Here is a 67,152-nt window from a genome sequence, read left to right as displayed (position 1 = left end):
TAATGATGATTTTTTTGAGAATTTAGTACCGCTGGAGTAAATGTCGTTTTTCTCAAAGAACATAAGTTCAGTTATAATTGTGATCATAATGTGTGACAAAGCTAACTGGTGGAATAAAATCAATTCGACGGAAGACACAACTGAATTTTTCGTAATTTTTCTTACTACCATAGATATAAAAATTTGCCAGGACTGTTGAATTGAAAAAAAATGTTAGGTGATAAGAATTGGAAGCATAGAAGTGATAATAGAGATACATGTGTAAATTTACATTCCATAGAAATCCATGGACAAACAAATTCAAGAACAAAAAAAAAATAAACAACGGACAACGATACAGACAAACAAGTCATATAACACGAAAACTAATATAAGTACTCACAGAAACTTTCATTTACTGTTTGGGGAATAACTTCTTATGTAGTTGATAATGCATATTGATCTTTGGATCTTATCATATTAATATATCATAAACCAATCATACCAATACCATGCTTAGAAGTATGACGTATCAATATTCCGTTAAGTGTGTAGCAACATGTCATTTTTTTTATCAATACATTGAAAGTAAGAATGAAGTTCATTCACAAAGTGGCAGTACAATCAAATAGGTGACCGATAGGTGAGAAATATGTTGCAATTATATTTCAATATGAACTGCGGGTACGCTTAATGTCCTACCGTAATAGATAACTAGGAACATTGTTTATCTATAACAGATAACTGTTCAGACTTTTGTATGGAAAGAGTCTCAGCACATAGGTGTCAGTGGATAAACATATTCTTGACATATCTATAGCGGAACAATAATTCTGCTCTAGGACGATGTCTAGCATGTTTAGCAAGAACATTTTGTGATTATATTCTCTACAAGAATTTTGAAAAAAAGCTGTAAAAATACGAAGACGTCAGTAATGGGACAATTCAACATCCCAGAATATGGACTGTACGTGAAACAGAGGACAAAGACGATCTATTTACACAATAACTGAAACAAATAAGAAATTTGTATATAAAAAACTGATGGAAGAAAGGACGTATCACAAAAAACTCCCACAATAAACATGAATGACATCAAGCTCACGCAAAGAGTGAATTGCAACTGAATATTTTTTGTTCTAGCAACAATAAAGTAGCTTCCCACCACGAGTCACAAAGGGGTCTTGTAGGATAATACCAAGATATGGTTACAAAAAAAAAACAACCATTTTCTATCCAATGATGATTAAATGGTATAGAAATCGAATACTCTCAACATAATTGATAAAAGAAAAGAAAAAAAAAGAAATACCTCAAAGACCTAAATTGTTTTGAAAATAATTTTCCTTTGACGTACAAAAGAAAATCAGGAATCAATAGATGTAGGAAACAATACTGCCAAAATTTGAAGAGCCTTCCGAAATGGATGGGGAAAAGTTTTCTAGTTTCTAGTTTGAGAATGAAAATTGAGTATATTGTACCCCAGTTTTCATTATTTTAATGCTCAGAGACCACTAAAAATGTTTTCACAATGTACCATGTATAATAAAAAAAGGACATTTTTTCATATCAACAATGCAATATTTTCTTTTTTAAACAAGTAAGATTGTATCACTTTAGTTAAAAGAGATAAAGTATTAAAAAAATAGTGTACTTTCATTAATACTTAATAAAATTTTTGTATTTTTATTTTCCTTGAACAAGGAAATGTGTTCCAAATGATCCATATACAACAAATATGGATTTTTGTCACAAAACATTACTTTCTTTTCATATTCAGTGCAATTAGATTGTATAGCATGATACAAAAATACATTATTATCTAAAAACTGAGTATACATTATCCCAATTTTATGAAATTTCAATATTTTCATACTCATTTTCTTTCTTTTTTTTTGACAAGTAAGATTGTATCACTTTAATTAAAAGAGCTAAAGTATTTCAAAATTGAGTACTTTTCACCAATACTTAATGAAATTTTGATATTTTTATTCTCCTTGAACAAGGAAATGTGATCTTAATGATCCATATACAATAAATGTGGACATTTTCCACATTAAAATTACTTTCTTTTCATATTTAGATCAATTTGATGGTATCGCATTAGTCAATTATACTTTTTTATCTAAACATTTAGTATATATTATCCCAATTTTATGAAATATCAATATTTGCATACTCAAAGACCAGTGAAAATGCTTTTTGCAATGTATAATAAAAAAGAATATTTTTCATACTAACAATGCAATATTTTCTTTTTCAGACAAGTAAGATTGTATCGCATTAAATAAAAAAGCTAAATTATTTCAAAAGAGAGTACTTTTCACCAATACATTATGGAATTTTGATATTTTTATTCCCCTGGAACAAGTTTGGACACAGACTGGCATTGCCCTAGGGGCAAGTATGGACGCAGACTGGTATTGCTCGAAGAGCAAATTTGAACATACATACGATTTGTCTTGAACGTGTTTGCATTGTCTAGAAACCTTCTCTATTTATTAGGATTAAGATGTGTTGCTAAACAACTAAATGGGGAACAAATTCCATTATGGATTGCCATAAAACAAGTCATCTACATATTACAATGCTTCTTCCTTGAATGCATACTTGCATGGATGTGTTTAACTTGCTATGTCATGTCAAGGATTGTTTTTTAGGTTAACAGAAACCTATAGTGTGGTATCTGTCAGTTACATAGATGGCCTTTATTTCCAAATGGTAGGGGCATAAACTCAAAATCAAACAAGAGCATTTCTTTACTAGTTATATCAAAATTTCATAACAATTGATCACCAATAACTATAAAGTCATCGCACGAAAACCAAGTGAATATGGACGACGACACGGACGCCGCCGACGATGACGCTGCTGTCAGCACCATACCAATATACATGTTTTGCGGTGGCATTGTTATATTAAATATATACATATATATAGGCTAATTCGGGGTTTGGGAATGCTCCATGTTCAATTCCCGTAAGAAGCCTGTCAATTACTCTTCCTTAGGACCAACATGGTAGTGTGTGATTTGCTAAGAATTTACGTCTATGAGGTCTTTGTTTTTACATTAGTCCTTGTTAAACACTTCGCTAGCAAAAGAGAATAAAACTGCATAATGGAATAATATTCTCACTTACATACATGTACTCAACAGATAACGTTCGAAATTCTTATGAAACAAAATTACAATACCGGTATATGAAGGACTTTAAGACTGAATCCATCGATAATGGCTCAGAGTTAACACTTTAAACTCAATATTCCAACTAAATCTTGTATCAAACAATTTTAATCAACTTCTAAATAGTTATATGCATTTGTAGCCTGCAAAATGCTTCCTTGGACAAAAAACTATATACTATAGTATTTGTTTTACAGCTGTATAAAATATATCTAGAGGCAGTGCCAGTATCGTTTGGTTTCCGAACCAATGTAACATGTATGTACATTCAGCATTTCAAAACACTGTCATTGACCTTTCTTTAGAATTTTTATTTCTTTAAATCCTGTAAATCTTCACAATTTAATAAAACGTTATTTATACTTGTGTAGTATTAATGTCTTGATACTAAACAATACCTCCATCCTTTTAACAGAAAAGCGATTCATCGATATTTGTCAATCTGCAAATATAAGAAAAGAAAAAGAGTAGACATTTGTTTTTAATACTTTACAAAAGTAATCATTTTTATTTTACTTACATGTAGTATATCAATGCCTGCATTGGTCGATTGAGTGCATGGTGTTACTCTACATCTATAATCACATACAGTAAATATAACTGTGCAATTCAAAATCAATGTCTATTGAATATTCTAAGAAAATCATCTGACATCACTATGGCTATAAAACATTTTTTTTTAAAGAACATTGCATGTGCAATGCATTTTATCTTGCATGCACATACATTTTATTTGTATGTGTACAATATCATAATAAAAAGAGCTCAGACCACCGCCATCAAAATAAAAAAATATCTCATGCAGTGAATCCCAAAAGAGATTTGGCCGAGGACTAAGTCTAACATTATCACAAAGTAATTGTTTAGTCTTTGCATATATGGTTTTCATTGTATTCTGGTGTCACTATAATGACTTATTTCATTTTAAAAGGTTTAAATCAATTGACTGGCATGCACCAGTAAGTTGACTTACCTATCTGTCTTACATGCACTTGAAACTGTTGATTTTATCCCGAAAAGTATTTTGTTGGCTCAAAGATTCAGCAAATGTTGTAGGCTGTACAATATAAGCGTACAGATCACAAATCGGAACACTAGGTCACGGATCGACATCAAATCTTTAATGAATTGAATGAATGAACGTATTCACACGACTACTATAATTTCCGCGAATACACCATGACCCACATTTACGGGTATGACTATACTCGGGGACTGTGTAAACGCTTCGATGCTTTACACCGTCCGTAGGAGACCCCAAATGATAGCCAAGGGCGTTAAGAAACCCCTAAGTCCGGCATAAATTACAACTACCACAAATGAGTGAAAACAGTATTGAGTATAAATGTTAGCACGAAAACAAAAAAAAAATAGACCAAGTATGGCCAGCGTCTCTCACATCATGCAAATGATTGGCTAAAACTGTGTTACGAAAGATTTTTGGTGATTTTAGTGGGTTATATACACAAAGGCCGTCGAATTTGCAACTCAATTATCTGCTAGAAGCAACGATGTCCTAATTTTATAATGCATGAAATGATGTGTGTAACGGATATACGGAAAGTGCTATCATTTTCAACTTTATTGTCACAGTGTTCCAAGGAAACAAGAAAATGTGTTCCAAATGATCCATATACAACAAATAAACATATACAACGCATCAGTCAAAAATACTCTATTTTCTTAAAATTGAGTATATTTTACCTCAGAATAGAGTGCTTTATCACAGTGATCCAACTTCAACAAATATTGACATTTTACACATAAAAAAAAATTTCTATTTATTTCATGTTAATTTTCGCAATGTACGACGTATAACGAACATTAACGTGATTTTATATCAAATCATTTATAGACATTAAAAAATTGCGTGGAATGTGTTTATTTAGGCATAATTCACGTTAATGTAAAATTGCATGTAAGATCAACCAAATACGACGAACACGTACACTGCATAATAAATTATTATTAGTTTAGTTTTGCAAGTTAGATTTCGAAATATAGCAATTACCGAGAAGAATACTTCCGGCGGACACGATCATTCGTTTCGTGTTTCGTGTGCGTGGGATTGCGAACGTTACACGTTTCAGGAGGTGTACATATTACAAATGTGGTCAAATCAAATATATTTAAATTCTAAAATGTCAAATGTGTACTCTTTTTATCAATTATCTGTAATCCTTTTTGAAAAAAAATATTTTATGGTAATCCATGTGAAGGGAATCCTTGTGGGTACATGGGAACGTGTATTCCTGAAGGCAATACTTATAGATGTGAATGCCCAGTAAATTATATCAGTGATGGAAAGGATTGTGTGATGTATGGGTTAAAAAAAGAAATATTGGTAATAAGTCGTACCATAATCATTTTTTCCCAAAATTATATGTTTTAGAAAGTGATCTCCAAAACAACAATGTATAAAAAGATTTCAACTGTTTTAATGCAAACGAACAAGAAGGATATAAGGATAATGAACTGCTTCACAACATATTATACAGAGAAAATGAATAAATTAAGAACAATTGACTCCATAATAAACTAAAAGCATGGACTAGATTAATAAATCATCGCTGTAATGTTGATATCAAGCCACTGCATTTTGTTTTTAGCAAGATAATTCAATGACATAAGTCTGGTGTCAATTGATATAAAATATGTGAACATGATTGTTATGATAAAATTTTATTTGTATGCTGTTGATTCATAGTTTTGCAGAAAAAAATTATAAATGCTTTAGTACATGACCCATGTTATGGAAACCCCTGTGGAGACTATGGAACATGTGACTATGATGGAACAAATCATTGGTGTAAATGTATGCAAGGTTACCAAGGGGAACCTTGTGTTAAGTAGATATTTTCCAATTATTTATATCATCGTTTGAACAACAATAATAATTATTATTCCGAGTATTTGTTCTCCTTATGATCACAAAAACAAACACAGAAAACCTCATTCATTTATCAGAAAATCAAAATGACACAAATGTCATCGAATGACATATTTTTGATAAATGTTTTGTTTATTGCATGTCCTTTTTTTAATTTCGATTACTGGAAGAAAAAAATAAGCGTTTGTATTTTTTGTATGCCTTTGCCTCAAATTCCCTATTTCTCTATTAACGTATTGATATCTATTTCATTCAGAATTGTAAACTTTCCTTTCATCTGAGGCAACATTCCTTCAGTGCCTGCGTAAAGAGTTTTCATCTTTGCAAGATTCTTGCATTTTCTTAGAGGGTTGGCTGCATCGTCTGGTGAATTTTGAATGTCAGACACTGTTTGGAGCTTGCAAAAACGACTGTTTACAACCACACTGGTTCAAAGAACTCTCCCTATATCATTTAAATGCCTAAAATACTGAAGATAATTTGAAGTTAAATTGTTTACCACTATCTTATACAAATCGTTTAACAAACTACACATAACATTGATTTTGTAAAATTTATCTTTTGTCAGTCTAAAAGTTCAAATGAATGCTAAATAAATCCTCATAAAACTAAGGTCACATTTTTTCTTAATGTTACATTCAGATATTGTATAGGCGATTAAAAAAATTCGTAGCTTCACAACCAAAGGGCATTACATGTTTTTTGATAAATGGCCAATTCTGTGTTTTGAGATTAACATTCTAATTTATCATTAAAATCATGAGTGACATTCAAAAACATGACTGACACTACATGTTATGTTTATCATACCATATTTGTCTAATGTCACTTTGATGTAGCTCAGATGTACTCAGTATCAATTTTTTACGTCTGTAAACTATCAATCTAAAAATCAATCCTCCTTGCTCCGTCAAAGCATAATGTCAACACATGTCTCCACAATCAGCCCGTCCATTTCCCTTTGTCTTTGCCTATGTCATCTTCAGTTCCTTGACTTCATTTGCTACTGTCTTTCGTCAAGTTTGTTCAGGTCGTCCTCCTGGCCTTTTGCCCTATGGTGTCCATCGCAGTGCTGTGTTGATAATACTTGAGCTTTCCATTCTGAAAACATATCCCAGCCATCGGAAACGCCTTTGATGATTTGTTGTATTATACAGGTGGACGCTGTCATTTTCAATATGTTGCTTTGTGAAATTTTATGGGGCCAGGACATTCTGCAGACCGGTCAGACGCAGCTGTGATGCTCTCATGTCAGTCTTTGTAACTCTATGACATTCGCTACCATATAGTAGAACAGATGTGACGTTGTTGTTGTACAGTTTTATTTTAGTCTTTTCGGCTGTACTGTCTGGATCTCCAGATGTTTTGTAAAATGCTGTTCTTGCCTTTGCCAGTCTGTTCAATATCTTTCTGTGTGGAGTATTATGTGCTTATGACAGTAAATTTTGCATGGGCATAAATTACTCATTATCTGTATCTTTTCATGCTGATTTTACCTCACATTTTTAATTTTGCGTTTGTGAACTTACCTTTTAGGGTCAACGTTGTAGGTCGACTCCTTGTTGATGTTATAATTAAAAATTGAGGTTCCCTAGAATCTAGTATTTCTTCCCTTTACTTTGTTTCAAATGTATTTAGTTTATTATGGTAGGTGTATTATTGTTAACATGTAGGAAAACATTTCAGCACATATTTTGAATGAACACACTTTCGGTAAAATAGATTACACTAATAGATTAGATATTTTTAAAAGTATAATATGGTTTAAACTTAAAGAGTAGAATCATTATATTATCTGCAGCTTGGGTTATTTTAGTGGGGTTGAATTGACGTATGAATTCCAATTATTATAGATATGCAATATTTGCCGATAAATTCATGATAAAGAATAAAATGACAATTCACGGTAGACTCCGGTTACAAAAAAATATTAACAAGAATAATTCAGCACAACAACAGATTCTTTGGAGTTTTTATGATATTTCCCTTAATATACTATTTCGATGGAGTAATCAAGGGAACCCAGAAGGCAGCGAAAATAAAAAAAAAATGTAATCCAGGAACAAAGACCAGACATGGAAAAAAGACATACACAACAAACAAAATAAAGTAACTAAAATAATACATACAAAGTAACAAAAGGAAATAAGCAACTCGGACTCCACAAAAAATTGGGAGCATGGGCCAGGAGCACCTGTAGGGTAAGCGTCCTCTGCTTTTCTAGAAACATCTGCCGAGTTGCTCATAAAAAGTCCGGGGTGGACGAAAGAGAAAAAGAAAACTATGACACGTTAAACAAATCAGTTTTCATGGCAGAGATGGATACACCGTAACGATGCACGAGTTCATGTTGACGACCATAAAACTTCTGTAGTGATGACTTCAATATTGTAGCAACATTACCCTGTTCAAAAAGCCTACTTGTTAGAAGTCTAACAAGATACAAAAGTCTGCATAGTTTCGGCAAGCTCTGGCATCATGTATCAGTTGTAATATGAACGCTCCATACGCAGGTGCTGAAGAGATATTGCCACAGATGAAAGGAAAGTTGACAATATTTAAAGTCATTGCTTTTGTCTTAAAGTTTGGTCAATAGTTTTCCCTTACCATCAATTTCTAAGTGCAGGTCAAGATATGTGGCTGACTTCATAGTGTCTGTAATATCCTTTATCTCAAGTTCTTTGGGGGAGATGCGATGTGTCAAATCCCCGAAATTAGGATTGTTTAAAGATAATACGTCATCTATATAGCAAAAACTGAAATTAAAGAATCCAGCTAAAAGATTTTCTTTCTTTCGAATCATATCAGCTATAAAGTCATGAGAGTAAAAGACTAGATCAGCAAGTAAAGGAGCACAATTTGCACCCATTGGAATGCCGACCGTTTGTTGAAAAACGCGTCCACCTCATTCGACAATTATGTTGTCGATGGAAAATTTCAGCATTTTGTAAATATCTTCTTCTATGTATTTGGAAGATGATTTGGAATTATTTCTTACAAAGTATGGGGAATCTCTACCAAAAAACTATGTATTTGTATCTAAGTGTACTGTCTTTTCGGAAAAAAACAACGATGTATACTGTTTTTAAGTCGGGATTTGTACTGAATATGGGGAATAGAAGTATACAGTGTTGCAAAATCATGCGTTTAAATGCTATTATATTCTGATAATAGTCTTGAACTGATGGTCTCCAGAAGATCTTTCGAATTTTTCAGGATCCACACTGAATTATTACTACTACTGCGGTAACAAGTGTTGTGGTAGGACTGCATACCATTTTGACAGCTGTGAATATAGAAGTTAAAGGTTTTGAAAGAGGTTTGGTGGTACATTTTGCAGATCCAACTACGTAACGTTGTTTGTTTGGATTCTTGTGGAGTTTAGGAATCCAGTATATAGACGGTACATCACAACCATCGTCTTTGGTAGAGAGACCAAAAGAGGATATCACAGATTTATGGCGTTCCATTATCTCTTCTTTGGATTGGAAAGTGTGGTAGCAGTATAGGTCTTATCACTGTTATTATTTTCTACATATACATATGATAATAAACATTCGATGTAAAACGTTTTACAGACAAAACGATTTTTTTAGGCTGTGTTTGATGGTACGACAACATATTTGTCATGTATATTAGACAATGTTTTTGCTACATCTTTGAAAACTGATGTAGCATTGGCACTCATTGACCTACCGAAAACGTTCATTTGTTTGAACAATAAAGACCTTACGTCCTTTAACCACACAAACAGAGAGAATCAATGTCTTCTTGTTCTCGTTTTATGCATTTTCTTGCGTCGTCCTCCACGGCACCCATAAGAACTTTAAAGTTATAATTACGATTTATGGAGTGGTTCAAGGTACGTAGAGATTCGTTCTATTTGGTTATAACTCCCGTAACGACCATATTTGAACGGAAAAAATTTGTAAGAACACTCAGGTGGTTTAGCCTTGAAGTGCACAAACTCGAGGTTCTTCAATAGACTTTGATAATTGAAAATTTTGGTTGCAATGGGTAAACATATTTTAAAAAATGCAGCTCCCTTATTTCTTCAAATGTTTCTAGAAATATTAAATAAGCTATACACATATCAAAGTTATAGATAGATAAAAATAGTTTGCAAAATTTAATTGGTTTGCTCAAATTGGGAAAAACGAAATAGTGGTATTGAGTATACAAAGCACAGTTTTACCTCTTAACAATAAAAAAGCAATGGTTTAAATACTTCAACACATGGTATTTAGGTGTAAAATTATTAGACTTACATGCATATGCTTATGCAGATATAAGCTGAGCAGCCTATATACTCTATTGCTGGATGGGATACATTAGGAGACAGACAAACAAACCACAAGCGAATATTATTTTGTCAGAGCGGCAATGATAGGGCTTCATTGCATTTCTTTACTTTAGTTCCCTCCTCGCTTGGTCATGAACATACATATAGAACTACACATGCAAGTAATTTACTTTAAAAACTTGTTTCCTTCCCTTATGTTTTTAAAACAATAAATATATAAATAAGATTGTCCTATTCCTAAATATTGTGTTACTTTTACGAATATTAGAATTAGAACTCAGAGTAGTGGATTGAAGTGAATATTGATCTTTGAGCAATTTAGCTGATAGTCCGTTTTGTAACTTTGATCTAATGATAGTCTTAAATATTTCTGTTTGATATGTGTCATGTTTTCTGTTCAGAGACGCCACATGTTAGATCATGTAATCATGTCACCATTGAAATTTGCTATATATATATATATATATATATATATATATATATATATATATATATATATATATATATATATGATTGATATTTTTTTGTATTTTATTAATAAGATATTCTTTGGTGACACTGCTCTCTTTGAAAATTCTTTGAGTTCGTAGGGATCCAAGAATAAATCATTAATACAAAACGGTTTAATTGATACGTAAGCTTTGCATTCTTATGATATCGACATTGTTGACTTTTAATGATTTGTATATGTGATTAATTATTAAGTCTTGCGATAATAACTTTTGAATGTTTATGTATCAATATCTTATGATTTGTAAGGTAAATACATTTTAGATGAAAGAACTTGTACGCTGACACTTTGATTTAGTTCAGAAAGAAGTTAGAAAACAAGAATTTTTATTTCCTTCTGGACAAACCTAGGCCATCAGACAACAGATGTACATTTATGCATATGAAACTAGAAATTGTAAATGGAACGATTCTCCGGAGAGATCATTATGAAACAAAAAAAGTGTTGTCAAGTCTTATAATAAACAAGAATAGATTAAATATTTTAAATCTTCGGTAATTAATACAAAAATTACAATTATAAGCAAATTTTGGCATAAACAATTATTTTGTCATTTTGGAGAGAAAGCTAGTAACTTGTTTACTAAGTTCTAAATCAAGATAAAACCTTGAGTTGAATGTTAACGCAAAAAATAATACAAAATATAATATAATGTAGTACCATTATTCGAATCCCGGCTTGCCGAATTAGAATTTAAGCCATAGACCCTATTATTATGCTAATTAAAACAGATTGAGGATATTTTGAATTTCCTCTTAAGATTTAATGTCCGATGGGATCCTTGCGATACATATTTAGTGTCCGATCACTATACATGTATCTATTCTCGAAATTTGACTTCATCGTGAGATCGCCCTGCTATAAGACGTTTAAAAATGACATGACAAGTCATTTGCATGATTTTTGAATGGCATTGTAGATGTTCATCTTTGAAAACGACTTATTACTCCGTACTTAATAAAATATAGTCTGATTTCATACTTTAACATAACCAATTAAATGAACAATGTTTCATTCAATTCTGCAAAAGATACGACACGTAATCAATCCATATATAAATTATTTAAAAGTTTAGAAATGTGTATTTATATAAATTGCAGACAATATAAAAAAAACAGAAATGTGGTACAGGAGCCAATGAGATATTCATCCACCAAATGCAAATGCAAATGCAAAACTTCTACAGCTCACCACACGGTCTTCATCGATGAGCAAAATCCACGCAATAAAGAAATCTGTAATATACGAAAATGTACTTGGTTGACAAAAAATTAAAAGAATGGCAAAAAACGTAAAACTTGACTATAGGTCCCTGGCTTTGGACAGGCACATAAAGTGTGTGGTGGGATTAAACATGATTTAGAACACTTTACCCTTTTCCAACAGTGGTGAGCAAATACAACAATAAAACGACGAACTATAAAGATCTACTGAATTAAGACTTTACTCTTGAGATCGATACATCATACAAACACCTTAACAAATATGACAAAGGACAACAAGCTGTACCCTCTTTGAACGAAACCTTGCTGTTCCTGTGAGATAGTTCAAAATCCAAAATCAAATGATAAGAACACTTCGTTTTCTAAGACAAATGTATCAATAAAAACATATGCAACAGAATGTAGTGGAAACATATCATAAAATGTCTAAGAAGAACAATGTCAAGATAAACAGTATTGGCAGGAAGTAGGACGAAAGGTAATAAAGGTAATTATTATTTAATTCACTCCGGAAAGAAACAACCTTCATATTGATAATCCAATCATTCGACATTTGAAGTCAAGACATTTGACACTAGTCTGACTTGTCACCCGTTTTCAATATGTATCGTCAAAGGTACTGTAATATTGGCAAATTTAGGGGTTTTGGATTATGGGGTGGACATTTCCCATTTTATTGCAAAATATGGACAAAAAGTGACAAATAATAGCTTGTGACTCCCTTTTAAAGTATTTAGATTCTCTGCATTTATCTGGTTATCGTAGTAGTGCACAAAATATGATATCTTAATTTAAAAGACACACACAGGTGTTATTTTGTTTTATCTCCATTACTCCAAACGATGTTGCATGAGGTTCTGTAAGAGTTTTTTTCGACATATGTTCGTTAATAGCGAGTTCCATCAATTTATATCAGTATTAAAAACAACGTACATGGCTCATTTATTTCGATGAAGCTTTACAAGGTTGTACTCCTTTTAAATATACGTTAATATCAATATCAGCGTTTGATATAGCGATTTACATTCCACAATTGAAGACTTCACGTTAAAAATTGTGATTAATATGCTATTTAAGAAAATCTGCAATGGTATATACTTTTAATGTAGGTGCTAATAGTTTCACATTTTTGAAATAAAAGACGTGTCTACAGTTGGCAAACTCACGTACACATTCAAAGGCAGAATATTTTCAATGAAATTATGCATTAGAGATTAGCAGATAAATATAGTTACGTAATCGTCAATTTCTACGTATTTATAAGCAACGAAACTACTGTATAGTTATATATTTTACATTACTGAATCGGAATGAATGCTATATTGATATTTTCTGTAGCTCTGAGCCTCTTTCAGCACGTACTTTGTAAGTTTTTACATGTCTTCTAATTTATATAAGGCCTGTAAAACAGGTTTGAAATAACGAACATTTTTATATTGCTAGGATTTAACGAAATCATACTGGATTCAGTGAATTGTTTTTTTTGTCGTCAGTTTAAGTATAAGATTTTAAAAAAGTAAACGATAGTCTAAACTGCGTTGTGAGGTTAGCATACGTTATAAAATTGTCATGAGCCATTCTTTTAATCGTTTATTTTCTTCCTATTTATTTGTTCAGAACATCGCGTGGAATAGGTTACTCCTTGAGTTATTGTACAATTTGTAATAATAGTATTAAAAATTAGGGATCTTCGTGTTTTATAAACAACCGTTTAATATTAAAAATTAGACACAACTTCACCTACTATAACGATTTTTTACATAGAAAATCAAGTGCCCTCTACGTCCAAAAAATATTCAATCTGCACAGCATAATGCATCGTGTAGACATTACGGCTTTCTTATGTTAGTCAGTTTTGAAACGATTCTAGATTACTATGGATTTTGGTATAGGAGTCTGTTGTAATTAATTAAAAAAATAACTTTACAGTAATACATGGTATGGAACATCAATCAGATGTTTATAGCCCATGTAATGGGCGTCCTTGTGGAGAAGGGGGATCATGTGAAGTAAGCAATTATACATATACCTGTACATGCAACGCCGGATATATCAACGATGGAACTACATGTGGTACATTGCACAAAATGTTCATTTCATTCTAAAGACATCAACCTCTCACAATGATATTTCTCTCCGAGAATGATAACATAATTTGTATTACATTTCTTTACTTGCCCCATCTTACTCTGCTGATAATTACTATAGGCAAAATTTGACATGAAATTGTAAATTTAAGATACATATACGTATATTAAGATATTACAATTCAAACACACAGCTAAGATGCCAATCTCGATATTCGGAGTTTAATTTCCCAAAATAGTTCCTAAATTGAAAGTCTTGTTTATATTTACAATATTAGTTTTTATGTGTAACTTATTCTTCGGCTGTTGGCCACAAGTCATTGTCTGAATTAAAGTCCACAGAACACCCTTCACATCTCAACTAGGACAATATTTTCAATCTTGAAATGTATATTGTATTTTTAGAAACAATAACTCATTTAACATAGAAATTTTGATAAATTTGTCAAAACCAGAACAAACACAAAGTGCAAAAGAAACTAACATTGTTAATGTGGAGTTGCATCTTACCATTACACGTTTTATCACTCATGTTGATCAAGTATTTGATATATAAATCTTGTCGATTATCAGTGTATGACCCGTGCTATGGAAGTCCATGCGGGATTCATGGAACCTGTCACCACGATGGCGTCAAGCATTGGTGTAAATGTAAAAAAGGATACAAAGGGGAACCTTGTGGTAATATTGGTCTTTGTATTTTATATCACAATTGGAAATTGGCTTTAGTTGATTCGATATGTTTTTGTTGTATTTAACACACGAAAAATGTCTAATACAAAGCATAAAAGTAAAAACTGAAAGAGTGAATTCTGGTTTTATTGCAGAAAATACTTTTAAACCAAATAAATCATACACGCTGTTTGAATTGCAAATCATATAATATAAACTTTCATCACAGTGCAAGTAAAATCTAACATATATCTACATTTAAGTACTCGTTAGAGGTAAATATCTTTTTCTGTTCATTTCAGTTCCTGGATATCCCCGAACTTGAGTTATGTGGTGTTCTCCTTTTGAGAGTGTTGTTTTGAAATACATTATATGAATGCATATTTATTTGTGTTCTCCCTTTAAGCATAACTTTGCCTTTTTCCACATTTCTAACGGAATTTTATTATACAATAATATAATGAAATTGTAAAATATATTTTATTTTTGGAATTCCTACGACGACTTTGTAATTAACATGTTAATTTTAACTGCAGTGTAGCATTTGTTCTGATTGAGAGTTACCTCTGATTTTTTATGACTGTTACGGTAATGAAAGTTTATGTGCGGTCTAAACACCAGTTTATTGGTTGAAATTTTTCTCTATATTCAATACGCAATGTCATTTGCTCAGAAAATTTTACATATTTTATAGTGCTTTTTTGTAGCATGTAAACTAGTTACCATTGATTAGTTACTAGTACAATGAATAGAGTCAAGTGTAGATCTAACAGGAAAAGAGCATGTGGCGGATAAATTTAAAAAAATAACGATATACTTTAAAACAAAACAAAACAAAAAGTTTGGTACTATAGACCAACACAAAACGTGTTGAGTAACCTACAACTTATTTTACAAATAAAAATGATCTTTTCTTACTACAAAATAAATAACAAAAGGAACTTCCAAATACAATTTACAAATCAGAATTGTGAAAATGTCAAAGAAAATCGCAAGCGCAGATTTGGGCGTAACTTATTTTATACATTGCCTGAGCAAAAAGCAGAAATTAAAGAGACTATAATAGCATTAATGTTGATTTCACATGGAATTATGTAATCAGAAGTATCGTTATGATATTTCAAAGTAAAAATATTTCAAGTATCTGGATTTGCTGTCCAAGTATTAATTACAAATCGATTTTCATAATAAAAATAATGTTTCTTTCAGACATACATTACATAGTTGCATAACATAAGAAGACCACTTTAAAAAAGAAAAGGTGTAATTTATACACATACGGGCAGCTGTTAAAATGACTTTATTATTTTTGATTGAAGTTTTTAACACCTGTGTTATAAAACTCATCAATTTTACATTAAGCATGCTTAGACTCCAACAAATCATGGAATTATATCATCATTTTAGGTGCAATACACCTTGTTGCGTATATCTGTTTTCCATGTCTGGTCTTTGTCCCTGGATTACATTCTATTGATTACCGCTATAACCTTGGTTCCCTTGATTACTCTTTCACAGGATTGTCAGTTGTGAAGGAGAATTTAATATTGTTTAAAAGCTAACGTGAATGCGAACTTGACTTGTTTATTCGGTACAAATTCCAAAAATACAATGACATTACTTTCTTGTTTATACCGCGAGAAACCCAAAACATGTACAACATTGAAAATATTACATCTGCGAATGTTATATATTTTAAGTCATTGAATGATAAGACATGTGAAAGTTAGTATTTAAAATCAAATCTGTAAAATAAATATTATTTGCCTCTTTTTTACACCAGGATGTTATTGATGTATTTCAACTTGTGTAGTTTTTAAAAGTTAACTAAAAATATGAGTATCCACAATGCTCCAAAGTCAATGCACACATCATTTTTTTTTCTGCTTTCATATCGTAAATGGCTACGATTTATGACCTGCTAAAATTAGACAAACACAACATGTCTAATATAAAAATGTCAAAACAAAAAGTACAAACAAAGTATAATCTGTGGACAAAAGAAAATGCAAGAGGTGCAAGTCAAGTTGCAATATGCAAGAGAACTAAAACGTTCACACAGTGAAGTGAATAGCACGAAACTTATTAAAAGGCAAAGTACGAGTCCAACGGAATAAACGATCAAAACTTTGCCTCGCAAATTTGACAGTTTTAGCATCGTTGGGAATTTTTCAGACCCTTCTATGCTTATGTTATCTTCCTTGTATCAATCTGGTCCGATGAAGCAGTGTAGCGAATAGAGTCGCCACATTCTTAGACGTATTTATAATATTGATTTGTTGTGGCATGTATCATTAACTTGTTCTATCCTACATAACAACACCTAGATGAGCTGTCCCGTACTTCCATACATCGTGTACTAAATTACAACACTAGATTCATCCTACAAATGCCCCGGCCAGCAAAAGTTATATCTTGGTTTCCTTGATTACTCCTTTATATACCTTAGCTTGCCGAGTGGCCCCGGACTTTGCATAGGCGGTGTTGCCGTAGGTGTCATAGCATAAACTATGTCGTGTACCATGACTTTACGAAATACCACCATGCTACCTGTCAACAAAATGTGCATGCAATTTCTTTGCCATTAGTTGATATATAAATTTCAACTCTGTATTAATCTAGATACCTGATTTCTTAAAAAAAAAAAAACAATTTCTGGTCATGAATCATTATTCAAGTATTTCAAGAGTCCATTGTACTTATTTGTTTCTATTTTTTTTACAATAACGATATGTGCAATAGTTTTTGATTGTCCGAGTTGCTCATTTACATTTGTTTCTTTGTACGTATTAATTTTGGTTATTTTATATTCTTTGTTGTGTTTGTTTTCCATGTCTGGTCTTTGTCCCTTGATTACTTTCTTATGATTTCTGCTAGAATCATGTTTTCCTTGATTACTCTATCATACAGTTATTGGAGGTCTACGCATAGCAAAGACCAGGTGATAAACAATAGTATATACAATATGGTAATGAACAAATCACACATAGCTTAAGCGGGAGGTTAGGCGCGCTATAAAACCTGGTTTGACCAATGCCTGTACCAAGTCAGGACTATTGCAATGGTTTCCATATTACCGGTTTTTATCCTGATATTGCTTTTGTTATATGAACTTACTTTTTGACTATTTCTTTCGAGAATTCCTTGTGACTACTGTCTAGATTTTATCAGTTCGGTACTTTTGTTATTACCCTTCATTTAATACATAGAGTTTCCCAGGTTCCAAGTGCATATTTAAAATTATGATGTATTTATATTTTTTTTTATTTTTAGACAACGATAACTTTTTACGCAGATATAAAATGCTACAACGTGTGTGAAACAATTCAACAACATTTAAGAAATTTTTTTCTGGTCTACGAAATGACCTCAATCACGTGGTGCAGACTAAATAATCTGTCCAGCAGGTTGTTTTTAAGTGTACACCACACGTACATCGAGGTTATTGCAAATAGATCGAACAAATATAACAGACCGTTATATATTCCGTATAATTATGATCAAAATATTACGAGTAAATCAACAAAAAAGGTTGATGACGCCACAGACACATAACACAATTTGGTCTAGGAGATGATGGATATTTTTTTCATCAGATCAGAGGAGCATATTACACCTGAATTTAAATTATTTATAAATAACATAAATTATTAAATGAATGAATTTACAGTGAATTGTGTTCTTTGTATTCGAGAATTGCTTTCATTTCTCGATAAATTTATTTTTTGAGTTCTTTTTATATAATGTTTTTTGTGCATTTAGATCTATAGTATAATTCTTATGCTATGGCTGATTGGTTACTCTTTGAAACACGTATACAGCATACAAGAAATTGTATTATTTATATGATTGGTACTTTTGTAATTAGAAACTACAAGGTAGATGGCACTGTTCCTAGACCACCGGTTCCCGAGGTTACTCACTAGCCAAGTAGTCAGGCGTGTATGACCTGAACTATTTCATAGATTATTTACGCCAAGTACCACAATTTTCAAAATCCTTAAAATGAATTGACTTGGCTGGCCTTGGTAGAAATTTTTAGTGCTGTATTTTGGCTTCCTTTTCAAATTTTGGATTTTAGTTATGTTTTGGATTTAGATCTGTTTATGTACTTATGTATGCAAGTTAATTTTTTGGCAAATCAGATATGCAAATCATAGAATTGAATTCAATTCAATAGCTAACTATCCACAAGATATGCTAAAAAAAGATATTTAAAAGTTCGGGGCAGTGTATGCACATGTACCTACAGACTGTACAGGATACAAACAGCTGACTATAATAACAATTTAACAACGAACGTCTTTTCAAAAACCAACAATCATCTTTATAGTTTCGTTCCACTCAACATTCCGCACGCAACGCAAATTAACGCCATATCTGGTTAACAAGGTCACGGAAGTAAACAGTAGTTTCGGAAGTAAATAGAACCTATTCACAATGAATATCAATGATTATGATAATTTTGAAAAGAAACCAAGCTTCAAGGACAAACGAGTGACTGGCCCAGATCATGTTACTTATACAATTCATACGCCATTCATTGAAAACAACAATGTTACGTCCAGGACATGACAGTAGTTCGCGGAAATATATATTGCGGGAAATATGAAATTGACTGGATGCACTCAAAAAAAGTCAACGAGTATCAGATTTATCCTAGCACAACAATGTAATTTGTTCTTATTATCCTGATGAGAGGTAACTCCTTGAACCACGTGTACAGCATACCAAAATACGCTTTATTGTGTATTAGTCCTTCTGTATTAATCCACGTATCTATGTAATAAGACTAGAGTGTTTTAGCTCTCAAAAAGGTTGAAAGTAAGGGAATGGTTTTTGCTGGATGGCAATAAAGGAAGAGTGTTTAGCTCCTAATTTTAAAGCGTAGAAAAACTTTTTATTGTATCTATGAACTGTGGAAGGTTTATAAAATATATCAAAATTAGCATGCATGCAATAATTCAAAGGAAAAACCCTCTTTTCGTACATACTTTGATATTACATAATAAGTATTCCTTCGCAAATGTATGATTACGAGGTGTTGAAGATATGAAATGAGCATTCCACATCATTTATTGCAATCTGAGTAAATCTCAGTTACATATACAGGCATTATCTAAAGGTTTCATAATAGTCCATCAGAAACAGTGTTCGAATAGTTTATTATACAGAAGGACAAAATGGACTGATATACATCTTGATTACTATTTGTTTTCCATTTTAAATAGAGGTATAAATCGATCCTGGTTAATTTCTATTATTTATTTTCTTTTGATGTTGAATTTTTGTCCTAATTTGATTATGTTTTTATCGAAATATTTAACTGTAATCCTTTGCTTTTTAACAATGTATAGCGAATCACATTGCATGATTATAATCAGATAGAAAGAAAAAAAATTATTTCAATAAAATAGATTTATCTCATTGTTTTTAAGAACAGCTGAAATAATGAAAAGAGCTCTAAATAACAGAACTTTACTTTGAAAGAAAATTTCTTCTACCATCATTATCAGTCTACGACACCTGCAATTTAAACCAAAACACAAATGAATGGGTCACATAATAACAGAGTTTTATTGATTAGTTAATATATTTAAGTTTTTGTCTTCTGCTTTGATGGTATGTAGAAGGTAAAAAATACGACTTAATTAACAGTCTGTCGTTGTTCCATAATAGTACCCGTCAGTTACTCCATAATATTCTGAATCTAAAACAAACAGTTATTTGAAATTATAAATGAAAAACAGATATGCAAATCTAAAAATTAAATACTGAATGCAATGGAAACCTGACTAATACAAACATTGAATAAAATAAAAATCTGTGTAGATAAGGCATATGAGTTTCTTTCTGTCAGTTATATTGCACTTTAAAATGCATAACTAAACGCCTGTTTAAATGTCAAACATTGTAATATAAGGTTCGGCCTAGACGGATTGTATTTAAATCAAGGATACTTCTGTTTTCCAAATGTAAAAAACTGAGTACAAACTGATATGCCCTATTACACAGATCTTTTTTTCGAGAAAAATTAGCCGGAATTCCTTGGAATTAACATTTTAATGTGATTTGCAGTTTTGCATTATCTTCTAAAAGAATACACTTGAAAAAAGCATTTAAAGAAGACCCAATACAATATTTGCTCAAAATCTAACAAAGTATTATTATGAATTAAATGGTGATTTTTTGTAAATAAAATTAAAAACATAAAGTCATAAAGTAGGGATAATTTTAAGTTAAGATTGTAACATACAAACATAGAAACAAGTAAAGTATTCATTTTTGTTATCTTTAGTATAATGCAAGTGTAACCAGTAAGAGGACGAAGTTGAATATGTTGACATTTTTAAGAATAATTATCTTTTACAGTTTTACATTTACAAGAATTTATTTTTCTTCATAACTTTATAGAAAAATAATTGAGATGTGAACTATAAATATTTTGTTTTTTCTGAAATACGAAACAAGCAAAATCCTGATTCTGTTTAAACCCTTCAAATGCCAGAGTTTTCCGTAATAGAGTGCCAGGCGTATTTAAAAAAAATGTTTTCCGAGCTGTTTTCTATGGCGTTTCATCCGTCGTGATTGATTGTATGACTTTACAATGATGCCTTCGAGGCGTCAAGAGAGTGGATGAGTACAACGTACTTGCTTCCCATTACCATTTTTTTAAATTGCTTTTCCCGTGATGGTAAATATGAAAATATTGACAGATCAGCTAAGCTAAACATTTAGCAGAATGTGAATGTGAATGAACAAAAAGCAAACGACGCCGTAAACAGGAAAGACACTCTTAACCTACATTTGTAGTGGACTTTTAACTTAATTGTACATGTAATATATTTTTTTCGAAAAAATAACATAAAAAGGACAAAAGATGATTTCATGGGCAAAACTAATCACCCGATACATATTAAATTAATATTTTATTTAGGTTCTATCCAATTGTCTTTCAATTGGATGAAAGATTTAGGAGGAATTTCACCTATGACTTCAAAATATTTTAAACACTTTTATCGAAAGATCTACCTTTTGCAGGCATACATGGTCATAATTTTAGTACATCGCACAAACATTCACTTGTAATGCAGTATAAGAGGACTAGCGCAAATAAAACATTGGAAGACAAACATAATACACGAGGTTTACCCATCACACCTTTTTGGGGGGGAGGGGGAGGGTATGTGAACTTCTCCCTCAACACGGTTAAAGTATAAAACCGTTTATATAATCGTTACCATGCTTACCATGATGTTCACAATACGGTCCTGAATAACCATCGTGACATCGACAGTGACCCTTGTCATAGCAATCACCATGCCGACAGGGGTTGGGGTCACACGGATGACCTGGGTCAACTGGAAAATTGAACAGAGTAAAACAAGCATATTTGAAATATATCAAAAGTTTGCTGAGATTGCAGCTGCTATTTTGTCGTCAGTTTAAAAAAATCATTTCAAATGAAACGGGAATATCGGCTTTTAAAAGTTTATAATCACAAAGTTTACGCATCGTTAAATACAAATGAACACTTTCTGCCGAAACTGAATAACAGCGCTACTTGTGTCGTTATACTTTAACTAAAATGCATGCACCAGTTTGTGTAAAGTTAATGAGCATTCTCAATATATACTTTCACGTGGAAGGGTTTGGGTAGAACATAACAATTTTCCTCGCAGAAGTGTATATTGAGCATGCCCCTCGAATGCTCATCGATAATCCCACAGTAACCACCAAACAGGTCGATTGAACAGATCAGAACAAATAGTTCTGATAACAATACTAGAATCTTGAAAGTCTTATGAATGAAAAAAAGTGACTTACAGTCAAATTTAATTAAAAAAAAAAAGTAACGCAAAAAAGCAAAAAAAAAAAAAATAAAAAAAATAAAAAAAAAAAAAAAACCACAAAACAAACAAAATGTAGCAAGGACGAGAAATGGAGAAAAACTATTAAATGACCCCCTACAAATGAACTACAAGATTTCAAGATTGTATTATTGTTATCAGAATTTGATTTATCAAAATGTCTGCTCTTAGAAAGAAATCAACATTGAAAATCCAATAGATTGTATTGTATTGTATTTGAGTGTCATTTATAGAGTTGTCCACTTAATTTTGAAATATAAAGTGCATTCTATATAATGTTCTAAGAAGATTGATATGAAAAACCGAACCATCATTTCTGTTTACTATGGTAAATAAAATATAACAAAATAAAAATATGTAGGTTTTTCACCCATGAATCACATTTTGCATGACTCATAGCTGGAGGGCTACTTAAACCTTTGCAAACCGAATATTTCACATAACAGAACAATTGCTCGGATAAAAAAGAGTTAGGTCAAAAAAGGAATCGAATGCTTTGGTAAATTTTACTTCTTTGGAATACAGTTATCATGCATCAGATGAAGTAATACCAGTCCTTACTTACTATACACGTGTTCCTCTAGGTGAGAAAAATAGTTCGTTTACTAAATGAACATTATAAATACATAATACAAACACATTTTTACACAAGAACCAACCTTTCAAAAAGAAGAATCACAAATAGTAAACATTTTTGGGGCATTTTACAACGAGGTCAAAGGTTAAAATTGACTCGACATTTGTATTTAGTATGAATAAAAATTATATAATGGTAATAGAAGTTTTTAATACTGTAAAAAAGTAATGCCAGAACTATAAAACAACCGAAAGATATTTTCTGTTTTTATAACCAAGATACTTCAAAATGCATTTACATATTTTTAGTATCATCTATATGAAATCATAAATCATATTTTTATTTGTAAACATCAATTTTATGATAACAATTTTTTGACAATTTGTAAATACTGCTATGGTCAAGAATTTAGTTTTCCATGTTGTTTAATACGGTAGGAAGATGTTTATAGAAACAAATATTACTGACGTTATATGCATTTCATCATAAGGTATTATAATGATATCTTTATTGGCACGTCTAAATCAACTTTTTTCACAGAGGAAATGTTAAGAAACTTCTTGTTTTTAAATGTAAAACATATAGATGTCCGTTTTTCCTTTAAAATATAAATTTCCCAGTATTTCGTTCAGAACTGACGATTCAAAATGGAAAGTTACTGAATGGCATTATTTTTTATATTTATTTTCATAATGACATAAAACATACCACAAATTGGACCAGTCCAGCCATAAATGCATTCACATTTGAAGTCATCACCGTCGTACAAACATTGTCCACCATTTTTACAAGGTTCGGAATCACAAGGATTTGCTAAAGTATATGAGAAAAGTTGAAACATGCATCCCGTATTATTTTTATTGTATCTTCAATTTCAACCAAAGCTACATTTCAGAAGTCAGTAAAAAGGTAAGAAAACAAAGAGGACATTAATGGGGAAAAAAGGTATTGTATTTACACATTATGATTTTGGACTATACAAACAGTAAGTGTAAGGTCGCTAGTCTTATATGAAAAAAAGTTGTAGATCACTATATTTTATTTCTCAAATAAAGTATCAAATATTTTCTAAAAACACAGCAAACAAGCGAAATGAAATCGATTACACATGAAATTTCACACAATCTATATATATTTTTTTCTATGGTGCAACCACCAAATGACGGACTGGTTTTGTGGTAATTTAGTGTTTGTGAACTAGAAATAATCATGACTTTGGTCTGTTTTTGACATCACCTCCTGTGTGATTTTTTTATAGACTGCTACTTAATAACATCAAGCTGGTGTTTTCATAACATTAACATTTTCAAACTCACTCTTACCTACCATTGTCATATTTATGAGTTTCTACAACGGAAATATAAAACATGAGATGTACATTGTATATATATTTTCAGATGAATGGCATACTTGTAGTATGTTATTATATTAATTACTTTTCAACTTGACCTGATACAAGCTGCCGAGGTATTTTGTTGAAACATAAAAATGAAGTTATAAAATAGTATTCAAGGGAACGAAGATTCGAGCGGAAATCAAAAGACTAAAAACAAATGACATAGACCAGACAGAGAAAGCAGGAAAACACAAAAAAAACAACGTGAAATAACTCAAACTAAACTATAATCTGGAACCACGGACCAGGTGCCATGGTAGAGTATGCGTCGTTTTCTTTTCTTGAATGTAAATTATATTTATATAACAATTAATTCGACTTACAAAAATAAGATTTAACTACCTAACTAAATTGCAGTTACATTCAAAAGATTTTTTCCCATCGGAAACATTTTAAAATGTCTAGATACCCCCACTCCCCGATGTGATAACATGCACCTTTTGACCTCCAAATTGATTTTCTAAAAATCTAAAATAAAAAAGTGCACAATTGGAATATGCAATGAAGATAATGTGAAAGTTTCATTAAATTCCATTAAACAAAGTAGTAGTAACGGATAAGTGATGGGCGCCCTTTGTGTAACGGAAGAAGGAGGAATGGACACTTCTATCACTATATATAATAATATACCAACATTGGCTAAAGAGTAAAGGACTATTGCGGTATTCTATTACAAGCCCATAATCATATAATCATAATGATTTATTTCTATAGTTGCAACTGTACAAACACTGCGTTTAAAATGTATAAAGTCTAAGTCATTTTGAACTCAAGGCTTAAATTTTCAGATGAATTTGTAAGAGTTACGTTCCTTTCCCTAGGTAGTAGAGCTAGGGAAAGGGACGTAACTCTTACAAATCATTGGATCGTTTGTATTCCCCATTTTACACGAATCTCATGTAAGGATCAAAGTAACTTGGACTGATTCTCTTTCAAATGAAAGCTTGAAAGGCTTTAGTGATATTGTATATGATACAGACAAATCAAACATATACCCCAGGTCTGCCTTCTTACGGCAGAAGCTCAATAACTCAGAACCATCGAAGAATTGCTTTTAAGTGACTAAAATGACGATGACGGTCTTTAGCTTTAAGATTTGCATTTTTGTTTTATTTAGATACATACCACATGTAGGGCCGGCCCATCCATATGTACATAAACATTTAAATTCATATCCATTTGACAAACATTGTCCTCCATTTTTGCAGGGTGCTGATGCACAAGGATCTGTGTATTTAAAATATAATTACAGTTCGTTACAAATATTATATAAAAAATAAACATCATCATTTCAAAAAATATATTAAGTTTTTAGATTGAATTTCATAACAGTTAAAAAGATCTTTTGGAGACCCTCAATTCAAGATTATTATCAGAATATGATAGCATTAAAACTTATGATTTTTCCAAACTGTATATTTCTATTCCCCATACTCAGTTAAAATCCCGACTCAAAAACATTATACATCGTCGTTTCTCCAAAAATGATGGTACACCTAGATACAAATATATAGTTCCTTGAAAAAAAGATAATTCAAAATTATCTTCAAAATATACAGAAGATGTTTTTAAAATCCAGGATATTTTTATCGACGACATATTTGTCATCTGTGATGGACGCGTTTTTTCAACAAACGGTCGGCATTCCAATGTGAACAAATTGTGCTCCTTTACTTGATGACCTATTCCTTTACTCTTATGATGCTGACTTCATAGTTAATCTGATACGAAAGAAAGAACATCGGTTTTTTAAATAGATCCTTTACTCGCAGTTTCCGCTATATAGAAGACGTATTATCGTTAAACAATCCTAGTTTCCGGGATTTGATACATCGCATCTACCTCAGAGAACTTGAGATAAAGGATACTACAGACGCTGTGAAGTCAGCCTCATATTTTGACCTACACTTAGAAATCGCTGGTAAGGGAAAACTATTGACCAACATTTACGACTAACGTAATAACTTTTCCTTCATAATTGTCAACTTTCCTTTCATCAATGGCAACATCCCTTTAGCACATGCATATTGAGTTGTCATATCACAACTCATACGTTATACCAAAGTTTGCCGTAATTACGCAGTCGTTTTGTATCGCGCTCGACTTCTTACAATTAGGCTTCTGGAACAGGGTTATGTTTGTCATACTTTTCCTTTCCTCGTTTTTCTACCCAGGACTTGACTTTTATGAGCAATTTCTAGAAAAAGCAGAGGACGCTTACCCTACCGGTGAACTGGTCCATACTCACAGTTTTTAGTCGAGTCCGAGTTGATAATATATTTTTGTTACTTTGTATGTATTATTTTAGTTTTCCATGTCTGGTCCTTGTCCCTGGATTACATTCTTTTGATTTCCGCTAGAATCTTATTTCTTTTGGTTGCTCTTTAAACATATATTCAATATAATTTGAAATACTAAAAAAAAGATTTTAATTGGAATAGAATAACCCTGTCTCGACATTGATTTTTTTATACATGACACCATAAATCAACTTAATCGATCTTGATTGATATTTTTAGTTTTACTCACCATATGCCTTTGTTCCTAAAAGTACAAACAAGCATTTCATAAAAGGTTGAGTAGTCAAGGGGTAATACAAAAATAACGACATTAATGATGGAACAAAATGTAAGAAGTTGTGTAGCCTTGAGCTGAGTTTGTTCATCCTTATGGGATAGTTGTCTCTTTGTCATATTCACCATATCCATTCTCGTTATATGCAAAATAGTTTTCCATTGAAATATTGAAAAAGATGAATATAAGAAAAATAATAAAAATGGATCTTAAAAGAAACTTTGTTATAGTATGTGTGGGGTAAAATCTGACTTACCGAACTGATCAATTTAAAAAAAGTCAAATATGAAATAAAATCGTTCGACAAATTGCAATATCAAGAGAAAATCGGGAACTTTGTAAAGACAATTTCGCAAATGAAAGATTGCCATAGAACATTTCTAGAAATTGTTAGTTAGATTTAACAGAAATAAATAAATAAACTTTCTGGAAAATGGGCACAGAATTTAGGTTTCTTTGTCATGAATTATAATGTCTTCTTCTTGCTGCTTCCTGATTTCCTTGAACGCCATAAGTATCTGTGTAACAGACTCCTGAGTCAGGGGTATGAGGAATAACGTCATAAAAGGTCTATAGATATCAGTCGTCAGTTTCTTCTAAAAACAATGAGTAATGATTGTTTTTTTGGGAAATGTTTTTGCTGATTTGTGCTGATGTTACCCATGATTTAGCGGTTATGACAATAGCATGCAAATGCTGTTTAATCACCAATGGTATAATCACGCCGCAATGGAAAAGGGAGGTTTAGTGCGCAGTAATGCCTATGTTTAACCCACCATTTCGTTTGAAGTGTCTGTACCAAGACAAGACCATAGCAATACGATCTGCCCCATTTTATTAAACTTATATGTTTTTAGTGGAGTCCGAGTTGCTCATTTGTTTTTGTTACTTTGTATGTATCATTTTAGTTACTGTATGTTCTTTGTTGTGTATGTCTGTTTTCCATGTCGGGTCTTTGTCCCTGGATTACATTCTTTTGATTACCGCTATAACCTTGGTTCCCTTGATTACTCTATTACAGATTAAACAGAATAAAAAATTAAATATTTGAATTTCACTGCGTTTGGGTCTTCAATAAATTCGTGCTCACGCATAAAGTCACAAACATTTACCTGTGCAAGACATGACATTGACTTTTAGAATTTTGTAAAACCAAGAGTAGCATGTTTTCTTTTAATTTTCAGATCATAGGATTTGTTTAATGCAAGAAGTCTTACAATAAATTTACTCGTCATTGCCAAAACAAAATACGAAGCAGGCAAGTTGATAAGTGCTTGTTTAAAGGGTAATCAAGGGAACCAAGGATATAGCGGTAATCAAAAGAATGTAATCCAGGGACAAAGACCCGACATGGAAAACATAATGTCAATAGACAAACCTGTGAACAGATCATATTTTTTTTGCGCCTGCCCGGAGTGAGGAATTTATGGCCTCTGTTTGTCTTGTGTCGATTTCATCTTTAGTTTATTTTTATGTTACTTGGGTATATAGGTGCAACTCTTTCGTTTTACCAGTGTATAATGATGTTTTTGGACCGGCGAGCTGCAGCCTGCCCTGTGGTATGAAGGTTTCCTCGTCGTTCATTGATAACCAATCAGTGGTCTTGGGATTTCATTTTTATCCCGATGGGGTTGTATTTTTGACATATACACTACATATTCTCGTTTTAAATTTATATTTTTTAATTCTATTTGTATTACATATACAATAGTTTGAAACCTTATTATAAAGTAAAAAACGTAAACCTGTCTTTTACTTTATAATATCAAACAGCACACATGTCATTGTAATATATTCATGGATTAAATTGGTAACGTTCAGACATTAAAAGTAAATGTTGATGTTTTATATAAAAAAAGTTAAATCAAATACAATGAATCGATTTTGTTTTTTGTTTTTTTGTTTTTTTTGTTTTTGTTTTTTGTTTTTTGGTTTTTGTTTTGTTTTTGTTTTTGATTTTTGTTTTTTATTATTATTAGTTTTTTTCATATTATAAACAATAAGATTTAACCTCTTTTGAATGTAACAATGATAACGTATTTAGTAGGTATAGACATTGCCTTTTCTTAAGTTCACCGTATATTCCCTGAGGTTAATACGTCCGTCGTATGATGGTAAACATCTGTCCGTCTACCCGTAAACACGCACACATGATACGTCAAAAATGCTTTGTCGGATTTTTAAATGTACAGAAACACTCAATTAATTTTTCATGTTTTTGTCTGATTTCTAATTCCCTCTGATGAAAGTACAAGAATGTAGACAAAGTAATCATGCGAACCATCATTCGATCAGAATTAAAAAGAATAATTTCCATGGATAAACACTAGAAAGGAAAAAGAGACCCATACACAAAAAACGAACATGAAATTACTAAGATAACACGTACACAGATATATGAGCAACGTGGACTATATTAAAAACTGGAATCAAGGACCGGGTGAAAAATATAGGTAAGAACGGGTCATGTTTAAGCTGTGTTGCTTATTTTAAATAACACTTACCAGAACAATCGTTTCCAGTGTAACCCGAATGACACTCACATTTATACTCGTATCCGTTCTCTAAACACGTGCCGTGAGCTCCACAAGGATTTGAATGACACGGGTTGTAGGCATCTAGTAGAGAGAAATAGATATGTTGAGAGTTAAAATAACGAAGAAAATAATTGAAAATATTAAATGTTAAACTATCGCACATGTAGCAATTAATCGTTATAGTAATCACTCATTTATTCTTAAAGTATTTAGGAGCAAAACTGTCTTAAAATAATTCGTAAATAGATTCATCCCCCTTTTTAAAACATTCTCATATTTGATGCGATGGACAGACACATTAAAATAAGCACCAATAAGTATTTTCATTTCAGTTATAATGAAAATAAAAGTATTCAAATACATGTATTTGAAGACATATATACTTGTACTTAAGTAATAATGTAATTCTTTAAAAAAAAAAAGTATTACTCGTATTTTTGTTAATGCATTGACAGCAGATATATCACATATCGATAAAAATTAGTACGGTTTTTATTCAAAACTTATTTGATGTGTGTCAATGTTCTTACAGTACTAACCACAATCAGTACCACTATATCCGCCTGCACATGTGCATCTGTAGTCATATGAACCATCATTATTGATTTGATATTCACATGTTCCATGTTTACATGGATTATAGTGACAGGGATTTAATACTGGAACAAAAAAAAAAACAAGTATTACGTTTTGTCGTAAATCATATAACATTAGGTGGAAATGAGTTGTAGATGTTTGTTTGGCTCGAGATAAAAAGCCTCCTCTGCTATAGCCCGATAGCCTCCCTGCGATAGCCCGATAGAGCATGCGGCTCGAGATAGGAAGCCTTTCCGCGATAGACCGATATAGCATGCGGCTCGAGATGGGAAGCTAGACGTATCTCCTCTTTGGCTTGGTTCTATTTTCTACGAGCAGCACTGCCAGTCTTTCGACGAAAGCAAAAACCCTTCATTATCCAAAGCACCTAAATAAAACCTGAATTTCAGACTTATTTTAGTAGGGTTTGTAATATTGTTTATGATTGTACATATATTTGTGTGTTATACGATTTTTGTTATTTTTACGTTGTCCCTTTTGTTCCTTGCAATATCGAGTGGAATGATTTCCCCTCATTTGTACTTTAGGTGTAGCTTCTTCATACGTTTCATTCATTTTGGTTGATGTTTCATAAAAGTAGGACGGGCCATTAGTACAATCGAACATAACTTGTTTTGTACCAGACCGACATGTTAAGTCAAGATTAATTTTTTGCAACTCCAGGAGCGTTCAAACTCATTTGGTAACATTATTCTGACTCAGAGCCAGTGACTAGTCACTTTACATAAATTTTTTTTATAAAGTTTACTGTAAGTATTGAAGACAACGGAAGTCCTAAACTTACCAAAACCAGTGATTAAATCATAGATTTTCCAAACAAGAAGAATGTATTGAACAATTGACATTTTTTGCAGTCGGAAATAATAAAGTATTTTCAGTATGAGGATTAATTTATTAGCAACAAGAAACTTACGCACATTTTTGTTTATATATTTGAAAACATGAATACTACTTGCACGTTTTATTCACATGGCAACCAACACTACACATGAATTAGTGAATATTGAGATTATTTCTATGGCCCATTTTTGAACCAGAATTAGTACTCAATGTAAAAGAAACAGCTTGCCACTTACCATCACAAGTTTCTCCGATATAGTCTCCTGCACATATGCATCTGTAAGCTTGTCCAAGTGATTCACACGTCCCATCATGCCCACAAGGGTTTGAATGACACGGGTTGTAGGCATCTAGTAGAGAGAAATAGATAATATGTTGAGAGTTAAAATAACGAAGAAAATAATTGAAAATATTAAATGTTAAACTATCGCACATGTAGGAATTAATCGTTATAGTAATCACTCATTTATTCTTAAAGTACTTAGGAGCAAAACTGTCTTACAATAATTCGTATATAGATTCATCCCCCTTTTTAAAACATTCTCATATTTGATGCGATGGACAGACACATTAAAATAAGCACCAATAAGTATTTTCATTTCAGTTATAATGAAAATAAAAGTATTCAAATACATGTATTTGAAGACATATATACTTGTACTTAAGTAATAATGTAATTCTTTAAAAAAAGTATTACTCGTATTTCTGTTAATGCATTGACAGCAGATATATCACATATCGATAAAAATTAGTACGGTTTTTATTCAAAACTTATTTGATGTGTGTCAATGTTCTTACAGTACTAACCACAATCAGTACCACTATATCCGCCTGCACATGTGCATCTGTAGTCATATGAACCATCATTATTGATTTGATATTCACATGTTCCATGTTTACATGGATTATAGTGACAGGGATTTAATACTGGAACAAAAACAAAAAACAAAAAAAAAAACAAGTATTACGTTTTGTCGTAAATCATATAACATTAGGTGGAAATGAGTTGTAGATGTTTGTTTGGCTCGAGATAAAAAGCCTCCTCTGCTATAGCCCGATAGCCTCCCTGCGATAGCCCGATAGAGCATGCGGCTCGAGATAGGAAGCCTTTCCGCGATAGACCGATATAGCATGCGGCTCGAGATGGGAAGCTAGACGTATCTCCTCTTTGGCTTGGTTCTATTTTCTACGAGCAGCACTGCCAGTCTTTCGACGAAAGCAAAAACCCTTCATTATCCAAAGCACCTAAATAAAACCTGAATTTCAGGCTTATTTTAGTAGGGTTTGTAATATTGTTTATGATTGTACATATATTTGTGTGTTATACGATTTTTTTTATTTTTACGTTGTCCCTTTTGTTCCTTGCAATATCGAGTGGAATGATTTCCCCTCATTTGTACTTTAGGTATAGCTTCTTCATATGTTTCATTCATTTTGGTAGATATTTCATAAAAGTAGGACGGGCCATTAGTACAATCGAACATAACTTGTTTTGTACCAGACCGACATGTTAAGTCAAGATTAATTTTTTGCAACTCCAGGAGCGTTCAAACTCATTTGGTAACATTATTCTGACTCAGAGCCAGTGACTAGTTACTTTACATAAATTTTTTTTATAAAGTTTACTGTAAGTATTGAAGACAACGGAAGTCCTAAACTTACCAAAACCAGTGATTAAATCATAGATTTTCCGAACAAGAAGAATGTATTGATCAATTGACATTTTTTGCAGTCGGAAATAATAAAGTATTTTCAGTATGAGGATTAATTTATTAGCAACAAGAAACTTACGCACATTTTTGTTTATATATTTGAAAACATGAATACTACTTGTACGTTTTATTCACATAACAACCAACACTACACATGAATTAATGAATATTGAGGTTATTTCTATGGCCCATTTTTGAACCAGAATTAGTACTCAATGTAAAAGAAACAGCTTGCCACTTACCATCACAAGTTTCTCCGATATAGTCTCCTGCACATTTGCATCTGTAAGCTTGTCCACGTGATTCACACGTCCCATCATGCCCACAGGGGTTGGAATGACACGGGTTGTATGTCTCTAAATATACATTTAAACATGTTAAATGATTTTAGTTTTAACATGTAGTTAACAGGTAAAGTCAAATTTGGTATTTATCTAGTTATTAAAGGTGCACTCTACCAAGGTTTCATTTAAATGTGTTGTGCTACAGTGGGCGTACAGATTTTCGTGATGAACTACATTTTCTTTCGTCATTTACGTGATTGTAATGTAAAACAAAACGTACAAATAGTATCCACCACTTTATTTGTTTGATCATGATCGCATAAATAATTAAAACTTCACAGATTTTTTTCTAGCTAATAGTTCATTGAAAAGAATTCGCAAAAATTAATACGTATACACTGCTACACACCACAAGTTGTACCACTGTATCCACCTGCGCATGTGCATTTAAAGTCGTAGGTACCGTCAGTATTGATTTTATATTCACAAGTTCCATGTTTGCATGGGTTATAGTGGCATGGATTCAATACTGCAAAAACAAATGAAAAGACAAGTGCTAAATGCATTTTATTACTTATTATATAAAAAATCATTTCTTTCTTATGCAGAAAATATTTAAAATCGCATCAAGAACTTTAAGATTAAACGCAATCAAATTTACATTTACAATGTTTGAGAGACAGCAAATAAGAAACTACTATAAACTTCCAAAAGATTCCGAAATAACTAATTATATATTCGCATGTTCCATGCTTACAATGCTATACAAATTTATTTCCTATAAATACATAACCGTAAAGCTCCAAACAGTGTCATGTTTTCGATATTTTTACACAACGATGAATAGTACCATCTAAGCAAGTACGATTGTAAAACATCTATCGCTGTTAGGATTTTACCAAAATATAAAAAAAAGATGTGTTTGCCCTAAAACTTTATTAGCATTTTCTCCCTCACTAACCATCGCAGTTTTTTCCGATGTAGTCTCCAGCACATACACAGTAATAGCCATTTCCATCTACTACACATTGTCCATCATGTCCACATGGGTTGACATAGCAGGGGTCGTATACATCTATAATTATGGGGATTTGTTTTTTTTTTTAATTAAAAGTCCTTTATAGGAAAGGATTAATGCTAACTCAAGCTATCATTTTAAAGATGATGCGTTTTGTGGTCTGTTTTTCAATAAAGAAATGGTTAGTTTTGCAGATACTCAATATGAAATTGCTATAAATATTCGATCTTCCCCATCTGTTATAAGCACTGCATTTATCTTACATGTCTTTTATTTTTGCAATTTAATATCAGATTTTACTTATTGTGGTGACGAAATATCCCTGACGAACAGAAGAAAATACACGCGTTTACGAAATATGATAAAGAAATGTTTTTCACTTTACTTCAAAAAAAAAGAAATTTCAATGGAAATATTCTGAGAGTTCTTTAAGTTTCAGGTAGAAGTTCATTACATTCAACAAATTTACAACGAAATCGGGCTATCAGAAGAGATTTGATATACGCACGTTACATGTCTTGGGTTTTAATAATATGAAATAAATAATACGCCTTTCAGCAAAATACTTACTACACTCTTTACCACTATATCCACCTTCACATGTACATCTATAGTCATATGTACCGTCATTATTGATTATATATTCACATGTGCCATGTTTACATGGGTTATAGTGGCAGGGGTTTAACACTGACAAAAATATAAGAACATACCTAAAGAACATTAGAAATATACATCATCACGGACGTTTGAGAATGAAAGAAATATGAAAGCGATGTTTTGTCCATTATCTCATCAAGTATATATAGAAAAAAGATAAGAATAAAGGTGTTTCATATTTGTAACAGTAAATCATACATGACTTTTCAGTTTTTAATATTTTCAGAAACATCGTTTGGTGTACATTCTTCATAAAATCAATTCTAAAACAACATGGGACACCACTTTTTGCTCTTTTTCTGATACTTAATTTTGTGAGTATTTTCTCTACGCGATGTAGAGCACCATCAAAGCAAGTAATAGAGTACAATATTTACCGCTGCTAGGAGCTCACATAAAATTGAACTGATTCGGTTGTTTTTACACCATTTACATTTCAAGTAACTGAATACACTCTTAAAAGTGTATAAGCATTTTCTCTATCACTAACCATCGCAGGTTTTTCCGATGTAGTCTCCAGCACACACACAATAATAGTCATTTCCATCTACTACACATTGTCCATCATGTCCACATGGGTTGACATAGCAGGGGTTGTAAACATCTATAATTATGGGGATTTGTTTTTTAAAATTAAAACTAAGTTCTTTATAGGAAAGGATTAATGCTAACTCAAGCTATTATTTTAAAGATGATGCGTTTTCTTTTTCCATAAAGAAATGCTTTGCTTTGCAGATAGTCAATGTGAAATTGCTATGACATTCGATCTTCCCTATCTGTCATATGCACTTCATTTTGTACCTTACAGTTCTTCTTTTCGCAATTTAATATCAGATTTTACTTATTGTGATGACGAAATATCCATGCCGAACAGGCGGAAATACACACGCTTACAGGAATATAACAAAATGTGTTTATTTTACTTTATCTATCAGGCGATATTAAAACCAAAACATTTTCAGTTTACAAAAACATTACTCTGGTTATCAGATTCGAATTTCGTGCTATTTCGTTTCATTTTAAACAAAAAGAATTTTTAATGGAAATATTGTGAAAGTTGTTTAAGTTTCAGGTAGTAGTTCATTACATTCAACAATTTACAACCATACCTGGCTATATTTACTCATCAGAAGAGATTTGATATACGCACGTTACATGACTTGTATTTTAATAATATGCATTAAATAATACGCCTTTTAGCAAAATACTTACTACACTCATTACCACTATATCCGCCTTCACATGTACATCTATAGTCATATGTACCGTCATTATTGATTATATATTCACATGTGCCATGTTTACATGGGTTATAGTGGCAGGGGTTTAACACTGATAAAAATATAAAAAAACATATCTAAAGAACATTAGAAATATACATCATCACGGACGTTTGAGAATGAACGAAATATGAAAGTGATGTTTTTGTCCGTTATCTCGTCAAGTATATATAGAAATAAAAATAAGAATAAATGTGTTTCATATTTGTAACAGTAAATCATACATGACTTTTCAGTTTTTAATATTTTCAGAAACATCGTTTGTTGTACATTCTTCATAAAATCAATTCTAAAACAACATGGAACACCACTTTTTGCTCTTTTTCTGATACTTAATTTTTTGGGCATTTTCTCTACGCGATGTAGAGCACCATCAAAGCAAGTAATAGAGTACAATATTTACCGCTGCTAGGAGCTCACATAAAATTGAACTGATTCGGTTGTTTTTACACCATTTATATTTCAAGTAACTGCATACGCTCTTAAAAGTGTATAAGCATTTTCTCTATCACTAACCATCGCAGGTTTTTCCGATGTAATCTCCAGCACATACACAATAATAGTCATTTCCATCTACTACACATTGTCCATCATGTCCACATGGGTTGACATAGCAGGGGTTGTAAACATCTATAATCATGGGAATTTGTTTTTTAGATTAAAAATGAGTCCTTTATGGGAAAGGATTAATGCTAACTCAAGCTATTATTTTAAAGATGATGAGCTTTGTGTGTTTTTTTTAATAAAGAAATGTTTTGTTTTGCAGATATTTAACATGAAATTTTATCTTAAATTATTCTGTTGGCAATTTAACAACATATTTTACTTATTTAGTGACGAAATATCCATGTCGAACAGAAGGAAATACACACGCTTACAGTAATATGATAACGGGATGTGTTCACTTTACTTTTTGATCGGAATTAAAACAAAAAATGTTCAGTTTAAAAACAAACATTGCTCTGGTTATTAAATGAGAATTTCGTACTATTTTGTTTCATTTTAAAGAAAGAATTTGCAATGGAAATATTCTGAAAGTTTATTAAGGTGCAGGTAGCAAGTTTATTACATTCAACAATTTTACAAACATATCTGGCTACATTTACTCACCAGAAGAGATTTGATATACGCACGTTACATGACGTGGATTTTAATGATATGAAATAAATAATACGCATTTTAGCAAAATACTTACGACACTCATTACCACTATATCCACCTTCACATGTACATCTGTAGTCATATGTACCGTCATTATTGATTATATATTCACATGTGCCATGTTTACATGGGTTATAGTGGCAGGGATTTAACACTGAAACAATAAAACATCTAAAAGCATGTGTTGTAAGGCCACAAATGTGTTTTTTATATTGTCATAAACATTGAGAAGAAAATCCACCACTCAGATAAAACCTTTGAGCATCGGCAATGAATACCTTTAGGTATGCAACCTTGTTATGTAGAATTATGCGTTGTTTTGCTCATAAAAAGATTAAGTCTGGGTACACGAAAAAGAAAGGAAAACTATGACAAAGTGAACAAATACCTCATCATGTTGCAGATATCTAAAACACAGTAGCTACATAAAATTATGGTCATACACTCCTTGAGACGTTTATGTTTCCCGCACGCACGATACCCAAACGCACGCTAAACTCTCATCAAACGCACGATAAACGAACGCTCTTAGCATGTATTTAACCGCACGATAGACGAATGATCATATCGTACGTATAAACGCACCATAAACGAACGACGACAAAAATAAAACATTTAAACGAACGTTTCTATCGTGCGTTCATCATGCGTTTAAACGAACGCAAAACAATGTGTAATCGCACGATAAACGATGGGAAACGTGAACGTCTCAAGGAGTGTAAAGATAAATGATTTTTTTAAAAATTACTCTTTTTACCCTACCAGTGCACCTTGTCCATGCTCCCAGTTTTTAGTGAAGTCCGATTTGCTCATTTGCTTTTGTTAATTTGTATGTATTATTTTAGCTGGTCTTTGTCCCTGGCTTACATTCTTTCGATTACCGCTAGAACTGTGGTTCCCCTGATTAAACTTTAATATCTTTTATATCAACTGTATCTATTGAATTTAAATAGTACTATATTACAAAAACGTATCCATTGAAACAGTTTACTTGAAAATTCAATGCATTTTTTTCTCACCATCACAGGTTTTTCCAATGTAATCTCCGGCACAAATACATCTGTAATTTTGTTCACTCGATTCACATACCCCATCATGTCCACAGGGGTTACTATGACAAGGGTTATACACATCTAAAAGCATTGAAAACAAAATTTGTTTTTGAAACATCTTTTTTAAAACAAGACTAACAATATATCTTTCAAAAATCATAAATCACAAATAATTGATTTGTGTAATTTTTTTATATTGACAGAGTATGACAAAGTAAAAGTCTAATTATGCAAAAGGAACAATAAATGTAGGGTGCTACTTTAACTTCACGCAAGGAAAAAAAGAGTTTGAATATTTCTTCTGCAATAAAAGGTGATGAATTTTACATATTAAATATCATAATTAAAGGCAAGTTTCATTGTGTTTAAAAAATCAATACAGGTGAGCATCGCAAGTGTCAATTCTTTTAAATTTGGATTATACAATCGAAGCAATAGTTTTTCAAGGTAGGTAAGGTGCTTGAATAGCCAGTTGTACCGTACCGTACATTGAGCTTTAAAGACCATTTAAAAAATGTTATTTTCACGTATACACAAGTTTCTGTTGAACACACCTTGTGTTCGCCATGATAGTTGTCCTTTGTCTCAGGGAGTTACAGTGTAAAAATATGAATTCTATAAACGTACATACCACAATCATTACCACTATATCCACCTGCACATGTGCATCTATAGTCGTATGTTCCGTCATTATTGATTTGATATTCACATGTTCCATGTTTACAAGGATTATAATGACAGGGATTTAAGACTGAAACAACAAATTGATCATATTTTGTTCTTTAAAATGATTTGGTAGAGTAAACGTGCACTATATATATACAAAAAGAGGGAAAATTCAGGATTGCTTTCACGAGTAAACCATTATCGAAAATTATACCGAATAAATTTACTAATGAAATAGATATTTTGAAGAGATAATATCTGGTACCTAACTTAATAATTCATGTTTGTTTTAAACATACTCAAATATATATTAATGCAAATTAAAATATGTACCTTCATACATTTAAGTTCTTTGACATTCCCTTACTTACCATCGCAAGTTTCTCCAATATAATCTCCTGCACATTTACATCTATAACTCTGTCCATTATATTCACATACGCCATCATGCCCACATGGATTGTTATGACACGGATTAACTTCTAATAATATTTCAGAACAATACATAAGAAAAATTTAGACTTGATTTTATTTTAAATTATGATAAATAAAACATATTCTTTGTAAATGTTGCATGTTACCTCATTTTAAAAACGATAGTAACATATTTATAGTTTTATTACTGAAGTAACACGCTTTCTGATTGGAAAAAAACTGTCCATCATCTCATATACCAAATTTTGTAAAGTGACTATGACGTAATTAACTTTTTTTAATGATTTACTCTTTGAAGTTTGATACAAAAATTCAATTATAAGGAATCACTGATATATTTTTGGTCTATTTAAAAAAAACTCAATCACGTGGTGCACACTTGAAAATAATCTACTACAGAGATTATATAGTGTGCACCACGTAATTGAGGTCCTACATGGACCGAAAATATAATAATCATTCCTTAAAAGGGTATTGATATATGAGTAAAATATTCAATTGTAATTTGATCTTACGGAGAAGGACATTTTTTTTACACTTTTTTAAAGATCATTTTCGTCCAGCAAATGCGCTCAATTGAAACCATAATGCATTATGGATCACAAATGTAAATGAGAACAATGTGTTTAGAAAATTAATTTGAAATTCTGTTTCAAAAATTATTGTTTGTTAAAACAGACTCTACCATCGCAATTATCGCCAATGTAGCCGTCCTCACACTGACATCTATATTCAACACCATTTGATTCACAGGTCCCGTGAGGTCCACAAGGAGCAGTTTGGCAGGGATCTACATTTTCTTGAAAAGGAACACATTTTAATTAAATTGCGGTGAAGCGGATACAATCAACATAAAAAACCGAAGATTAAATAGGAACAAAATGTCACGCGCAAAACAACCTTAATTTGTTTTTTTTGTATTTTGAATCAGATTTAATCATAGGAATATCAATTGTTCTACTATCAGATGCCTAGAAATGCGGTACAAACAAAGTCATATATTGCACGAAGAACAAAGTTAAGAATATGTCACACCACTAGCATAGGTACGTGAATCATACGCAGCATGTTACATTACCCCACGATACACACTATTTCCGCACCCGAGGAGGATGAGGGTGATAGATGTTGTAAATGGGAAGTGTTAAATAAAAATGTGTAGCCTTTCGGGCGTGTATCACATATTACAGAATTTGCTTGATTCATGAAGACTGATATTTAACCATTTCAGAGATGTACTATACACCATTGATCAAGGAGTTTTAGATAGATAAAACCTCAGTGTTAAAAAAAATATTTTAAAAAAAATCAGTGATTCATCAATAGATATTTGTTCTTCTAATACAAAATGCAATTCATACATATTAAACAAATATCCTTCAACTAAATATAAAGAATGCATATCAAGAATGGTAAAGAAAGATTAAAACAATTTTAAATTTGTTAAAATGTCAAGCCTTTTATGCAATTACAAGCACAAAGTTATCTCTATTCACTAACTTTTAATACACAATAATGTGTGTCACTCCTGATTTCAACTGGCGTCGAATATATTTCATATTCACTCAAAAACAAAATCGACAATTGGTTTCACCATATGTCTGTTCCTTATTTGAACCTGTACCTGTACTTTACTGCTTACCACAAGAGTCCCCAGAATAGCCGTCTTTACAAACACAGTGAGGGTAGGTTCCATCATGTTCACAGGTACCGTGGTATCCACAATGAACGTCGTGGCAGGGGTCGTAAACATGGTTACCATCGTAGTAATAAGCTTAGAAACGTAATGAAAGTACATGCAAAGTCGATGTTATGATTTAAATTGTAAGATAATCAAAAATTTAAAAGAGTTGAAAAAGTTGGGTCAAAGATTGATCGACACCAATACACATTTGATAAGTAATTAAAGTGAAATCAGGCGTTGTGGGTATCGCAAAACAGGTAAAATGTTAAGATCACAAGTATAGAATTTCAAAAATGTAAATAAGAACTTTTTCCGACAAAAGAGGATTATTCAATCACTGAACAAAAATATCCCAAAAATTGGTTGCAATTTGGTGCATTTTAAATGTTAAGAGTTACATCGCAAAATATTACAATATATATCTTAACATTCTGTACTGAAATACAAATAAAATAAACACAAAGTTCTCGATTCGATTTTCAACTTAAGCTTTGCAAAATGAGTTTAAAATTACAAATTTCCAATTTTGAACTATTTAAAACAGTCCATCTAAAATTCAGACACTGTCTATGAAAAGGTACTCCATGGGGTAGAAAACCCACGAAACAAACCGTGCTTTTGAGAAAATCACACTTAAACCTCATACTAAAATCAACCAAATCCAACCAAATCAAACCAATTTTATCACAAAAGCACAACACTCAAATGAAAAACAAAGACTGGTTATCTTGTTAGTAATTTATCCTAAATAAGAAATATAAAAAAAGTTCCTTTGGTTTTTGACATGCATGAATTACCTCCTGCCTGATTTTTATAAAGACTGCTACTTAATTGTAGTAAAATTATATTATACTGAATCGTTTCCGGGCTGTTTTATGAACAGAGACACATGTGAAGTATCGAGTGTACTTTACGTTTTGGCAAAAGGATTTAAGGTTTTGATATTAATTTTTTTACATACAAAAATCATACTTTTTTTTTGCAGTTGTCATTATACATGTATGCTTGGAAATCAAATGAAACGTTAAAAAGTTAACATTGTATCAACCATTTTCAAACAAATAAATTGCGACTCGGAAGTCATGATAAGGCTTGATTTCGTAATAAATTTGATAATAAAAAAACTGTGAACTTTGAAGCATGTGCATACATGTACATGCATGTCGTCATAACAGGCTAATGGTTGTAATACAATATCCTCTACAGGGGCGGATCAAAACACTTTGAAGACTATTGGTGCCGGTCGGATTCCTCAGAAAAAGGGGGTGCTAAAACATTATTTACAATTTTTTTGTAACCTTTACACATGACAAATGACAAATTTTCCAAAAAAGGGGAGTTCCAACCCCCTTCACCTCCTCTGGATCCGCCACTGCTCTGAACGAATTATACAAGACGAGTTGTTAAAAACAGACCAGATTCCTAGTTAAAATTCCAACGCCCAAAATTACCGTTAATGAAGTTCACACACAATAGAACTTCTAATATTTTTTCCTTTAAAAAGACTCAATTTTTAGTAGCCGTGTGAATAGGAAACAATGGTAACATAGTTTTTATAGAGTATTACAAAGTAGTTAGAAAACATCATTGTCCATGACAGGGCCGGATCAAGAACAGCAGAAAAAGAGAGGGGCTCAGATCAAGACGTTTGTAAACAGGGGTACAATCTATCATTTGCTATAAACAATTGTAGTAATTGGTTTGCGCATTGAATTGATTGAAAGTGATTGATTGGTATAAGAAAGTATTAATTCTTTATTGTCATTTTTTGACAAAAAGTAAAAAAAGCAGTTGTGAACACTTACAATGTCATAATTTAAATTTTCGGCAACCAATCATGTCCGTCTGCTTCACGTAAAGAATGAATAAGTGAGAAACTTTATGGTTCACTTCTCGATCTGCGACTGGTTATAATCTAAATACCAAAACCAAACTTAAACTAAATCAATCTGGGATTTATCACAACTCTAAAAGCATCTTCGCTAGCCAAGGGTTACGGTCCTGCCCCTTCCCTTTGCAGGACCGTAACCTTTGCCTAGCTAAGATGTTGTAACAACTAGGAATCTGAAAAAAGCTTGGATATGTTTGATCGGTGTAAATATTGTAAAGGCCACTTTTATTTTAAATATATCATTTATAAAAAAAAACCCTTCGTAACGTACTTTTTCACCGCCACATATCAGATGACTTTTAACCAATGCCGGAGTTTCCCTCCTTCGTTTGAATCCAGAATGACATCATGGATATCATGTTCTTCATTCCAATTTCTTCAAACGAACATTGTTGAGCGTTCAATTATTGAATAACAGAAAGAATATAACAAAGTATTATCTATCTGCGTAAAAAGCACTTAAAATATTTATCATGTCAAGAAAATAAATTACCTTGGATAATATTCATGGTTTTTACTCTTGTACCAACAGTTCGAAACAGGATAGGTAGTTCGAAAATAGATATCGTATTTTACAATTTAAATATAATTAGTAGTCTAAATATGTGAAAATTTGCAACTTCAAACTCATTTTGCAAACCTCATGTTGCAGATAGAATCGAGAACGTTGTGTTTATTTTATTTGTTATTCAATACAACTGATTTAGATATACAATGCAATATTCTACGATGTCTTATTATTTCCTCATCATTGAAAATGGACCCAAATTCAACCATTTTGAGAGGCAATTTTGTTCAGTGATTAAATGGTCAACTTTGTCGGCAAAAGTTCTTTTTCATATTTTTGAAATTCTATACATGTAATCTTAACATGGTTTATGCTTTCCAATACCTACGATGAATGATTGCACTTAAATTACTTATCAAAATGAATTGTGATCGATTGATATTTGACTCTTCTCTAATTAATGCAAAATAGTAGAAAATTTGACTGTTTTTTACAAGTAAAATATTCAAAACCCACATTGATTTATTTTTCCATTGACGTATAATATAGTCATATACCCTCTGGGCCCATTAAACTAGAAAACTACAGCACTTTTTGATACCTGTCTGCTGCACTAAAAGTTCGATTTTTGAAGTTAATAGTCTGGCTTACTAATTTTCTTTTCTGACCAAGTTAACACCTGCTGTACTTTTTCAGATAAATTGTCATTCGAACAGACAACACAAACGGTTGGTTGCTACGCTTATTTGGTCAATTTACTTTAGTTATATTCATAAATTAAGGTAACAAGAAAAAATCAACAAAACATTAAACGATCGTCAGAACACCAGAAAAAGGATAATCCATCTTATGGTCAAAAGTACGGAAAATAACGAACAATAAAAAAAAAAAATATTATTATTAATACTTACTTAATGTTTCGCAGAGATCACCTGTATAAGGATGGACACAGTCACATTTGTACTCAGCGCCGTTAAAGAGACATGTGCCACCATTTTGACATGGCGCTTCATCACAAGGATTTTCAAAGGCTAAAAATTAAAGATGGGTGTATATATATAATCAATAACGAGAGCTTTTCTATGACCCTGCAACTCTCCCCATTTTCAATTCGTCTTTCAAATGTCGGTTAGAACGATGTGAAAAGCAAATTTTTGTTTTGCAATCCCGCAGATAACTGCATTCTAAACACCTCCAACGACTTCACGACTGAAATCACGCATATGCATTTCTGTATCAACACATATCACATTAGGTTTAGGATTTGTTTTCCCTGTATGCAGATACCATATTCCTTACAAACAATTAATTTTGTTTTGAAGGTCCTCTCATTTTACATAATAATCCCTGTTTTGGTTTACATTTTACACTTTAAAAGTGACATTTTGCATGAGTAAAGTGGATCTTTATTCGGAACATAGCGGTACCAGACATGTAAATAAATTTCCATTTTCCATGCCATGAACTTAATCTTATTCTTTTTTCGTCAAACCTGCAACATGTGATTAATCTCGATATCAACGTTAATAGTATAAAAATTAATTTAAAAAATGTATCATGATACAATCTGTGAAATAAACCTTGCAATTTAAAAATGTTACTGAAATTGTTATTTGAAAAAAGACTGTAATTAATCAAGCAACAACAAACGACTGTTGAAAGAATAAACAACCAATTACATGTATTGGTTGCACTTTTTTCTAGTTACGCAAGAGAAATCTTAATCACACAAAGTATTCCCAGTGCATTTCAATACGCTGTTCTTTTACTTTAAACAGTAAGTTTATATTTTTCTTAATTTTTTATCGTTTAAAGTATTACTTGAAATCAAAAGAGTAAATCTGATATAAGTAAAAAAAACAACAACAACAACAACAACAAAAACAGCAACAACAAAAAACGATAAACAATAAACAAAAAACCGACAAAACAAAACAAACAAACAAACAAACACATATTGTCAGTCAATGACTTCTTTAAATTCCGTAATTATTTCTCTAGCTTATCACCACAATATTTTAGCAGTGACAAAATAAAAATCCTAACACTTACGAAAAGCATTCACAATGACTAGGACCCAAACCGATGTTACCACTGCAAGCTGCATCCTAGAATGGTGTGTATTCACAACGAATTTTCTGAAAGAATGTGATTCTTGCTATAAAAACAGCGTTGCTTTATATTTCATTAACCAACTTCAAAATTCTACATTAAGACTTATTTTCTTTGATAAGCTTCAATATGCATTAATGCTTATTTATGAGTAGGTTTTAATTTCACGGCAATTCTTTGATTTTTAATGCGTTATAGATAAAAATGTGTTTGGCAAATGTCGAAACATCTTGTATTTTAGTGTAAAATAATGACTTAAAATGTAATAAACAAACAATTCATCAATCAATTTTGTATCAAGAAATGGGAATAGGGTTGAATATTAGAACATTAACATTTTCTTTTTTACATTCTACCGTCTTTCCTTTTACTTCAAAAACATCTGAAAAAAATTGAATGAACACGTACATTTGACGTCTATCAAAGAGTCGAAATCACGTCTAAGTGTAAAAGAACGTGACCTGTGTCACTCTGATCAAGAAAATAGAATAAACCGAATATCAACATAGGTTCTATGTGACCATCCTAACAAAAACATATGTACAATCTCCTGTAGTCTTTGAACATTTAAGTTATTCTTCTTAAATACATTCTACCGTCTTTCCTTTTACTTCAAAAACTTTTGAAAAAAATTGAATGAACACGTACATTTGACGTCTATCAAAGAGTCGAAATCACGTCTAAGTGTAAAAGAACGTGACCTGTGTCACTCTGATCAAGAAAATAGAAGTAACCGAATATCAACATAGGTTCTATGTGACCATCCTAACAAAAACATATGTACAATCTCCTGTAGTCTTTGAACATTTAAGTTATGCTTGTTAAATACAAGTAAAATAGCACAAATATTTTCAAAACGATATGAAAAAAGTCACTTTGAAATTTGAAATTCTTTGTAAAACACACATCTAAGTCAATGATCTCTAAATAAACCCGGTTATGAATCGTTGTTTTAACTGAAATGAAACGAAGCTGATATACATGTGTGAAGGTAAATGGCAAATCTATTATTTTGTGTAACAAGAAAAAGCATATAAAAACCCTACAGAAAATCTCATTGTAAAATATGTCAATAATCATGATCTCCTGACAAATACCTAGTGATAAACAATAATAGCAGTATTACAACCTATGATATTACTATACTCTCCAAAGAAGAGATAGTGGAAAACCATAAATCTATGCTATCCTCTATTGATCTCTCTGCCAAAGATTATAATTGTAATCTACCGTCAGTGTACTGGAGTCCTTAACTACCTGCTCCGTGCTCCAAGTTTTTAGTAGAGTCCGAGTACCTCATTTACTTTTGTTGCTTTGTATGTATTATATTGGCTGTTTTATGTTTTTCAGTTTTCCATGTCTAGTCTTTGTCCCTGAATTATATTCTTTTGATTTTCTCTACAATCGTAGTTCCCTTGATAACTCCTCCGCAAGAATCCATAAAAACAACGCTACGTAATTGTATCAGCTGTAGTTCTTGGTAGATATTCCTCATACTACGTAACAAATAATTCCAACTCAACTTAATAGACCTATGAAGATGTTTTCAAAACGATCAAATTTTATCGACAACATATTTGTCCAGTGTGGAAGAGGCGTTTTCATATCAAGACTCATACGTTATATCAGAGCTTGTCGCAACTACGCAGACTTTTTGTATCCATCTACACCATGAAAACTCATTTATCAACTTGTTATAGCTTTCCTTTCCTCTTTCGTCTACCCTGGACTTGACTTTTTATGCGCACCTCGGTTGCAGTTTCCAAAAAAGCCGATGAAGCTAACCCTACCGGTGCACCAGGTCCATGCTTCCTGTTTTAGTGGAGTCCGAGTTGCTCATTGACTTTTGTTACTTGTATCTATTATTTTGGTAGTTTTATGTTCTTTGTCGTATATGTTTTTTTCCATGTCTGGTATTTGTCCCTGAATTTCAGAAAGTGACACGGTTTCTGATTGCATAGAAAATTTCGATTATAGGGAATGACTGTTATATATTTTCGGTCTATTTGAAATAACCTCAATGCCCGTGGTTCACAGTTTAAAATAATATGCTACGCAGGTTAAGTAGTGTGCACCACGTGATTAAGGTTAGTTCATATAACAGTTATTCTTTAGATAAATGGATTCTGGAAAGATGGCATGGAAGATGTTGATGAATAACAACAAATTTTAGAAGTTACCCATAAAGAAACTAACTTTCAGACTTCCTCGTTTGAACAATTCTCTGTTGATAATAAACCAGTCTGGTTTTTTTTGATATTCTGATATTACAAAGAAACCACTTTCATTGGACATTTGTTTTTAAAAAAAACTTTTTTAACGCAATACGATTTTTTTAAATTATCAATTTCAACATTCATTTACTACATATTGCGATAGAAGGATTGCCATATCTACAAAAGTGACTTTTCTCTCGGTCAATATGTTATGCAAAGCTTTATTCCCGAAATATTTGAAGGAACTACCAGAGTAAAAAATGTAGGAAACACTTTCATGCAATATTTATTTACATGTACAATATTTCGTATAATGACCAATTTTTAAAATGTCATGATTTTCTTAATTAGAAGACGAAATTATGATTTAAGGTCACAATCTTTTATTTTCAATTGCATAAATGATGTAAAATACTTTGAACCATCTTGATGTAAGCGGACATAGTACGTATACTGTTTTTCAGTCTTTTTTAAATTTTTCATTAGATACACTATTATTGTCTTTATACTGCAATTCTTATCACATTTTTTAATCAAGTATAATTTTATATGACAGTTTTTTTACATGCCTTTTCCACGTGTGGCCCCGATAGTGACAATACAATAAACAGGTAGTTTATCCAATTTCAGGAAGAAGGCGGAGTCAAATAGTTATATGCTGTCACTGACCGCATATCATAAAAAAATATACTGAAAATGCATTTTGCTCCCTCAAATAGAACGATTGCAGTATGAAAGAAATTTTATTGTTTATGTAAAAGTTTGAAAAATAAATAATACATATTTATCACGTTTTTGATCTGGTTACAATTTTCAATTTATGTTGGTGTTGTTAAGATGTTTTAGAGTGGCGGACTGCCTTAGTTATTGTGATGTTCTGAATTAAGTGAAAACACCGCGGTTAAATATCTGAGTTTAATATACCAAAGATAAAAAATGTAGTTAAAAGACAATAAGAAGCAGCTTACGGACACAATCTACAACCAAATATTAAATTAAATGTAACAGAGCAACTAAACAAATTAGAAATGGATCACGTGTTTCCTTCAGAATCACACACAAATATACGCAGTTCTTGTCTAGTATATTACATGGAGAGAAATATACGACGACTGGATAATGACATGTTCCATTTTTTTTATTTATATGCTTGTGGTGTCAACAGTAAATCTTTTTGGGTGATTGTGGTCGGTAGTTATTAAAAATCATAGTCTTTTCACAAAACATTTTTTGTAAGAAGTTAAGCGCGAGATATATGTTCATTATGGCTCAAAAGTATGAGTAGATAATTTTTTTCGACAGTTTTATCTTAGCTGATTAAAAAGCAATGCTTTCACCGTACCTGTATGGCTGGTCAATACATGTATCACCTGTCGATCGCCTTTTTTTGGGTCCAATATTTTCTTCGTTTATCAATTTTTAGTTAATATGACCTTATAAATTTGGTACATTCTGCATAATCTATTCGCGATATCCTGAACAATCATCGTATGGATTTATCGATTATCATGAACATAAAATACTTCCCGATTTTCTACGCAGAGGATTGGTTAAGTCTTTTGTATCTCAGTAGAAAGAATACCTGTTTTGTAAACAGTGCGAATATTGTCATTTTCTAATTCTTTTTAACGCCCGAGTTAATCAGTTTTTTATGGAGTTCGTGTTTCTCCGTTTTGTGTGTACTTTTACTTTCTTGTGATAGTTTAACGTGTCATTCGCTTGTATGCCAGGTGCACCGGTAGGGTAAGCGTCCTCTAATATTCTAGAAACACTCGCCGAGTTGCCTATAAAACGTCAAGTCTGGGGTAGACGAAAGAGGAAAGGAAAACTATGATACGATGAACAAATCATTGAAAAGAAGAATATATAATTGTGATTGGTTTCACTTATGAACATATCAAATCTGGTTGCATATACGGTGTAAACGACATATTAAGTGTGAATATCTTAATTTACAAATTTCCTCCGAACTGCAATCAATCAAATGAAGAAAGGAAACTCTTGTAAAATGACGATATCATACGTAATATTATTTTTACACCAAGGTGCAATAGCCCGATGAAAAACTAAGACAAGTTATAATCTGTAATTGAACAAGAAAGTAAACTTGAATTTAATTTGGTGGGTTTTTTTTTGTTTTTTTTTTTAATTCATAAATCACGTCTTGTTTGTGTTTCTTATAACGTTTGCTGCTTAAGGCACCATGAGAGAACATCTTGTAAGACTTACATTCATATGACACCCCGATTGTAGTTAACCTGTTGATGTAAGTAATTGACAAAGAGAAAGAAATTTTCAAATGCAACTATTTATTGTAGAATTTTTTTTATTAAATACATCATCAATGCGCCAGTCCATGAAATTGAATGGGTTTTGAATGTCCAATTATTTCTAACTAATCTCTTGCACTAGTAATACAGGTGATCTAAAAAAAATAAACAACAACTCAATTACACTCCGAAACATACCTTTTGTCACAAATAAGATTTAAAAGAAACAATAAAAACATAAACACGTCACTATCGTTAAATATTCTATTTTAATTTTTTTTTTTATTTAATTATTATATTGACGATTATTTATTCTGTATAAAAATAAATAACGTCTTCAGAAAAGAAAACAGAAAACCATTTGAATTGCAAGAATAATCCTAAGATCTGATGAAGAGATACTACAGCATTTTCTTAGATGAATGGCATAAAGTATATTAATCATTGTACAGAGTACAAAGAACAACTTAATCCTTAGAACACAATACTAGATGCTTGCATTACACAATATCAAAACGGGAAAAAAATGTCTTATATACTTACATAATTTTTCCTCAAAAAATGTTTTCGATAGAGCACGATTATTTCAACAAACAGCGAAACAAAAGAGCTTAATATTTATATGCCCAAAAATAATCCTATAGAGGAGGTTACTTTCACCACGAATGGGTTGCAACTATTTTCGCAAAATTATTTTCAGAAAGGATTAAAAAAAAAACACTCGTTAATTTATTTGCTCCAGAAGAGCATGCATTTCAATAACTTTTAAGGTGTGAACATTTATCTTCTTGGAACAAATCGCGACATTAACACGACATTTAGAACCGTATACTAAGCACAGATTATATCATTCAGTTTTTACAACATACCACAGTTTGATCCGGCATAACCATTAGCGCATGTGCAGTAATAAGTATTATCAGTATTATAGTAGCATGTGCCGTGTGCACCGCATGGGTTATTATAACACGGGTCAATTGCATCTGAAAAAAAAAACAGAAATTAATTATATGAGGATATCTTCTCGATAAGACCTTTTGGAAAATTTAAGTCCACTTCTCTTTTCTTCCGCTTTTATAAAAGTTACATGAAATAATTCTTATCTGCTTTCACAAGAGTAATATCATATAGTTAGACCACACTCAAGTACTAAAGAACTTAAGGAAACTTAAAGGTGTCATATTCTGTCATTCTGAATGTTATTGATGACTGTAAAAATAAATTCTTATGCGTTTCAATCTTCATGTCATAATAAACTTAATTGTTTATGTTATGTCAGTGATGTCAGTGTCGATATAGTTGAAAATCGTTAAAAACTTTCATGAGCCTTTCTCAAATAACAGAATTTCCCTGAAAATGTAATATTCAAGACTATATATACATGTACGGTGAACCAAACGATTTAGATACATACCACAGTTTGTACCGTAATAACCACCAGCACATGTACATGTATACGTACTACCCGAATATGTACATGTACCATAATCACCACATGGATTGTTATAACATGGATCTACTATCTCTGAAAAAGGTGGGAAATTTAAATTAGGACAAACTATTTAGACCTCTGTTGGCAAAATGCATGTTATAAGTCATTTATATCACAATTCTTTCCAAACTTTTCTCCGGATGACCTAAGATTAGTTTCCGAATAGCCTTTTGTAGTGATCCTACAGTTGACGGACAGTTCAGTATTAAAACAAAGGGAATTTTTTTGTATCACCAATGGCTTCCACAAGTGTGATAACGTCTATTCATAACCAGACTTGTTAACTATGAAAAAGGAAAAATAAACAACGCACATGCCGTCCCGGTTAGCATAGGCACTGATTGTGGTCATGTGACAAACATATTAATCTATTACAAGAAGTAGGTTGATTCTGTTTTTATGTAAGCGACACTGATACACGAGCAAGCCAACACCAATGTATTGATTTCATGTTTATTTCTAATTTGAAGTAGAAAATAAAGTATGTTTATTTTTTTTCCAATAATCATGTTCTTTCAATTTTTACATCAACTGAGATTTGTACAAATTTTTCTTCATATAATAACAACCTTTGGGCTCTAGACAGATTATTGTTTTTTGTGATAGACACAAATGTAAGTTAACTTTCAGTCGGACTGAAATCAGGATCTTATTGCTGCTAAGGTCAAAGATTTAATGTGTTCTGATTACCTTTATGAAGATTACTTTCTCTATCAAATACGTATCAAATGTACCTACCACAATTTTTCCCGGAGTATGCTCCTGAGGTACAGTGGCATTGATAAGTATCACCTGAACGCACGCATGTTGCGCCATTTCTACATGGATTTCCTGCACAGGGGTGTTTAATTTCTAAAATACAAGAAATCTTATCAGAACATGCACTTGGAAAAAACGCTCTGTTTTCCATTAACTTTTTCAAACATGTGAAACATGCAGCTAGTTGAGTCTCCTTATGCCTTCAATGACAGGGTCTTCAAACATGAATCAACTTTCTTTGATCCTGTGAATTTATATACGCGCATGTCTTTATCATTGAGTATGATCTAAATTTATTCATAGAAAAGTCAATATACTCAAATTATTTTTTTCATATTTCTTATGTTTTGTTTACCCCACCTTCTTTATTTTTTTTAATCTATCAAACGAATAAATACCCCAACCCCTTTTGTTCCCCTTGAAAACAGAACTATGATTTCGTTTCTTATCATTACTAACTTACCACAGTTGTTTCCATAGTAAAGGTATGGACATCTACAGGTATATGTATTAGAATCTTTGAAAAGACAAGTTCCGCCATTTTGACAGGGTGCATCTGCGCATGGGTGTTCTGAAAAGTTAAAGAGGAAGGGTTATCTTAATGTTATACATGTAGACAGAGTCAGGCAAAAGTAATCCAGAGTTCGAAAGTTTCTGCTTGTTTTCTATAAAATATTAGTAAGACCACGCCTCTTTAGAGCCATAAAATGAAGGGTTATTACTGAATTCATAGCATGTACTCACTTCTACAAGGAATACCATAGTAGTTATCAAGACACTCGCACCAAAAGGCAGTCTTGTTGTATCGGCATGATCCATAATCTCCACAAGGGTTGTCATGGCAAGGCCAGTAAGAATCTTAAACAGCATAGACAAAGTTTAAACAACAAATCTAATTAAAACAGCCACAAAATATTTCATTCTATAAAAAGTTTCATACAAATTTTTTTTTATCTAGTTTCTATAATGTTTTAAACATAAACCTATATATTAATAATTGAAAATCTTATTATCGACACTATCAAATCATGCAATAAATCCCTACTTCTAGATTTTTCTTAATTCAAGTTTATTTAATTCAAACTGATCATTTAATTTAGTTTGGTATTCCAATTTGCGTGTATTTGCAGTTAAAGTACTTACCACAGTTTTTGTTGACATATCCTTTAGGACATGCGCATTCGTACCCTGTGTGGTAAGTTCCAGTATTGCTACACACTCCTCCATTCTTACATGGATTTTCAAAGCATGGGTCATCTTGATCTGAGATGGAAAGTGAAAGTAAAATGACAACCTTTTATAATCGTTGTAAAAAACTGTGTTTTACAAACATTTTTCAATAAGCCATAATATATTTCGTCTTGAATGATAGATCTATCAACGTAAGGATCTGCAACCTGGAAATTATACGGCTTTTAAACTCATCTTAAACCCGCACATACAAAGTTGTGTCCCATGAATATCAAACATTCATCTGTTAAATTCTGATGTCGTTTTTCCACCACTTGCCAACAACACATGTAAAATGTAAAAAAGTAGTAGGGAACTAAGTTAAATGACGATAAATTAAAACGTCAAGATACATGATAAAAAAGTTAACTGCGGAGAAAGATTTGGGCTTCCTTTGATAGAAGACGGGTTACCTAATGGAATGTCTTACATAGTTAACTGATTAATTGGAAAAGTGGATTTAAACTTTCCATCTGACATATATTGTTAAAATACCAAGTGAATAAAATAAACTTTAAATCTCCTTGCCAGTTTTCAAGTTAATTACCTCAGGCAATAGGTAATTAGGCAATGGTATTTTCCTCAAGATCCAGTAAGACCAACGCTATCTCCGAAGTTTACAATTTTACTTGTTGTAATTATCAATGGTAGTAAGTACATACCACAGTTAGCTCCAACATATCCTGTGTTGCAATGGCATTCATAGTTGTTGCCACCTTTATCAACACAGATACCGTTTTTACAAGGATCTGGATTACAGGGATGAGGATGATAACCTAGAATTATACAAGTACTATCTTTAAAAAGGGACAGGAAATAACACATGGCACCCAATTTTAATTTTCGATACAGTTTTTTCGAACGTCACTAAGTTATCAGTATATGACCAATCGGGAAACAGAATTGCGATCAGGTGACTTGCGTTTCAATGGAAGAGCGTCTTTAAGGTCAAAGGGTAAAAAACGAAGTTATACGGACTGCGTCGATACAGAAGATTTTAGCCTTATGTTTTCCTTTTACACTTTGTACTCAAACTCATTATTGAGTACTTTGAATGAATCGAATTAATTATATGCAGATTTTTGTTCAAATTAAGCAAGAAACATTTTATCCTTGTGTTACATGTCTACTTTTTCTCATCCAGTTTGCACTGAAATGTTTATGTTTGATGTCAAATTTATACTAACTCTCACAATAAGTTCCATAATAATCAGTCTCACACACACATGTAGCGACGTTATCTTTGACAACACATTTTCCGTGAGATCCGCAATCTACGTTGTAGCAAGGGTCATAGACATCTACAGATGTAAAAAAAAGTTCCAGCTCTTAATTCCAACCCAGATTAAAGAAAGATAAAAACACCCGTTTGACAATTCAATTTGTAATTTCTTTTTGGTTATAACTAAACTTATAATTTAAAATTAAATTGGAACCAAACATAATCTTAATAGGCATATATTGCCATTTCATGAAGTTGTTCATATGACTCAATTATAGAAATATATATTTTATAATTGTCAAACATATAAATCAGGTACCTTTCAAAATAAATGATCTCCAAAGTTACACCTATATCAACAAAGGCAATTTTTAGACAATGTAAATCAAGGAATTAGTGCCAGCATCATGTTCGAAATTACATTATTTTGGACTAAATGCGATTGTATTTTTTCGGAAATTGAAATAACTTTGGCTTTGACAATGATGACATTCATTGATGTGACTCTTCGCTATTGTGAAAACATCTCAAATATTTTTTTTCCTGTAATGGACAATTCGCGCTAATTTCCGAACGTTGTTCGGAAGAAACTTGGTTCAAGGAGGGTTGCATTGTAAAACTTACGGCATCCGGTTCCACTATACCCTGATATACAAACACATGTGTAACCATCTGTGTACGAGGAATCTGGTACACATGTCTCATGTTCACCGCATGGATTGGTTGAACAGATAGGTACAGCTACAAATGTATAAGTACTTATTTGACAGTGTAAAGAGTGTCGTGTCTGCAGAAACCATGAAATGAAGAGCTTATCAGCTAAGAGTATCTGGATTGTGATTCGTTTGTACTGACGTGTATCCATCGCAGATGATAGCAAAAAATTTGAAAAAAAACATAAAATTAACAAGAAGATAACATATGAAATACATTATACTTATTATAGAAAGAGTACACTTCTCTGTTTCGATAAAGAGACAAAAATCGCCGTACCATGTCTTTGAAATGAAATTTCTCCTTAGCTTTTATCGTTATTCCTATCACCAAGGTTTCTATTTTCACAAACTTGATTCGGTCATATTTTTTCTATAAGCCGTTCGTTCTTTACTACACCTAGTTTGTATAAACCCAACCGACAGAGGCATGTAGTAGTCGTAGTCGTAGGCAATGTGCAAAAACTAAATCAAGAATCGTTACAGTACAGAACATCTACTTACAACAGCTGAGGCCGGTATATCCGATATCACAATGGCATGTGTAGGCATCATTTCCTCTTCGTTCACATTTTCCATGGTCACAGGGTTTATTATCACAGGGGTCGGAATATATGTCTGCCAAAACAAATTGGGAGAAGTTTGTAACAACTACTAAGTTATCTCTGTCCAACACTACGATATCATCCAATACTTAAGCCAAATATTGAACAAATCAAATAAATCATTGTTTTTAGAAAAACAAAGTTGTTATACTAAATGATTGAATACTCTACCATCATGGTTCCTTCTTTCTGGTATTTCATATCTAAGTAAATTGATATTTTATGCAACATTAAAAACAACACTTGTTACTTCTTTGTTCGTTATGGTGAATTTCAAATCTTATAATTGTAACTTGTTACTTCTTAATTTATCAAAAAGAATTAGTTTTAGATTCGGATGTCTATTTTTTTTCAATATAGAACTTAAAAAATTGTGGACAATTATATTATAGACTGTTGACACTAAATATGATAAACATGGTAACGCTGAAAGCTTTTTTTTCAAACCATCTCTGTTTCATAATCATGTTTTCTTATATATGTACTTTTTTCATGAACTGAATTTTGAAAATTGTCGTTTTCTTTATTTCATTATGGAAGATAGAATATAATTTTCGTCTAATTTAAAAAAAAAACAAACTGTTTTTTAACGAAATTAAAGGCGGTCTGACTTTAACGTTCTTCATGTAAAGCACGTGTACCTTTGGAATTTTTTAACCTGTATTTTATGTTTCGACAAATATAAGATGGTACCAATAATATTAAGGAGGTACACCTAAGGTAAGGGACACAACTCTTATATGTCATTCGACAACACTCGGTATGTTAGAGATTTTGAAATTTGTGAGACTGCATATTTAAAAAATCAAAATTACATATGTATAATATATAAATCGGTGCCAGACAAGTAAAAAAAATATTTTGCTTAATTGATTTGAGTAAAAGAAAATAGTTTTCCGTTTTAAGGGGTACGGGTATTCATGTATTAACATGAGGCTTTCTGTTTATGTCTGTCAAATATTCATAAAGTAAGTGTGAAAAAAATTAAAATCGAACAAACTACAGTCATATAAAAATGCAATGTTTCGCACATTACTTTTTTTGGCACAAATAAAACAAATGAAAAATATGGTGAGAATTGAATTCCCGGAAGAAAATTCGAAAAAGAGACCTCAACAACAACAAGAATTATATATGATTGAAATGAACTCCATTTCATCCTTGTAATTTCACAAAATATCAGGTTTCGGAGTCAAGACACTTACCCGGCACCAGTGTAACGTAAAAACACGTAAGTGATTTGAGAATTTTTCATAATTATCAGACAAGTCAGAAATAAAAAAAAAACACAACGCAGCAACTGGGAGCTCAATTGGGTAAAACTGGTCCAAACAGAGAAAAGACAGATCTAGATGCTTAATAGTTTAATCGTTATATTGACAGTTTGTCAAGAAATCCAGATGCCATAGATTTACTTTTAGAACAAGAAACGGCGTCCCGTCAATATTCCTGAAATTCATAAATATTAAGTTTTATATGAAAAGACCAATACATGAGAATGTGTGTTAAGGGTTTTATTCAGGAAGTCTTCGGTGTGAAGATAAATTTGTCAGACCGTATGTTTCAATGTTCACGCAAAGATTGTAATAAGAAAATATTGCTTTCATATTGTCGAGATCCGGGTAAAAAAACAGCAACATCATATTTCATACAAAGATATGAATTATGATTTTTTAAAAGTTGAAAGTTAATTGAAAATGAAAACTAACAAAATATCGATTGTTATTCTTTATAGGTATAAATAAGTTACAAATTTAATGAGGACTTACAATCATTGTAGATAGCTGTTGCATTCCAAAGAATTCAGATTCGCAAATGAAACCTTAATTACTATCTGTTGAGCCTTATCAATCAAATATTTACTGTATTGATATGTTTTCTCTTTTTAATTTTTTTAAAATTGTTTTATTTTCCATTAGGTGTCAGTCTATGTAAGAATTAGGCAGTGGATGAAACATGGTATGGAAAAAACCCATCCTTTTGACAATGTAAATTGACCATTTGCACCATCAGAATCAAAGAAAAAAGACAATATTTCCATATCATTTGGGCAAATTGAGTTATAATTTCACTGAAATGCACTGAAAATGTTCAAGGGCAGATAATCTATCAAAATACTCATTTTTTCTAACATCCTATTGAAAATTTTCTAAGCAAAGCCAGCGATGCAGAGATCAAATAATGGTCTTATCAAATAAAGACAGTATCCTTGAATGATATTACATTGTCAGTTAGGAGGGGTTTTGACATGCATGTTTCTGATTTTCCCATTTTGCCTAATTCTTACTAACACTAACACTGAATTGTTCTACTCTACGTTAATTGTTATTTGTATATATTTATATTAATGAAGAAAATAGTCCATTTCGTACAACGGAACATCTCCGTTTCATGCTTACTGTATAAACTTGATGTATAATGAAATGCAGTATTTTGGAACAAAAATGTGAACATATCAGTGTTACTTTTGATCGCCTAGTACAAAGAAATAATGCAAGTGTGACAAATACTTCGCAACAACATCAAACCTGTTGTGAGTATGAATTCATTCCATATTAGTAAATGTTACATTTGCACGTATTGTTGTTGCCGTTGACAAGGCATGGGCGCCAATCATTCGATCAAGCAATAATAAAGTGACCTCACTTACCACCACAATTTGTTCCATAATAATATGTGTCGCATTTGCACGAAGCGGTGTAACCACTGACAACACATGTCCCATGTGGTCCACAATTGACACCGTCGCATGGGTTACTTTTTGTGTCTGCAAAGGATTAATGAAATAAAATATGCGTCATATTTAATATGTATACATGTGGGTCCAATCAACAATCAGTAGGTCGTGTACTAATAGAAATGATGAGGGGTATTGATAAGCATTGTGTATTACAGATATTTGTATTGCTGAATTTATTTCTTAACAATTAATAGCACATCAATTTGATACATTTTTAACTTGCTAAATAGGAAGTTAAAGGCTAAGAAATCATAATACATTCATACAACTTTCGTTACCATCCTAGTTCAGCTATTTAAAGTTTGAAGTAATTTTTGAGATGTAATTTGCATGCATTTCAAAAAGAAATTTAATTGTGATTGTATACTACTACTATTACGAGAGTGGAGTGTCGTAAGTTAGGAATTTATTAAGATTATATTGTACAATTACTCATATATCATTTACATACCACAGTTAGTCCCGCTGTATCCCGTCTGACAGATACATTTGTACTGGTTTTCGTTCTCAGGATTTAGAACACAGACACCGTAACCTCCACACGGGTTGCCGTCGCATACACTTGAATGATGGTAGCTGTTGTCAACTAAATTTAGACAGTAATTATTTTATATACATGATTAATATGCAAGAAGTTTCTGATTCATTTGAAAATCCGGATTCATATCACGTATACGAACAAGTCAGATACCATCTTTGCTTTTACTAAAGTTTGTTTTATCCGTAATGAAAGATATTATTACATGTGTTTTTCAAAGTTGAAATAGTTTTCTTTTTTAAAAAAAATCGCATATTGCTTGGAGTTAAACAAAACTCGCTTAACATTGTAATCAATATATTTAACACCATCTCATAGAATTGAAAACAGGTTAATGTATATGTATTCATCCATTTAACCGGAAACTTGTATGTCTATCAAAAAGTAAACGACCCCGGGGGTTGACATGGAAAAATAGTTGTATTTTACCGTAGTCTTTACAATTGCTGCTTTTATCACAACACTGGTAACCGTTCACCAAAATGTAGCATGTACCACCATATGGGCAAGGATTCGGGTGGCATGGGTTGTCGTCATAACCTAAAATGAATACGTTAAATCACGATTCAAAACGATTTCTTTGTGTTTCGGAAAGTACTGTTTTGTTACATCATTTTGTTATGCATTTGATTTCTGTTAGCGCATGACTCAGTGGTGGATTCAGAAATTTGCAAATGAGGATCCTTACCTGATGCCTTTTTTTACCAAACGACGTGCAAAAATGGGCAATATATTATATTGTGTTAAAACTTTCATGATAAAAATAAGCTTACACATTTATTATTTATCACACTATAGTCATGCTTTCTTGGTATACATCAATTGAAACATTTGTCCTAAGAAATTTAACATTCTGGAAAATTGTTAATCTCAGAAGGAAGCCGTGCAGTGTCAAATGTCTGTCGCCCTCTTTGGTGCGCCTATAGTATCTCTTTACTCTAGTTAGTCAAAATGAGAAATAAAATTTTGAAACGCTCAAGATTGTTTGTAAATCTTAAAACACCAAAATGACTCCTCTTTCTTTCCTTATATTTTCATGAAAACTATACAACACCATAAATTAGCATTAAAGCTGCTTTCAAACCGCTCAATGTCTAGGTGGTAATCAATTTAATTTTGCTCTAATCAAATTTAAATATTTTATGGAATGTTTCTAATTTTTGTATAACCCTTTTTGTGACAGTTAACACTTATAAACCACGAATCTATGACATGATAGTCAAATCTTTAGTAATTGTTTCGTTATCAAACTGTTACTGTGTTTGGGATTATTTGAACCGTGAGGTGCGGACCAATCGACGTTAATGACGACAAAGTATCAAGACAGTTTGCACAAATAATCTGGTTTGCTCAAAGAAAACCAACCAATCAGAAAGCTTGTTACAAATGAAATTAAATGTTTGTTCCAAATCTACAAGTATCGTCTTAATTTTGAGAAAATGTGAATGTAAGGCACTCAGACAGTACTTTGATATTAAATATAAGATATTACAAATTAAAATTTGATTTTTTTTATAGTTTAATGTTTAATTTATATTATTATTATTATTATTTATTTATTTATTTTTTTGAGGAGGGGGGGTACTGTTTCCAAATGGATCTCAATGATACATCCACCTTACTCGACAAATTATTGTCCTGTTGAACTCCAGACGGGATTTTCATATCCCCCAATTTCAATTTCAGTGATTAAAGTTTCCGTTCGTCCGTCCATCTGTTCGTTTGTTTGTCTTTTCATTCCGATCTCGTCTATTGAAATTCCGGAATTGTAATAGAATAACATCTTATCGTTATCGTGATAGAAATAGGCTTTCAAATTCTAATTTATCATTAACAAGTACTATCTTTATTAAAATTGTTCCTTTAACTTATAATTTTCTACATTTCACACTGGAAATAACATGTGACACGTAATTTTAATTTTCGATACAGTAATTTGGAACGCAACTAAGTTACCAGTATTTGGCCAATCGGGAAACATAATTGCGATCATGTGACTAGCGTCTCCATGATAGAGCATCTTAAAGGTCAATGGGTAAAAAGCGAACTATACTGACTGCGTCGGAAAAAAATATGTTTGTTTATTTATGTTACTGTAACAATTATTTTAAAATCAAAAGAGCTATGCTTGAGTGTTGTAGAACCTTTTTTTAAACATCATGCATAGTCTGCAACCTCTTATCTTTTCAAGAAGCAAACGATAAACTGATGTTACATTTATATTGTGATATATTAAAAAAGACAAGTGTGAAAGAAACTAAAATAGTTTTATGTAATGACGTCATTCTCGTATTATGTAAAGCATGAACCTGCAATAAACGGAGCATTTGATGACTTCATTTTGATGATCGTATGGCTGAATTGATTTCATAATTTTATGAAAGTTCACATGACCATCAACCCATATGCATTTCTTATTTTCAATGGTGTTTCCGAAAAAAAAAAAATAAACAAAAAAAACAAAAAAACAAAAAATAAACAAACAAACGCTAATAAATCCAATAATGACAGCAAGCGAATATCTTGATTCATATTTGAGCACACAAAGAACAATGCAAAAGTAAGAATGTAACTATGTTTAAGTATACTTGCAACGAATTAATAAAAAGGAAAATAATAATGTTATTTTTTTTTCAATCACATTTGAGAACTGAAAATGCCTAACTATATCTATCGAAATATTTTCTATCAGGTGAATTTTTCACGTTTTAGTTTAATGTATATATAGGGAATATTTCCGAAATTCTGCAAGCATATTTACAGATATACAGTAGCTTAATGTCATTTGCCAATATTGTTTAGAGTTTCGTTTTCAGATAAAACCAGCTGGTAGAATCAGTTAAAATATTACATGTAAAAACGGGTTAGCAGCTCTTTTGTCCAACATGTACTAAATATTTCAAGGATCTGAAAGTTATAATTTCGATCTAAAAAAATTTTGAAGAAATTTTCAATTTATAGTTTCTTTTTTGTATGATAAAAGCGAGTAATAGTTCGTTAATTATCATTACTTTTATTATTATTATTATTATTATTATTATTATTATTATTATTATTACTATTATTATTATTATTATTATTACTATCAATCTTTTATTTTATTTTATTTGTTTATTTATTTATTTGTTTAAATCGGAGTGACTTTCTCTGGCTTACTTAGATTGAACCCGACAAGAAAATGTCAATAGAAATTTTGAAAATTTGGTTTCTTTTTTATAATAAAATCAAACATGTAAAAAGGTACTCACAGTAAGCAGCGGCGAAAACCAAAAGGATGGTATACAATTTTTAACTACAGTTTATACAAAAAATACTCACAGAGAGCAGTGGCGATAACCGCCAGAATGATGCACAATTTCAAATACATCCTTAATGTTCTACAAAGAGATAAATATGGGGAAGTATCGAAATTCTTCTTGCTTTATGTATCCTTCTTCACATTTCATTTACCTCTATCATACGTCAGTATATAATAATTCAAAACATCTATAGTTTCTTTTGATACATATATATTTTTCAATATTCTCTTGATTTTGGAACTCCCAGTTTTATCTAATGTGTATTTGCTAGCTACAACTCCTCCTATTATTTGGTTTCAAATTGCTACAATGACGAAACACGTTTTCTTTTACGGCAAAATAATAGCGTTTTAGTGAGGCAAATTACTCTATCGATACGTATGTTCAAAGACAACGTACTAACATTCACCAAATGTCCGCTTTAATGAAAATTACTAAATATTTTATGTTTTTATAATGGAAAAAATACAACTTTTACCTCGTCTGAAGTTATTCCAACAGTTGGCGTGAAAATTCAAATTCGATTCGAATTACTACGCTTTACTAAAATGCCGAATGATAGTTTTTCAATGATACTTCATTTCATTACAGCGTCATCTATACAATAATATGACATCACTTTAAAATATCATATATCTGAAAAGTATCGAGTATATTAAGGTCGCCCACATTTTCATTTTAAATAAGCATCTGAAGTTCAAGGTCCTAAATTAGATGATTTAAATATGCTTGAAAGGTTGCATGTATCTTGTGATCCTAATCCTGAATTCAAAACTTCAAGATCTAATCGTAAATGTATGAAAATCTCAACCATAGTCTTCTGAATCATGCTTTAACGAAGTTTTAACAAAGGGAATGATTTGATAGAACTTGTGTTAAGTGTTAATGAAATCCCGTAAACTTTCAAAATCAGAAATTCAATTTCAATGCAACATGGGAGTTCACTCTTGCTACAACTATATACATTTAATTTCAAGTGTTTTCGTCCTCTGGTTGTCTTTCTTTGTAAATACTCTTTTTATATGGTCAAAAAGGTTTTAGACAAATTGCATGGCGAGTGTTTCGGAATTAACCAACCCCCTTTTTTATTCAAAACGAATATTGCTGAAATAGTTTTGTTCGTAATTTTTGGCGAATCAATGCATTAAAATTTCATCTTAAACGCAAAACATATTAAAGAGTATTCAAGGGAATCAAGGTTCTAACGAAAATCAAAAGAATGTAATCCACGGACAAAGATCAGACCGGGAAAACAGATTAAACTCATCTTTTGTAATCAATACGCAAAAAGGGCATATTTATGTGGGGTGAAACTTGAACAAAATAAACCCACCCAGAAGTAGTTTACATGAAGTTAATCCTTTGTTTTGATTTGAAAGATCAGTATGAATTATAATGATAGTATACCTGTTATAGTAAGTGGGACATACATAATATGACCTTGACAAAAATAACAATTTACCTCTATGACCTGCAGCCTAAATACTATACTTCATCCATCCAGGTGAAACTACAACACCTATTAGAATACTCTAATCCAAATAGGGTTATATTTAATGCTCGAACAATGAAATGTACATGTAATTGTACATCTGACCAAGATTTTGTGACTTTTTTCTCGTTTATTCGGCTCGTTTAGGCCGAAGTGATCATTTTTTTATCATCTGCGACTAAAAGATATTTTTTACAAGTTCATTCCAGAAAAAAGAGTGCAGATTGCTTGTATTAATGGTATATCAAAAGTGAGATCAATGTGATGCATGATCTAATTCTTTAAACGTTTGAAGGCGGTGTTTTATTTCTATAGGATTGAGGATGTGTCAAAACTGTGTTCATGTAATCTGTGATATTGACGCAGCTCCGTGGGAATGCGAGTCTAAAACCAAAAACACGAAGACAGGTCACTGTATACTCTCTGTAAGTATATTGTATACTAGTCTTCAGATCTTATACAATTTTATATGATAAACTAGATGTATGTTAAAAATCCAAAAACGTAATTTTTATTTTTGTTGGGGAACATCGAAAAAGTTTGCAAAAACATCGGGATTTTCACATCAGAATTGTATTCCAAAGAGAAGAGATTGAAACTCAGAAACAAAACAAAACTATCAAACAAAACCAGCTTTTGATTTTTTGAAAGGATTTATGTATAATTGTTTACATGCTTCTATACTTCATACAAATAAAAAAGGGAGAAGCAAAATTTTGCAGTTACCGTAGGTCATTTAACTTACATTTACAGATCGATGGTAAAGGAAAACTTTTGTCCAAACTACACGATATTCGCGATGAATTAACATTCCGTATTCTCAACAGTTAATATCCTTTCATCTGTGTCAACCTCCCATTCAACCCATTTAAAACATTATATTTATCCTGCAACTAGGCCTCCTACTTCATACAAATACAGGTTATCAGAGAACAGGTGCGTGTAACCATTTTTTGGGCTGCTTCGATCTAATACATGCCAAAAAATGAAAAGATACGTTGTTATATTATTACCATTGATCGGGGTTTTTTTAACAACCATGACTACACTTGCGGATCTCGCAAGGTCGACGTTAAGTGTTAGTTAACCAACGGATGTTGCAGGAGCCTTTAGAATACGTACTACAATATTGACTGGGCTGCTGTGTAGACGCACTCAGTCTGGCCTACTCAAAGGCCCCACGTGGGTCTGAGAGCGTTTCGCCACTATAAATACATGTAACAGTCGTGGAAGTAAGTACGTCAACCGAAGAGAGAATTAAGATTTTTTCCCTTTAACAACAATATATAAATATACATTGCCGAAAAATGTGAAATTTATATCTGCTCGCTGTTCTAACCTGCATATCTAAAGCTCGTACAAATACATTTTATATTTTCCGGCAATATACGTGTATTGTACATTTGTATATAAATGTGAAATGTCCCTTTTTGTGGGCGATATGTCAGTAATCGATGCAAATATATCAAGATTGAAAAAGGGGGAGTCAGTGTTCATATTTTGTAGGTTTTGACTGATTGTAGGCGAGGTATATTCCAGTACATGTATTAAATCATCGTTAGTCACTCATTGAATAACGCTTAACGATGGGATATTTTTCTCTTTCTTCCTGAATTTGATTGTATTATCAAATGATCGACAATTTATACATTCATGTTATACAATCAATCCAGTTTCCAGGAGTATGTGTTAATTAATTCCAGGAGTATGTGTTAGTTAATTCCAGGAGTATGTGTTAGTTACATTATCACTTGTCAAGTTGGTATATTGTACTTACATTTACAATATCACATGAAGCTGCTGTGAACAAATTGAGAAAACCACGTGGGCCAGTTGCAGAAAGATTGATTGATTGATTGATTGATTGATTATGGTTTAACGTCCCGTGGCAGATATTTTATCCATCCCCTCAAATACCACGCTTTAAACAATCTTTATTCTGATAAACCCTATATTTGGTACAGAGACACATAACATATATACAATACATGCTATACAAAACTATTTACTGATATATTAGATACATTACAGTATTGATGAAGTTAGTCAGGAGGACTTACTCTTTTGTTTATAATTGTAATAAATGTACACTATTATTCAAGATTTTTTTATCTTTCGTTGACATTATTGCCCTAAAATCTAAAATACATGGGCGCTTTAATATAAGCTCCTTGTTGATATACAGTTTTGCAAGTGATGGACATTTCATAATAAAACGGAATTCGTCCCCTATTTTTAAGTTACATAGATTACAAAAACGATTTTCTCTGCTGATATTTTGCCAACGACCTGTTTCTATTGGTAATCTATGGTTAACTGTTCTAAATCTACATAATATTAAAGAGTTTTTTCTCATTGAGAGTTTTAAAATATTCTTCAAAACTAAGAGTTTCTTTATAAAGCCTATAGTGTACAATTTTCGCACCAATTGTGATACTTTCGTGTCAAGATTGTCTGTACTGATCAGTAAGAAATAGCTTAACCTTGCATTTTAACCATTCAATGTTCAAAACATTTTGCGTCAACCAAGAAATATTTGATAGCCCACACTTATCTAAAGTTTCTTTAACACTCTGAAACCGCTTTAAAGTTTACATTTTGCCTCATATACATATTTAGCATCAGTTTATAAGCGATACATGGGATTTTACACTGATTGCCAGCAATAAGTTTTGACCAAAAATACACCATTCTCTGTTTAACATCTATAGACAATGGGAAGCGACCAAGTTCTTCATATATAAAACACGAAGCGTGGAAGATTTAAGATTCAGTAATAGTTTATAAAACTTCAAGTGAACTTATTCTAACATATATAAATTGTCAAAACCTCAGATTTCAGAACCATACAAAAGAATAGGCTTAACAACTT

General features: G+C 31.8%; 3 protein-coding genes across 8 annotated transcripts; 1 reads left to right on the top strand and 2 right to left on the bottom strand.

Moving 5' to 3' along the window:
• Positions 1-13,323: 13,323 nt before the first annotated feature.
• Positions 13,324-15,232, top strand: LOC148612571 (uncharacterized). 2 transcript variants are annotated; one of them, XM_088594179.1, is made up of 4 exons: positions 13,324-13,455; positions 14,020-14,163; positions 14,751-14,858; positions 15,152-15,232. In XM_088594179.1, exons 2-4 carry the CDS (start codon positions 14,149-14,151, stop codon positions 15,209-15,211), a joined length of 183 nt encoding a protein of 60 aa, XP_088450305.1. In that variant the 5' UTR covers positions 13,324-13,455; positions 14,020-14,148; the 3' UTR covers positions 15,212-15,232. The 2 variants fall into 2 exon arrangements, with proteins under 2 accessions (XP_088450305.1, XP_088450304.1); XM_088594178.1 differs by having other exon boundaries at positions 13,325-13,455; positions 14,751-14,867.
• Positions 15,233-20,311: 5,079 nt separating this feature from the next.
• On the bottom strand, positions 20,312-45,758 carry LOC148612570 (uncharacterized). 5 transcript variants are annotated; one of them, XM_088594142.1, is made up of 26 exons: positions 45,645-45,758; positions 44,504-44,623; positions 41,152-41,283; positions 40,195-40,308; positions 39,446-39,556; positions 39,040-39,159; positions 38,376-38,489; positions 37,391-37,510; positions 36,712-36,825; positions 36,128-36,247; positions 35,406-35,519; positions 34,826-34,945; positions 34,199-34,312; positions 33,647-33,766; positions 33,196-33,309; positions 32,049-32,168; positions 31,478-31,591; positions 30,344-30,463; positions 29,772-29,885; positions 27,223-27,237; positions 25,819-25,920; positions 24,624-24,644; positions 24,006-24,110; positions 23,286-23,300; positions 22,100-22,210; positions 20,312-20,559 (listed from the first exon to the last, which is right to left on the bottom strand). In XM_088594142.1, the coding sequence occupies exons 1-26, from the start codon at positions 45,697-45,699 to the stop codon at positions 20,501-20,503; spliced, it is 2,598 nt and encodes an 865-aa protein (XP_088450268.1). In that variant the 5' UTR covers positions 45,700-45,758; the 3' UTR covers positions 20,312-20,500. The 5 variants fall into 5 exon arrangements, with proteins under 5 accessions (XP_088450268.1, XP_088450270.1, XP_088450269.1 ...); XM_088594144.1 differs by having other exon boundaries at positions 20,312-20,375; XM_088594143.1 differs by lacking the exon at positions 23,286-23,300.
• Positions 45,759-50,212: 4,454 nt separating this feature from the next.
• LOC148612569 (protein glp-1-like) lies at positions 50,213-62,965 on the bottom strand. The gene is made up of 15 exons (XM_088594151.1): positions 62,808-62,965; positions 59,919-60,029; positions 59,403-59,537; positions 58,862-58,978; positions 56,111-56,224; positions 55,518-55,634; positions 54,859-54,972; positions 54,334-54,447; positions 53,585-53,704; positions 53,186-53,299; positions 52,905-53,012; positions 52,421-52,534; positions 51,605-51,715; positions 51,060-51,173; positions 50,213-50,345 (listed from the first exon to the last, which is right to left on the bottom strand). Exons 1-15 carry the CDS (start codon positions 62,854-62,856, stop codon positions 50,329-50,331), a joined length of 1,569 nt encoding a protein of 522 aa, XP_088450277.1. The 5' UTR covers positions 62,857-62,965; the 3' UTR covers positions 50,213-50,328.
• Positions 62,966-67,152: the final 4,187 nt, after the last annotated feature.

Source organism: Perna viridis, chromosome 7 (assembly GCF_037379345.1).
Source record: "Perna viridis isolate PV_CMFRI_1.1 ecotype Kerala chromosome 7, ASM3737934v1, whole genome shotgun sequence".
NCBI classification, from domain to species: Eukaryota; Metazoa; Mollusca; class Bivalvia; order Mytilida; family Mytilidae; genus Perna; species Perna viridis.
The sequence above is the reverse complement of the archived record's forward strand: the minus strand, read 5'-3'. Positions and strand labels throughout refer to the sequence as shown.

Coding starts and splice junctions, on each gene's coding strand:
- LOC148612570 (XM_088594142.1), bottom strand. CDS start 45,699: ATGCAGCTTGCAGTGGTAACATCGGTTTGGGTCCTAGTCATTGTGAAT. Junction 34,313..34,825: donor ATATAGTGGTAAAGAGTGTA/GTAAGTATTTTG, acceptor CCATAATTATAG/ATGTATACGACCCCTGCTAT. Junction 31,592..32,048: donor ATATAGTGGTACTGATTGTG/GTTAGTACTGTA, acceptor TCTCTCTACTAG/ATGCCTACAACCCGTGTCAT.
- LOC148612569 (XM_088594151.1), bottom strand. CDS start 62,856: ATGTATTTGAAATTGTGCATCATTCTGGCGGTTATCGCCACTGCTCTC. Junction 58,979..59,402: donor ATACAGCGGGACTAACTGTG/GTATGTAAATGA, acceptor AATCCTTTGCAG/ACACAAAAAGTAACCCATGC. Junction 54,448..54,858: donor TTATGGAACTTATTGTGAGA/GTTAGTATAAAT, acceptor GTATAATTCTAG/GTTATCATCCTCATCCCTGT.
- LOC148612571 (XM_088594178.1), top strand. CDS start 13,401: ATGAATGCTATATTGATATTTTCTGTAGCTCTGAGCCTCTTTCAGCAC. Junction 13,456..14,019: donor CCTCTTTCAGCACGTACTTT/GTAAGTTTTTAC, acceptor ATAACTTTACAG/TAATACATGGTATGGAACAT. Junction 14,164..14,750: donor CAACGATGGAACTACATGTG/GTACATTGCACA, acceptor GTCGATTATCAG/TGTATGACCCGTGCTATGGA.